Source organism: Protomyctophum bolini (genome assembly GCF_963924005.1).
Source record: "Protomyctophum bolini genome assembly, chromosome: 18".
Taxonomy (NCBI): domain Eukaryota; kingdom Metazoa; phylum Chordata; class Actinopteri; order Myctophiformes; family Myctophidae; genus Protomyctophum; species Protomyctophum bolini.
In genome coordinates this window covers 41,922,672-41,994,760 of record NC_137879.1, presented here as the reverse complement: position 1 = coordinate 41,994,760, position 72,089 = coordinate 41,922,672, and the positions used below count along the sequence as shown (strand labels likewise).

The 72,089-nt window shown below is 43.1% G+C and overlaps 1 protein-coding gene across 1 annotated transcript; it reads left to right on the top strand.

Moving 5' to 3' along the window:
• Positions 1 to 53,878: 53,878 nt before the first annotated feature.
• On the top strand, positions 53,879 to 64,263 carry LOC308333705 (extracellular calcium-sensing receptor-like; the record flags this gene model as incomplete). Its single annotated transcript, XM_080790158.1, has 6 exons — positions 53,879 to 53,991; positions 54,282 to 54,345; positions 60,054 to 60,275; positions 62,787 to 63,014; positions 63,103 to 63,226; positions 63,311 to 64,263. 6 exons carry the CDS (start codon positions 53,879 to 53,881, stop codon positions 64,222 to 64,224), a joined length of 1,665 nt encoding a protein of 554 aa, XP_080646284.1. The 3' UTR covers positions 64,225 to 64,263.
• Between the last annotated feature and the right edge of the window lie 7,826 nt (positions 64,264 to 72,089).

Here is a 72,089-nt window from a genome sequence, read left to right as displayed (position 1 = left end):
AGTAAGTAAATAAGTAGGCCTACATGTTATTTATAAAGGCCTTTTCCAAAAGAAAGTGCTGGTAAAAGGTAAAAAAAAACCAATCAAATTAAAACATTGACATGCACAAATAGGTCATGTAGACATTTCATTTCACAGGTCAAAATGCAAACTTTATAAAAACTAAATAAATATGTTTTCAGCAAATTCTTAAAACTTGTATTATGTTACCAGTTTAGTCGCAGGATTTTACAGAAAGCCCTTATGTGAGGACCGGAGTGATCTCACATTAGGTTTTGGAAGCAGTATAGGTCTGAGATGTAGTCTTCATTGCGTTTCTTTCAGGTGAGACAGTTTTGGGAACACACATTTCAGTGTAAATTTTCACCCCTTCCATCAGACTGGGTGGACGCTGGTGGAAGGGTGTGTACTGGACAAGAGGACCTGGGAACAGCAGAAACCACCCTGTTGGATGTGTCTGAACTCAGGCCAGAGTATAATACATACAAGGCTGCGTATGCTCTGGCCCACGCCCTCCATGACATGCTGCAGTGTGTGCCAGGAAGAGGGCCTTTCCCTGGGCACAGCTGTGCCACTTTGCAGACTATACAGCCATGGCAGGTGGGATATTAATTTACACTTTAGTCTCTTAAGAGCCTTGCTGACGGGGAGCGATAAAACACGCCTATAGTTCATTTTCACTGAGACCTGCGTTTTTTGCTCTGAGAAGTCACGGTGCGACAACGCAAGGGTGAATTTGTTTTTGCGCGCATGTTTGTTTCGTGTACACGCTGCCCGCGACTCACCAGAGTCCAGATCCAGACCCTCTTGAGCAGACCTGGAGGAGACCTGTCGTTGATCCAGGCAACAACGTGTGCGTTCCTCGCAAACTAATGTTTCTAGTTGTATTATAATTTTGAATAATAATGCATATTTAAATGTGACATTGGTAAATTGCATGAAAATGGTAGGATGGAAAAATAACCTTTTTTCTTAAATGGTCTTAGTAAATGTTAATGTCATATAAATAATGTCATGCTGAAAACAATAGCCCTTTCTTTCTAATGGACTAATGCATAGACTTGGAAGGGTCTATGCTATTTATAGTTCCCTCAGGCACATATGGCTGGCATTGTTGTGTTTTAAATAATGCAAGGGTGTAGTTTATACAACAACGGTCCATCTCAATGTATTGTGCATATTATTGTATTCGAGAAGTAGGTAGTTGAAAGTCGATCTCTTCAGCTTCATTAGTTGTACTTTGTAGCTTTCGTATTACGTGGAAAAGGTCAACTTCACCACGTCATTCGGTGAGGACGTATCGTTCGATGAGAACGGGGACGTTTTACCCATCTGGGATATCATGAACTTCGCCTGGCTCCCTGACGGAAGTACGGAGGTTCAAAACGTGGGTGTGGTCAAGAAATCTACCTCCGCAGGAGAAGAACTCATCCTTGACGAGGACAAAATCTTCTGGAACTTTGAATACTCAAAGGTCACTTTGGCTTTCTATAGTTATTTCATACTGTGAATGTAAGTTAGTTTGGACTGAGATTGATGATTTTGTTTTACGTTCCTCTGCAGCCTCCTAGGTCAGTGTGCAGTGAGAGCTGTTCTCCTGGAACCCGTGTGGCCAGAAGGAAAGGAGAACCTGTCTGCTGCTACGACTGCATCGCGTGCTCTGAGGGAGAGATCAGCAATGAGACAGGTAGGTTCATGTAACAATGGACAGTAGAGATCAGCAATGAGACTGGTAGGTCCATGTAACAATGTACAGTTGTAGGGATGTTATAGGGATGTGCCGATGGGACATTTTGGCCGATATCAATATCCGATACAACTAACCCATTTTGAGCTGAGATCAGATTCTAAAAATGTCTTCTAAATCCTGACAGTTTTCTGAAAAAGCTATGAAAATATGTCAGTCGTTCAATTTTTCAAAAATAGCAGACCTACAATGAGATTGTAGATCTGCTATTTTTCAATAGCTAAAGCATAACATAATGCTAACACCAAAATGGGTTAATTGCTGTTATGGCCGATAACCGATATTACCGATTACCGTCAATATGATCTCATTCTGTATTGAAAAATTATAATAATTTTGTCCATTCTGAAAAATACATGTAACAGGGTGTCTGCACTGCAGGCTTAGGCAAGTCAGATTTAACTTTAATACCTTTTATATTTAATACTGTGAGCTTGTAGATCTGTTCAAGCTGTTACTTTGGGCTTGTTTATCTGTAAAGACAGATTGATTGATTGATTAATCGAACCGATTAGTCGATGCCGATTAATCTAAAAACAACTAAAATTGGCGGATACCGATGCGTGTTTGCCGATTAATCTCCCATCACTATAGTAGGTTATCTTTAGAACGATATTGTACGTGTCTGTCCCTTTAATTTCCTACCACTTTGTCAGACTCTACAGAGTGCACCGTGTGTGCAGAGGACTTCTGGTCCAGTCCCCAGCGTGACCACTGTGTCCCAAAGAGCATTGAGTTCCTGTCCTACCACGAGGCCCTGGGGATCTCCTTAACAACCATCTCACTGCTAGGAACATGTGTCTGTGCCGTTGTCCTGGGGATCTTCATCTATCATCGAGCCACGCCAATGGTCCGCGCCAACAACTCAGAACTCAGCTACCAACTATTGCTTTCACTCAAACTATGTTTCTTGTGCTCACTCCTGTTCATTGGCCGTCCCAGACTCTGGACTTGTCAGATGAGGCATGCAGCATTTGGGATCAGCTTTGTGCTGTGTGTCTCCTGCATCCTGGTAAAGACTATGGTGGTGCTGGCCGTGTTCAAGGCCTCCAAGCCTGGTGGTGCAGACATCATTAAGTGGTTTGGTGCCATGCAGCAGAGAGGAACAGTTCTGATTCTTACTTCAATCCAGGCAATAATCTGCACAGTCTGGCTTGTGTCTGCCTCACCGACTCCTCATAAAAACACACAATACTATTCTGAAAAGATAGTCTATGAGTGCAATGTTGGATCAACAGTTGGTTTTGCGGTGTTACTAGGTTATATTGGTTTACTGGCACTCCTCAGCTTCGTCCTGGCATTCATGGTAAGGAATCTTCCAGACAACTTCAACGAAGCCAAGTTAATCACGTTCAGCATGTTGATCTTCTGTGCCGTGTGGATAGCCTTCATACCAGCATATATCAGCTCTCCAGGCAAATATGCAGATGTAGTGGAGGTGTTTGCTATTCTAGCATCTAGTTTGGGCATTTTGCTGGCGCTGTTTGGACCAAAGTGTTATATAATCCTTTTGAAACCTGAGAAAAACACTAAGAAGTCCATCATGGGCCGAGGTGCCACCAAGACGTAGAATCACAAATTATTTGTGTGTATTTTACATGCATATGGATATATCGGATTGCCGATTGTAGAAGTTGATTGTAGATTAAGTAGTAGATTCACTTACTTAGTAGATTCATTTACATTTTACTTTAAAATAACGAACTGGAAAATAATATATTTTGTAATGTGAAACAAATTGCCTGTCAAATGATATTTGCTATAACAGCTCCATCTCAATGATATAGAATATTGTGTAAAAGTTCATTTTCTTCCATAATATAATTCAAAAAGTGAAACTTTCATATATTCTCAATTGTGCATAAAGTGAAGTATTTCATTTTTTTTCTTTTAATCTTGATGATTGTGGCGTACAGCCCATGAAAATCAAAAAAATCCTATCTCAAAATATTAGAATATTTTACGAGACCACTAAAACGAGTAATGTCGACCATCTTAAAAGTATATTAATGTATGCAGTTAATACTTGGTCTGGGCTACTTTTGAACACATTATTTCATCAATGGGGCGTGGCACTGTTGAGGTGTTATGGAAGCCCAGGTTTTCTTTGATAACAGCCGTAAATTAATTTGCATTGTTCAGTCTTATGTCTCACACCTTCCTCTTGACAATACAACCTAGATTATCTGTTGGGTTCAGGTCAGGCCAGTTGTCTGGTCAGTTAAGCACAGTAATACCATGGCCAGTACACCAGTTACTAGTAGTTTTAACACAGTAATACCATGGTCAGTACACCAGTTACTAGTAGTTTTAACACAGTAATACCATGGTCAGTACACCAGTTACTAGTAGTTTTATCACAGTAATAATTCACAAGTAATTCAAGTAAGTAAGTAAGTAAGTAAGTAAGTAATTCACAGAACTTTTCTCTAGATGGCATTACCTTGGCCTCCAAGGCCACTGTAAAGAATCTGGGAGTTACCTTTGATCAAGATTTGTCTTTCAAATCTCATATCAAACAAATCTCAAAGAATGCCTTTTTTCACCTGCGAAATATTGCAAAGGTCAGGCACATCCTGTCCAAAAATGACGCAGAAAAACTTGTCCACGCCTTTGTTACCTCAAGGCTGGACTACTGCAACTCGCTATTATCAGGCTGCCCAGGCAAGTCTCTGAAAAGCCTACAGTTAGTTAAAAATGCTGCGGCGCGTGTGTTGACAGGTACCAGAAGAAGAGACCATATCACTCCTTCACTGGCCTCCCTACACTGGCTCCCGGTCAAATACAGAATAGAGTTCAAAGTTCTTCTTCTCATTTACAAAGCTCTCAATGGTCAGGCACCACAATATCTCAAGGATCTCATTGATCCTTACAAACCAAATAGAACAGCAGTGCGTTTACAGTATGCAAACATGCTTACTGTTCCAAAAATATCAAAAGTTACAATAGGAGGCAGGGCGTTTAGGTCCCAGGCACCACAGCTGTGGAACCTTCTCCCGGCTTCGGTCCGTGGGGCTGACACGCTCTGCACATTCAAGACTAGGTTTAAAACCTTTCTCTACGACAAAGCCTATGGCCAGACTTGTCTCCGGGTCTAGCTGGATACCATGGTCGTACATTGTTGTGTGGGTTTGTCTCCCAGCAGTACTTGTAATATACACTATATAGGCTCCAGTAAGGCCTGCCACTAATCCAACATCCGGGGAATCTCTCCCCGGAGTCTCTTTTCGTCCTCCCCGTCGCAGTTCTGTGGACCTCTAATATTAACCCCCAACTGACTGCCGAGTGTGACCGTGGATCAGGCCTCTTCATGGAGCCCACCAGAAGTGTGACCTGGACCCGGCCTCACAGAGCTCGACCTGGACCAGATGTGGACCAGACCCCTCCACGGAGCCCACCTGCCTATTCTCTGTCTTTCTCTCTCTCTGTCTATCTCTCTCTCTCTCCCTCTACCCCCCCCCCGACACGGTCGAGGCAGATGGCCGCCCACCCTAGAGTCGGGTTCTGCCTGACGTTCCTTCCTAAAGGGGAGTTTTTCGTTACCATTGTCGCAATATTGCTTGCTCTGGGTGGATCTTTGTTGGTTGTAAAGTGTCTTGAGACAACTTGTTGTGATTTGACACTATAATAAAATTGAATTGAATTGAATTGAATTGAATACCATGGTCAGTACACCAGTTACTAGTAGTTTTATCACAGTAATACCATGGTCAGTACACAAGTTACTAGTAGTTTTAACACAGTAATACCATGGTCAGTACACCAGTTACTAGTAGTTTTAACACAGTAATACCATGGTCAGTACACATCTTATTACATTATACATCTTGTGTGACTATTGCATAATGAAGAGAGGCATGACCGTATTTCTAGACAAGAAGACACAGCCGTGAACGTGTATTTTATTTAAAATACCACATTCAGCAGAACATGTAATTACCACCTGCCCCCTATACAGACCACCTTCAGAAGAACATGTTATTACCACCTGCCCCCTATACAGACCACCTTCAGAAGAACATGTGATTACCACCTGCCCCCTATACTTGAGTGACGTCTCCTCTCAATGCCTGCACCTCCAGCGTCGCTTCCTAGGTCCTCGTCTCGTCCCCCTGAGGTCACCAGCTCTGCTTCAGTCCGTCGTACAGGCCACCCTCCTGAGGTCAATCATCCAGGCCGGCCCCGTGAAGTCGCCTGTTCTTCCCTCACCCAGCCTCCAGGCCGCCCACCTGAAGGCACCTGCACTGCCCCTGTCCAGTCTTCTGGCTCCCCATGTGAGATCCGGCCGGTTCCCCCATTGCTCTGGTCCATTGACTCTGTGTCCCTCCTTACAGACCCCCACCGCCCACCCTGTTCTGGACTTTGTTCTGGGGATGTCTGGAAGCCATCCTTGAGGGGGAGGCGTGACACTTTCTGTATTTAGTTAGTGCTTTACCCACTCCGCCTTGTGTCGGCCTCCAGGCCGTCCCCCTGAAGTCAGCAGCTCTGCCTCTGGCCATCGTCCCGGCCGTCCTCCAGAGGTCTCCTGTTCTGCCACGTCCCGGCCCCCCGGCCAGCCGCCAGACAACACCCAATCAGCCCTGGTCCATCATTCTGGCCGCCCACCTGAGGTCACCTGCCCAGCCCCAGTGTCCCTCCTCCGGACCCCCTCCACCCACCCTGCTCGTTCCTCGTTGAGATTGTGGGACGTCTGGAATCCGTCCCTTGAGAGGGGGGTACTGTCACATTCTGTCTCTCCCTCAGTCTGTGACTCCACACTGGCCACTCCCATATCCCATTCCAGCACACCCAGTTCCATTTACACACCTGTCTTCAACTACCTCATCAGCCCAGCAGTGAACATTTCCCCAATCAACCCACCTCCTATAAGACTGGACTCATTTCACACACTCACTGTCAGGTTATACCTTGTCAACCTTGTGTTTGGTCTTGCTTGTTCTTGGACTCTGCATTTTTGGACTTCCTGCTTCACTGCCCGCTTTTCTACACAGTAAGCCTTGTATTGTTGGACTGTTACTGTTCTGCCTGCATTCTGCTCTGTAGATTAGCATGTTTGGACTACTGTTCTCCTGCCTGCTTGTTACTGTTAGATTTGCCTATTTTCTGTTATTAAATTCTTAAATCTACTCTGTCTACTGTGGCTTTGCATCCTGGGTTCAATCTAAACCTCACTCTTGACAAGGCGATTGAAATAAACGGATAGAATGGATTATTATGGCGACGACGATCTAAGATGAACGATCCAGTGCTGTGCTAACAACATTGCTAGCTAACCGGCTAACGTAAGTAGCATTATAGCTCGATCGATCGAATGCACTATAAAAGTGCAATTGCCATTAATCTTCGGCAATGGCGTTAAGCGTCAGTATCAAAATTAGGCTTCAATTGACAATGATCTTCGGCAATGGCGCTATAGGAGTTTTTAAATGTGCAAATAAACAATAAATAAAAACAATCCTACAGGTTAACTGAATTAATATCCCACCTGCCATGGCTGTATAGTCTGCAAAGTGGCACAGCTGTGCCCAGGGAAAGGCCCTCTTCCTTGGACACACTGCAGCATGTCATGGAGGGCGTGGGCCAGAGCATACACAGCCTTGTACACATTGTACTCGGCCCTGAGGTCAGAAACATCCAACAGGGTGGTTTCTGCTGTTCCCAGGTCCTCTTGTCCAGTACACACCCTTCCACCAGTGTCCACCCACTCTGGTGGAAGGGGTGCAAATTTACACCGGAATGTGCGTTCCCAAAACTGCCTCACCTGAAAGAACACAATTAATTCATAAGTATACCGGTAAATACAATTAATTGATTAATGTATTGATTATTCACTTCATTCACAGTTTGCAGATACTATAGTGGTACAATTATACAATGGTGCAAAAAGGATAACACAAAATGTCCATTGTGGCCCTGTGTATTCAATTCATTGAGACATTTAAAGAGATACAATTACATAAATATACAATACAATTAAACAAATACTTACCATGTTATCCTCATGGTCATTGTCAGGACGTATTTTTAACAAGAACTCCTTGAAACCTGGTATCTCTCCACGACGGAAGGCAAACCCCAGGGTGCCTCTGAGGTACGGCAGGTAGTGAGGAGCCTGGAGATAACCGTTTCCCCACCAACCTGACGTGGCAGGTAAGATCCATAGCAGACCTGTCACATTCTGCTTAACCACCTGTCCATCGTTTCGAAAGAAATTAAACATTCTCATTTTAGATTATTCTAATTACGAATCTATAAATTAACATCCTCCACAGATGTATCGTACGGTAACACAAACCTCATCGAAGACATTAAACATGTAGCTCGCATACGTAAATGCAATGACCACACGAGCTGTGGACGTCTTCATTACAGAGACAATCCTCTGGAGTTTATCCAGGTCATTGTGGAAGGGCAGAGCCTCTGAATAAGCCACACAACCCAGCCCAGACCGGTTCAGACCAGACTGGTCCAGGCCAGACTGGAATAAGCGGGCGGCGTCACGGCCAGCGTCATCATCACTGAACAACAGTCCTACCCAGGTCCACTCGAACCACCTCATAGTCTGGAGCATAGCTCGCACCTGAGTGGACGAACAATGGACGGAAATGTACAGTACAAGTACAGTACAGTGCAGACAAACGGCAGCCCAGGGGCCACATGCGGCCCCCCGTGTTCACTTATGTGGCCTGCAGGTTAATATTGGAATACTGTTATATTATCGTTATATTTCAGCTGTTACAATTACAAACATGCAAACATGACACGCTTTAATTATATCTATAATGGTCAATATTAGTAATAATAATAATAATAATAATACCTTAGCACTTTTCTAATACCCAAAGACGCTTTACATGTGTGGTGGGGGGGGGGGGGGGGGCATGAGAAAAGACAACTTTATTAGAAAACGAGTAAAATAAGAGTAAAACCAATAAGAACAGTACGTAACAGGTTAAAAACACATCAGCTCGGGAATGCTACTCTGAACAGGTGGGTTTTCAGTATGGTTTTGAAGGTGGGGAGTGAGGGGGCATCCCGGATCTGTTTGGGGAGGGCATTCCAGAGGGTAGGGGCGCCCCAGGTTTTGAGCCTGATCTTCTTGGGGATCACAAGGAGGCCTAGCTAGTAGCATAATTACAATTTATTTTTATGTCCAATGCATTCAAATGTAAGTTTTTAATGGAAGTTAACATAAGTATAAATAAATGCATACATGCATAAAATGTTAGGCCTACTTTTCAGGATTCCAATTAATCTTAGCAAAAATAGCGAATAATAATTCAGGAGTCTGTTAAAAATTTGCAAAAATAGAAGATCCCAAACTCAGAATGTGTCGCAGTGCAACGCTTGTTAAGCTAGAATGGAGATAAGATATTTCTACACAACAGTATATGCAATGTGGCCCTCTGGGGTGAGTGTATAGTGGCCCTCTGGGGTGAGTGTGGAAATATAGTGGCCCTCTGGAGTGAGTGTGGAAATATAGTGGCCCTCTGGAGTGAGTGTGGAAATATAGTGGCCCTCTGGAGTGAGTGTGGAAATATAGTGGCCCTCTGGAGTGAGTGTGGAAATATAGTGGCCCTCTGGAGTGAGTGTGGAAATATAGTGGCCCTCTGGAGTGAGTGTGGAAATATAGTGGCCCTCTGGAGTGAGTGTGGAACTATAGTGGCCCTCTGGCTCTGGGGTGAGTGTGGAAATACAGTGGCCCTCTGGAGTGAGTGTGGAAATATAGTGGCCCTGTGGAGTGAGTGTGGAAATATAGTGGCCCTCTGGAGTGAGTTTGGAAATATAGTGGCCCTCTCCTACATCAAAGTTGCCCACCCCATGGGTTCGAGTATTCCAGTTTGTGAAACATGAACTATTAAATACCAACAGATCTATTGTTATAGAAGTTCACCTGGAAGACAAAACTTGGCATTGTTCTGAAGAAGGACGGGAACTGAGTCCGGTCGCTCAGACAGGAACAACTAGCTAAGTAACTTATCTGGGAAAACAGAATAAAAACAATTACTAAATATCTATTATGTAATGTACTAAATCATTCCAACGTGCGTCTGGTACCCTCAGGGCAGTTTGACTGAGAGATGGCCATCGCGCAAATTACAGCTTTTCACCACAGGAGAAAACATTTTCAGAAGTGAACCTTTCAAGCCTGTTTTCTCAACTCGATGTTTCTCTGCAAGACATTACTCTATAAGCCATATCTCCAAAACTGGTGGGTCAAACTCAACAACCAATATGTCAATTTGAAGCTATGATTCCCTGCTTTCATATGACATGAAAAAACGAAAATTCAAAAAAATTCAATGGCAGTCCCTCAGTCAAATTTTGTCACATTATGCCCTCTTCACATTTTGTGAATGAAGCCTTATTTTTGTCTTCAACCAGACAAAATTCTCACACGTCTCCCCCCTTCTCCGCTCCCTCCATTGGCTCCCGGTCGCTGCCCGCACAGAGTAAAAAACTCTGATGCTGGCATTCAAAGCAACCAAAGGCATGGCTCCCCCATATCTTGCAAGTCTGATCGAACCCTACAAACCCTCCCGAGCACTCAGATCAGCCAACACAGGGAAGCTGGAAGTACCCTCACTAAAAACGCTGGGACAACGCTCCACACGTCCGAAACTCTTCTGGCTCCAAAACTATGTAATACACTTCACATCACAATCAGAACTGCAGCCTCAATCCCAATCTTACTCCGTGGTCTGAAAACCCACCTCTTCAGACTCTATCACGGCACTTATACTTGCTCTAGCCACGACATTTCTTTATGTAGAGTAGGACACCGTTTAGGAGACAGTGTAGGACACAGTGTAGGACACAGTTTAGGAGACAGTGTAGGACACAGTGTAGGACACCGTTTAGGAGACAGTGTAAGACACAGTGTATGACACAGTGTAAGAGAGTGTAGGCACAGTGTAGGCACTCACGCACGCACGCACACACATCCACATTTGTATTAATTTCCTACTGTACTGTGTACATCAACTGTTGATAGTCGGTACATGTGTTGTTATGGCCATATACTGTATCTGGTCATTGATTTACATATTTAATACCAATCATACATTATGCACTGATTTGGACATTTTTCAACATGGAAACAATTGATGATTATGCAAAAATGTTTGTGATTATCTTAAATAATTAATTATTTAATAGAAGCTAATGGAAACTGCAGACTTTCTAGTCCTGGAAAGTTGAAATGTGAAAATGGAAGCCATCGTTCTCACGATAATAATAATCTAAAGTATTGTTTAAAAAAAAAATCAGCCTAACAAAGATGTCAATGGTTCGAAGTTAACTATGGAATAGTGCGTTTTTTGTCTGTCAGTGTACTCAAAATCCCCATACATGGGGAAATCCCCCGTTATATTCTGCCCAGGTCTCGTGACATCACTATGACATCATCAGGTATGATAGTAAATCAGATCATATAGTAAATGCGACCTGCTGTCGCAAATAAGCCCATATATGGAGATCCCTGATGTCATCAATATTGAATGTCAGAACCTGTTCTGACATTCAATATGTTGATCCTTGACCATCCGTCCTTCCTCTTCTATGTCTCCCTTTTGACTGATACCTGTCCATTTAAACTCTAGAAGGGCCTGCCCCAAATGAATTAGTGCAGCCGGCAGCCGGCGAAAAGTAGAGTTCTCAACAGGTCCGAAAAATAAGTCCCGTCCTTTTAAACTGGGCCCCCCCTCATCAAACCCTGTACACTCAAGACACTGCCCCCGCTGCCACCCTTAGATCTCCATATATGCAGCTGACCTGTTCTGACATTTCATATGTTAATCTGACCTCATCAAACCCTGTACCCTGTACACACCTGTACTCCCTCAGGTGTCTTACTGGTACTGTATAGGCCTATTAACACACCTTTATGCCATCAGGTGTCTTACTGGTACTGTATAGGGTTTGTCTTACTGATACTGTATAGGCCTATTAACAAACCTGTACTCCCTCAGGTGTCTTACTGGTACTGTATATAGGCCTATTAACAAACCTGTACGCCCTCAGGCGTCTTACTGGTACTGTATAGGCCTATTAACACACCTGTACACCCTCAGGTGTCTTACTGGTACTGTATAGGCCTATTAACACACCTGTACACCCTCAGGTGTCTTACTGGTACTGTATAGGCCTATTAACAATTTACAATGTGAAGTTACCATTTCAGTGTTCTGTTCTGTTCTGTCCGTTCTGTTCTCAATACAAATCAATGCAGGGCTTTATTGGCAGCATGAGAAAACATTGCAGTCAAAAGGCAACCAAATGAAGTGCAGTACCGCCACCTAGTGGCTATCTTCTTTTTGAGTGGTTGCCACTCTAACTTTATTGGATAAAATAGATATAGTCACATAGACAAGCCTAAAACATACAGTATGTCCGTGTCCTTTTTATGGACTTCTCCTCTGCTTTGAATACGGTCCAACCCCGTCTTCTCCTAAAACGCCTGTGTGACCTGAACGTCAGTAGTAATGTCATTCTGTGGATTAGGGAGTTTCTGAGAGAGAGACCCCAACGAGTCTGTATTAATAACACTCTGTCTGACTGCCTTGTCCTAAACACTGGCGTTCCACAAAGGGTGCGTTTTATCCCCTCTGTTATTTTCCATAACACAAATGAGTTGAAATACACCAACAAAGAGTTCCCTATCATAAAGTATGCTGATGACATGGCCTTGGTTGCCTGCCTGCAGGACGTATCCAGTCCCTCCTACTCCCAGCACATCGACCATATTGCCACCTGGTTTGACCTTAATGTCACTAAGACCAAGGAGCTGTGTTTGTGAGGGGGGGAATTAAAAAACTTCAGTGCACTGTGCCTACACATGTTGCGACCGAAATGCATTCAAATGACGTTTTGTGTAATAGGGCGTGAGTGTCTGTTTCTTTAAAGAATACTTTTAAGTCTAGTTTCCCATGTGTGTTAAAGTTTGGGCCCTTGAAGATTGTTACATCAAGAAAGTCAATCCTTTCTGTGTGTGTCACATATTTTATCGTTATGGATCTATGATGGCTATTTAAAACATCAATAAATTCCTGGAATTCTTCTTTGCTATGTTCCCATATTCCAAATATATCATCCAGAAATCTATAGTAATGTGTTGGTTTAAGTCTGCATTTTTCTAGTGCTGTCTGTTCCCATATGCTCATGTAAATGTTTGCATAAGATGGTGCAAATCTCTTTCCCATGGAAAATCATTCTGGGTTAGATTTACTCCCAGCACATCGACCATATTGCCACCTGGTTTGACCTTAATGTCACTAAGACCAAGGAGCTGTGTTTGTGAGGGGGGGGGGGGGGGGGGGCAGGAGCAGAGGGTCCAGGGTCCATCTTTAGGCCTGTTACTATGAGTGGGGAGGAAGTGGAGCAGATCAGTGACTTTAAATATCTGGGAGCAACCATAGACAATAAATTCACCTTTCAGACCAATGCAGATAATCTACAAAAGACACACACGCATGCACGCGCACACACACACACACACACACACACACACACACACACACACACACACACACACACACACACACTCTTCATGTCACATCATTGTAGACAGGGAAACTGGACATCAGGATTAAAGACATTAAACTTATGCTATTGACAGTCTTGTCAAATAAACAATAAACGATAAGATCAGCTAACTTGCCAAGGCATTGAACCATGTGATATTTAATTGGTGTTATTGCAATGTTTAAACCTTGTGTTATTTAAATTGCCTCTAAGGCTTGGGTTAATTAAATAACATCATTGTGTGTGTGTGTGTGTGTGTGTGTGTGTGTGTGTGTGTGTGTGTGTGTGTGCCGTGCGTGCGTGTGTGCGTGCATGACATGACATGACATCACTCAACTAAGGGACTGTCATTTGAGACACAACTGGTGAGTTGAAGATGCCTTGGGCTTTACTCTTGTTTTCCCTCACACTTCATTGGTAATCAGGAGTGGCCACCTGAGAAGTGGGGGGAGGACTGACTACTGCTCTAAAAAACAACTTCAGAGCTGAACAGTTTTTAAGGTGCCCACATTTTCCAGGTGCCACTGACTGCCAACCGGCCACTGACCGGCACCCTGCCACTGACCGGCACCCTGCCACTGACCGCCAACCGGCCACTGACAGGCAACCGGCCACTGACAGGCAACCGGCCACTGACCGGCAATCTGCCACTGATCGGCAACCTGCCTCTCTCTCTTGGTCGTCCTCAGACGAGCCCTCCATCGTTTCTCCGATTCTCCATACATCTGGCCAGCTCGTTGTTGCTTTGCGCTCCTGCGTCATTCTTGAGTACATCCACATGTGAATGTGGGACGTCTGGTGGGAGTTTCTGGCTCACCCTTAGCATTCCATCATACAGATTCTTGTTGGTAACATGTGTGCTCTTACTGATGTTCAGTACTGCATGCAGCATTCTGGTGTAGCACCCGTCTAGAGACTTCTGCAGAGTTGGCTTCAGGCTTCAGGGTCCAGCACTCACTGCCGTATAGGAGAACAGACTCTACCGTTGTGTAGAAGAAGCTGAGTTCGGTTTGACACTGACCACCAACCTGCCACTGACCACCAACCTGCCACTGACCACCAACCTGCCACTGACCACCACTAACCACCAACCTGCCACTGACCACCAACCTGCCACTAACCACCACTAACCACCAACCTGCCACTAACCACCACTGACCACCAAACTGCCAATGACCACCAACCTGGCACTGACCACCAACCTGCCATTAACCACACTGACCACCAACCTGCCACTAACCACCAACCTGACACTGACCACCAACCTGCCACTGACCACCACTGACCACCAACCTGCCACTGACCACCAACCTGCCACTAACCACCAACCTGACACTGACCACCAACCTGCCACTGACCACCACTGACCACCAACCTGCCACTGACCACCAACCTGCCACTAACCACCAACCTGACACTGACCACCAACCTGCCACTAACCACCACTGACCACCAACCTGCCACTGACCACCAACCTGCCACTAACCGCCAACCTGCCACTGACCACCAACCTGCCACTGACAACCAACCTGTCACTGACCACCACTGACCACCAACCTGCCACTGACCACCAACCTGCCACTGACCACCGCTGACCACCAACCTGCCACTGACTAAGGCGAAATGTTGCGAACCGATTTGCAAGTTTATTACGGATCTCATTGTCTCTCATAACCAGTGTTGTGACTAACGCCCTTACTTGCGTTACGTTACATAACGTAATTACTATTTGCAGTAACTTGTAACCTAACGCTTTACATTTCCCCATTCCATAACGGCCTTATAGTTATTGTGCGAGCGTCACCGCGTTATGGCGTTATTATGTCAACTTATGTGATCAGTGAAAGTCTCGCAGCTCCGTGAGTCTATCATACAGGCGTCTCTGTGCTGACTGCAGTGCAGAGAGCGCTCTCTGTTTCGTTTGTGCAGTCAATCATACTAGCGTCTCAGCCCACATGGCTTGATAGTTGATACACCCTAACATGATAAAAACAGAGGTCATTGATTGGCTAACGTAGGGCCAGATTTCAGGGTAAGCCAATCAGAGACAGTCTACAGGGTGGGCGGGCTTACTGGCTGTTGTAAACAGTAGCATATTTCAGCACAGACACTCAAACCCGTGTAACACATGCATAGATACTTGACACAGACAGAAATCGCCGGTAGAACGACAATCATATTAATACACTACAGTACCACCACCACACGCAAAAATGGCAAATGCGGATCATAATGATGACACAGGTTGCTTTGGGAGTTGGAAGTTTAAACACTACTTTGAGTATGTGCGACCAAAGGACAACAAAAACATTGAGGTAAAGTGTAAATTGTGTGGCGGACATAAAACACTATCCTCAGCAAAAAAAAGCAACGCAAACCTCCTCAAACACCTAAATACAGTGCATGAGGCTACGAGACTTGTGGCCAAAGAAGACCAGGCTAAATCTGATGGTGATGGACCACCACCACCAAAAGTTCCAAAACTGAGTCAGACAAAGATTGATTTTAATAAATCGCCACATGTCACCAAGAGTCATCTTGACAAAATGATAGCCAGGTATGTTGTTGAGGAAATGCTTCCCCTCTCAACCGTGGAGTCTCTTTCTTTCAGAGCACTGGTCAGCAACATACATACAGTGGGGTTCCATTCGTTTATGCCAGCCCAGTACCCATAGTTACCTCTAGGTATTTAAAAGTACCTGGGTACCTATGGAAGTCACACCTCTTATGGGTGTGGTTTAGTCTTAAGGGGAGTTTTCTTTTCACCTACTGTGTAATATAATAAACAGACAGTAGGTGGCAGTAGGGTAGTAGGACAGAGGCCAGTGCAGTATTCAGCTTGCAAATTTAATGAAAATTTGAAGGGATGTGCCAGGGACCCCCCATTTGAGAGGATATGCCAGGGACCCCATAAGAGAAGGTTTTTACAGCTATAGCAGTGACTCTCAACCCGTTTAATTTCAAGGACCCCCAGTTTGACATGCATTAGTCTATCTATGGAGTATGGAGGGGGGGGTCCCTGGCGTGTCTCTTCGGGTGGGGGTCCCTGTCGTGTCTCTTCGGGTGGGGGGTACCCCCCCCCACCCAACTATACAGCTTGCAAATTTAATGAAAATTTGAAGGGATGTGCCAGGGACCCTCGTTTGGGGGGATGTGCCGGGGACCCCCATTTGGGGGGATGTGCCAGGGACCCCCATTTGAGAGGATATGCCAGGGACCCCCATAAGAGAAGGTTTTTACAGCTATAGCCATTAGTCTATGGAGGGGGGGTCCCTGGCGTGTCTCTTCGGGTGGGGGTCCCTGTCGTGTCTCTTCGGGTGGGGGGTCCTTGGCGTGTCTCTTCGGGTGGGGGTCCCTGTCGTGTCTCTTCGGGTGGGGGTCCCTGTCGTGTCTCTTCGGGTGGGGGGTCCTTGGCGTGTCTCTTCGGGTGGGGGTCCCTGTCGTGTCTCTTCGGGTGGGGGCCCCTGTCGTGTCTCTTCGGGTGGGGGGTCCTTGGCGTGTCTCTTCGGGTGGGGGTCCTTGGTGTGTCTCTTCGGGTGGGGGTCCCTGTCGTGTCTCTTCGGGTGGGGGTCCCTGGCGTGTCTCTTCGGGTGGGGGATCCCTGCGTGTCTCTTCGGGTGGGGGTCCCTGGCGTGTCTCTTCGGGTGGGGGGTCCCTGGCGTGTCTCTTCGGGTGGGGGTCCCTGCGTGTCTCTTCGGGTGGGGGTCCCTGGCATATCTCTTTAATCTGAATATTGTGTTGATGATTATTGATGAAATGTTTGCAATGAAACACTTTTTGTACTTTTGGTAAACACGCTTCTGCCCACTTTTTTTATATAATTATATATTTAGTTACATCATACCCCCTGTTCTGAGGACCCCCTGTTCTGTGGACTGGGGGTTAACTGTACATTAACTGTACATTAACTAAAGTTTGCAAATAAATGTAGTGGCGTACAAATACAATATTTGCCTCTGAGATGTAGTGGAGTAGAAGTAAATAAAATACACATTAACAACTATACACAATTTGGCCATTTTTAAATAGCGTGTGAGCTTGTGGATCTGCTATTTTCAAAATATTTTTATATATTTGAAAACTTGAAATGAGACAGAAAATCTAAATTAAATTAAATTCAAAGGAGCTTTATCAGCATGAGAAAATGTACGTTTACATTGCACTCAAACTCTATTTCCTGCCTTAATCTCCTTCCTTTTTTTTTACTTGTAAAACTGATGTAACAGCTTCTGATTCTGAGAGACAGAGGAAGTTTTTTTATCCTTTATTGTCAACAGCAGATCTACATTTCCACAACACACATTATGTGTGTGTGTGTGTGTGTGTGTGTGTGTGTGTGTGTGTGTGTGTGTGTGTGTGTGTTACTGCTTTGGGGTCTCACAGTCACTCTCTCAACCCCCCCTATGTGCCCGGTCTGTGAGGTGTGAAAACATTTCCCCACCCCCACCATGCAGGCACCTCTTAGTGTTACTTTTAGTAGCAAATTCACAACAATCCATTGAACTTTAGGCCTGCCTAGGCAATTAAACTATCTAGTCTTAGACAACAAAAAATTTACACTGGCTTAAAATAAACTAAAACATAATTTCTCAGCCTCTTCAACAAAGATAAAACTAACCTTCTTTGTTCTGTACTTATACATACAATTGTATAGTACAAAACACAGATTTTAAAACTTTAGTTACTATTGCAAACCAGCACTATAGGCTATGTTGTAGCCAATTTGATGATTTTATTTGTGGTTAATTTCTTGTGAAGTTGCTATGACAACCTGGGCAGAGGCGGGCTCAGTCAATCACAGGCACAGCCTACTTGTATGCGTCACAGGTGCACGTCAGGAGGGATTTGGGGAAACGTCACAGGGAAGCCACACCGTTTTTAAAACGTGCGTGTTTTGTTTGTTTTCAGTTGTTTTGAGTTATCCTTTGTTTATTTTGCATCACGAGGTATTGTTTAAGTTAAAGTTTAAGTATCCGGTTTATGTCATGCCTTATCCACCCCTGCAAGCAAAATAAAACATTTTTAAATGCACTCAACGAGACGACCTGAGTTACTGTCATCATCACCACGTGTTGGAAAGAGCTTCACACCATATCCCTCACTGGCTACTTTGCATGATCTACAAGCTCATAATGTGGCAAATGACGACATATTGTGAGCTTGTAGATCCGCTATTTTCAAATAGTCTACTATACTGAGGAAGTGGTTAATGCATTTTTTTGGCGTACAAGTACAGTATTTGCCTCTGAGATGTAGTGGAGTAGAAGTAGAAGTATTGGAATTCATGAATACTAAAGTAAAGTACAAATGCCTCAAAATTGTACAGTACTTAAGTAAATGCACTTACTTTCCACCACTGTGGAATGGTGAGTGACTTTCTTAATATCATTTAAATATAAAAACTTAAATTAATAGGTTTACCATGCATGCCAAAATAGGATTTTTTCAATGGTTTTGTGATGTCATCAGGAGTAAGTCAGTAACAGTTTATATTTACCCCTGATTGTCACTAGGCTCTTTGAATATGCTTTCTCAAAGCCTGTATCTGTTTAAGAGTAATAAAACAAGTATAAGGTTTAATCCTATTTAGGCCTATCAGTTTTTTTCCTTCCTGAAAACCCTAAAAAAAATTACTCTCTCTCTCTCTCTCTCTCTCAGTAGCCTCTGTAGTAGGCTGACTACTGTATACAATTAACATAACCTGTTTGGCTAGACATTGTGGGGACTCTGGGGAGAGATAGTCAAATACTGCTAAAAGCTGTACAGAGCCTGCTTTTAATTAATTCAGATGGCATATGAAAAAAACAGGGGGTCCTCAGAACAGATTGTTCAAAGACTGAGCTTAAATCTGAATTTGCTACACCAAATCATAAGAAAACAAAAAGAAAGCTATCTCACACACTGGAACAGATCTACTCAAAACCAGAGCAAAATGGAATGCTATTTAGCTCTAAACAGGGAATACACATTAGTAGAATACTTGAGCACAGTAACTGACCCAAAACTAAGGAAAACTTTAACTCGATATAGACTCAGTGAACACACAGGAAAAAAAACACAGGAGAGCACAGTTTGAAGTGAATAACAGGCACCATTGTTTGGGACACAGCTAAAGGTGTTGAATGCGCCGTGGGGGGTGGGGTAATATGAACTGTAAAATTAAATACAAATTAAAATACTCTCTTGCATCCAAAGAGCCTAAAGTATTGCCGATTTCCAGTGCTTTTGCTTCTACTCCACATCTCAGAGGCAAATATTGTAATTTGGCAGGCAGGCAGACAGACCCTGACTATCTATGCCAGTGTTTCCCAACCTGTGTGTCGCGGAGCTTTGGTGCTCCGCTTGATGTGTCCAAGTGCTCCCCGTAATTTGACTGAAATTAAGTTATAGTGTTACTTTCTGTCAAATCAGGCGGCACACTAACTCTCCCCCTTAAGCAATATTATAGCTACTGGGCTGCAGGCTTATTATTGTTGCGTCATTGTTGTCACACGTCTAACCATTAGACGTGCGATAACTACAACACGGAACAATAGACTCTAACGACCCTCGGCCATTGAAATGTTAATGCTTAGATGCATCCAGAAGACGCTACATTTCGCTCCCTCCAGAAAGACTGGAGCGCGCAGAGCACATATGCACGTAGACAGCAGACACATACAGTCCCGACCAGGAGGTAAAGTAGGCTAAACGTGACGTTGTTGTGATTAAACATAATGTGCCACGAAAAATAGCTGTCCATAGATGTCCAAACATGATCGCCTCGTTCAGCCAACAAAATATATCTCCCTCCCTTCACAGAAGCGCAGTGATGCGTGATTTATTCTTCGTCGTACACGTGTTATGCTTGCATGCTGAAAATGGCTGATCTACAAGCTCACAACGCGTTGCGGACGCAACGCGTTGTGAGCTTGTCGATCAGCTATTTTCAGCACGTGGAAATAAGCAGGCTGTGAGAACTGAGACCCTTCACAATAAAAGCATGCAGCGTTCACAAGTTGGCCCATAATAAAGACAAGGAAAAGGATTAGGTGGCATTTCACATTGCATAATGAGCATTTTGTTTTTAAATGAGGCTCTGTCTCTGTCCTTTTCTTTCTCTTTAAAGTTATTTGATGAGTGCTGTCATGTGTGTTTTTAAAGGTATATTTACTTTTACGTTTTACTATATATTTAATATATATATATATATATATATTTATACCACTGCGTTCTACAGTAGCCCTGTGCGTGAGCTGCAGGGCATGGCAGGCCACAGACAGACAGGCAGGCAGGCAGGCAGGCTTGTGTAAAAGGAAAAAAGTATTGCAAATTGAAAGGTAACCAAGGAATTTGAACTTTAAATTTGAATTGAATTTAGAGAGAGAGAGAGGGGGGGAGGGGGGGGGAAGAGAGCGAGGGAGATGTGACGGGGACCCCCATTTGGGGAGGTGTGCCGGGGACCCCCATTTGGGGGGGATGTGCCGGGGACCCCCCATTTGGGGGGGTGTGCCAGGGACCCCCGTTTGGGGAGATATGCCAGGGACCCCCCCATTTGAAGAGATATGCCAGGGACCCCCATTTGAAGAGATATGCCAGGGACCCCCAATCCCCCATTTGAAGAGATATGCCAGGGACCCCCATTTGAAAAGATATGCCAGGGACCCCCATTTGAAGAGATATGCCAGGGACCCCCATTTGAAAAAGATATGCCAGGGACCCCCATTTGAAAAGATATGCCAGGGACCCCCATAAGAGAAGGTTTTTACAGCTATAGCAGTGACTCTCAACCCGTTTAATTTCAAGGACCCCCAGTTTGACATGCATTAGTCTATGGAGTATGGACCCCCATTTAATGGCATTTATATCTCTGGGACCCCCAATATTTATATTGTAACATCAATGATAATTTAACTTTAGAGTGTAGAAATGGAACCAAATGGACCCTAACCGCTTATTCAAATAAATATGACTTGTAACAGTATGTATTTCAATGTATTTCAATATTACAGTATTGATACTTTAGTTTACAGTACAAATTTACTGCATATTGCTAGAAGCTACATATTAAGACTCAGTGCATGCAGCTCTGCTCATCATGGGCCGACGCCACCTGGTGGTTGAATAGCCACTCCACATATTAAAATAAACCTGTGGGTGTGGCTGAGAATCTGGGGGTGTGTCTGTGGGTGTGTCTAACATAAATACCCATAGGTACCCATCAATGTCATTTTGAGATTGAGGCACAGACGAAGAGGACTGTACCGTACGATACCAGTGAAAGCAGGGCCAATGTGCAGAAAAACATTTTCAAAATATCTGGACAGTGAATATTCAAAAATGGAAGATGAGCTCAAAATTAAATTTGATAAATTGGAATATCTCTCGACCACTGCAGATATATGGACTGCACATAACAAAAGCTTCCTTGGTGTAACTGCACATTGGATAAATCCTGAGACCATGCAACGTGGGAAAGCAGCCCTGGCATGCAGAAGGTTCAGAGGTCGGCATACTTATGACAGTATTGCAACTGCACTTGATGATATTCACTCATCTCATGGCATATCGCAGAAAATTACAGCAACTGTTACGGATAATGGATCCAATTTTGTCAAGGCCTTTGAAATGTACAGACCACGTGATGAGGAGGATGAAGATGATGCAGAGGATGATGATGAGGTGACCTTTATAGACATTGGAGATATACTGCTGGATGGTGCTGAATCTGATGCTGAAGTGGATGATGTCATTGATGTGATTGCTTTACCCCCACATCTGAGATGTGCATCACACACATTAAACCTCATTTCGTGCAATGATATGGATAAGTGGTTGCAGTCAACACCTGCAACAAAAGCAGTCTACAGAAGTGCTACCGCAAAGTGTGCTGGGTTGTGGAACAAGACCAGCCGATCAACAGTGGCCTCAGAGCTCCTGGAGGACATCGTTGCAAAGAAGCTGCTGGTACCTTGCACAACCAGGTGGAATTCGTTTTACGATGCCCTGGCTCGAATCTCTGGGATACCGCTGGTGGATTTGAACACCCTCTCCTCAAGACTACAGCTGAAATCTATCAATGAAAAGGAACATCTATTTCTCAAAGAGTACTGTACCGTCATGAAGCCACTTTGTAACGCACTGGACATTCTTCAGGGAGAAGAAAACTGCTATTATGGCACACTCCTACCCACACTGGAAACGGTGATGTCCAGGACTCTGGAAATGAAGAATGGACTGCAAATCCTTGTTGGCCTACCAGATGCAGTTGTGGAGGTGAGAACTGTGATTGTCATTTGCATTTTTCTTTAATTTAAATAAATCAGCCAATTGCATTTTATAAATGCACTCACTTGGGTAGGCTCCTGTGTGACAGACAGCCTACATGTGGATGTGTGAGACTGTACAATAAATCTGCAAAGCATTTTAGCTCTAAAGTGTAAATGTAGGTTAGGCAGACCTACACATTCTGTGGCCCTGAAATAAAATTAATTATGGAACTATGCATGTAAATGTATAATGCATTTTCCTTTTCCCCCTTAAAAAAAAGCTATGCTCATTATGTACAAATTATAATAAATACTAAATAACTGAATAATGTATTGTTTTTCTCTTGACTCTTATACACATCATTTCAGGCAATCAAGACAAGATTCACAACTGTTCTTGAGAGTGAAGATGCTGTCCTGGCTGCGGTGACACTGCCAAAGTTTAAGCTCCGCTGGTTGCATGACAGGGAGAGGAAAGACCAGGCGAAGGCAAGGCTTCTATCAGAATGCCGAAAACAGGTCCGTGAACAGGAGCAGGATCCAACCGACCCAACACCAGAGCAGAGTACTGGGTCTGCCAAAGAGCGTGACTTCTTTTCCCTTTCAGATGATGAGGACACAATTTTCATTTCTATGCTGATGATACCCAACTTTATCTTTCTGTGGCTCCAGATGATCCCTGTGCTTTAGACCCGCTGTTGACCTGTCTGTCTAGCATCAAATGTTGGATGAGTGAGAACTTTCTCAAGCTAAACGAGGATAAGACAGAAGTTCTCATAATCGGTTCTAGTGAGCAGAAAGAATCAATAATAAGCAGACTTGGTAACCTGACTGTAGAAAGTAACAGTAAAGTAAAGAACCTGGGGGTTATTATTGATTCTGAATTGAATTTCAATTCACACATTAATCATGTTACCAAGATTGCCTTTTTTCACCTTAGAAATATTGCACGAATCAGAGCCTATTTGTCCTTGGACGATGCAAAAACGCTAATCCACGCCTTTGTTTTTTCTCGGCTTGACTACTGCAATGCACTCTTTTCAGGACTGCCTAAGAAAACAACTGACAGACTACAACTTGTCCAAAATGCAGCAGCCAGAGTTTTAACTAGAACTAAGATGAGAGAACATATTACTCCAGTTTTGGCATCACTGCACTGGCTTCCGGTTGTTTTTAGGATTGATTTTAAAATTATTTTACTTGTCTATAAAGCTCTCAATGGTCTCGCACCTTCCTACCTACATGACTGCCTGCCTAAATATGTCCCAAACCGCCCCCTAAGGTCTTCCACTGCCGGCCTGCTCGCTTTGCCAAAAAAAATGGCAACTAAAAAACACGGGGAAGCAGCTTTTTGCTTCTACGGGCCGTCGGTATGGAACAAGCTCCCACTGTACCTTCGTCAGGCAGCCTCTGTAGACATTTTTAAAGCTCAGCTCAAGACCCACTTCTACAACATTGCTTTTAATTGATCTTTTATTTTTTTATTTTTTGTTATTCATGTCCTCACTGCATTACTGCTTGTTTTTAATGTTGTTGCCATGCTTTTCTTTTATCCTCCATTTCTCTGTAAAGCACTTTGAGCTGCATTTCATGTCATGAAAGGTGCTATACAAATAAAGTTTTATTATTATTATTATTATTACCTCTGCCCCTGCTGAAACTGAAGTAGATGATTACCTCAAATCAGGAGCGACAGGGATTGACACTCTTAACAAATTTCCTCTTAGATATAATGCAGCCACTCCATCAGGCCCGGTTTGGCCATCGGGAGCACCGGGACTATTCCCGGTGGCCTGCCGTCCTAGCTGGCCTGCCTAGCCTGGCTGTCAAAAAAAAAAAAACAGCGCAGCGCAGCGTTTAAGTGCGCAGCAAAAAAAATCTCTCCTAAACTGAGGCAGGCCAGCCACAGTCAATTTCAATTCAATGCAGCGCACTGCCCCTGAGCCCTCTCTCTCTCCCCCCGACCCCGTCGTAAACAGAAAGGCAACGTGCTCTCACACACTGCTCTGTGATCAGAGGGGTAGGGATTGGTCAAAATGACGTTACTGAACGTTTTTTTAGAAGAATCGATACGTGATTGGTTAGTTTGGCTTTTTGGCCCGCCCTCTAGTCTACACCATGCAGCATGGCCCGACTGTGAGAAAGGAGAGGCGGAGAAAGAAAGAACAGCCACTGGTTCAACGTCACGTCGACAAATTTTAATTTTAAAGTTACGTTTTTTAATATGGATCCAAAGGGAAAGAAAAGGAGGCCAGGTGGAGCTGAAAGGGAGAGGGTGAAAAAACAAAGAGCCCGTGAGGAGGAGGGGGCAAAATGTCGAATATTGACAGATATGTTCAGAGTCCCCAGCAGCATCATCATGCAGTCTAGTGAGTCTACTAGTGACAATGATGATGTTCCAGCAACAACAAGTAAGTTTATAAACAGTAAACAATGGTGGTTCTTCTCAGTGGTGGAAGTACTCTACAAGTAAAAGTCCCAAAAGTCCCATTAAAAATGTACTAGTAAAAATACAAAAGTATTGGTATCACTATCAACAACATCATTCACAGTTCACTGGTCATATAAACTTTTTGACTTATACAGTCAGTTTGTCATTGTCAGTGTGGTTGTGCTGTATGTGGTTGCAGCTGTTTATATGCTTGTTGTTTTGATTGGGTGTGTGTGTGTGTGTGTGTGTGTGTGTGACTGTGTGTGTGTGTGTGTGTGTGTGTGTGACTTGCAATAGGTTTGTGACTTGCACTGCAGTATGTTTCTTTTCCATTTTTGCTTCCTTTACGATGAATTCCTGTTCTGTTCTTTAACTATATAGAAGTGTCTATTTGTACGTCTCTAAATGTTTTGATGAATTGAACATGGTGGACCCTGTTGTAAACAAGTGTAATGCTTATTTGGGTCGTCCACTCACAGTTAACAGTCTTTGTATTGAGTTTGTGCTTGAAATGTACTGTAATTCTGCAAACTGTTAATAAATATTTTAATCGATCAAAAACAAAAGCCCGCCCAGTAGACATTGTAAAATGGAGTAGTTTTTACAATATGTTGCCATGTTTCCTATGTAAAGGTGGTACCAGTGCTGGGGCTTCAGCGGGAGAGCCCAGTGGTATCTCAGAGGAATTGGCAGGTACAGAGCAAAGACTCTACAGCAGGACAAGTCATTGAATTGTATAAGATTGGGCAATGCTGCATGTGTCAGTGTGAGATTTACAATAGGCTATAACATGAAACAATTGAATACAAACATTTGATGACAACTATTAAATATGTTATGTTCTTTCATAATGAATAGTATAATAATAATAATAATAATAATAATAATAATTTTAGTTCTTGTTGGCACTTGTTAGTTATAGTTGAATTGTAAAGAGTTGTAATTATTCCACAATGTCTTTCTAACTGAATAGGAAGTTCCATAGAATATTCCGAGGGAGAGGTGCAAACAGAGCCCACTCTGACTCCAACCATTGATAGCTCAGAGTCAGAGTCAGAGGAAATTACAGGTACATAACATGATGAGATCCCAATGTAAAGTAGGAAAACAAGTTATTGGTAGTATGGTATATGATAAATAGATTATGCTATGAATATGAAACAGCTGAACAAAAACATTAAAAACAAGTTATTGGTATTATGGTATATGTAATATACAGATTATGCTATGAATTTGAAACGGCTAAACAAAAAAAAGGCAATTTGATGACAAAAATGTCATGTTTCTTTATCATATGGAGGTATTGATACATTATTTTTTAATAATGCAATGATTTTGCTGGTTCTTCTTATTCAGAACCAGCAGATGTTGAGGTGTCCAGCACAGGAGAAGACAGGGAGAGAGATACAGAGGAGGATGTTGACCCAGAGAGTCAATTTGATTATTTTGCTCGCCCTCACCTTAAAGACTTTGATTTATTTTTTCAATACCACCCACAGCAACCTGCCAAAAAACGAATTCCAAACATTTTCTACACAAAAGATGGGACACATAGAAAATGGCTGACATACAGTGAATCTTCTCACTCACTGTATTGCTCAATATGTCTGATGTTTGCCAAGCCTTCTGCCAGTGGCATTGATAATTCTTTTGTGAGGGAAGGAGGCATGCAGACATGGACGCATTGTCATCTAAGAATTCAGGAACATGAAAAAAGTGAGACCCATAAACTAAGTGCAGATGCATATTTTCTTAAGTCAAATAGTGCTGACGTCAGAAGCCTACTGGCGCAGAAACAAATGTCCATCCACCGAGAGCAAGTGGGGAAAAAACGACAAGTGATGGAACGTGTGGTCAATGTCATCAAGGTCATTGGTAAGCGTGGCCTCAGCTACAGAGGTAATAAGCATGAAGCTGCATACACTCTTGACAACACGGCCGTGGACCATGGAAATTTTTTGGAGCTGATATTGCTGCTGAAAAGGTATGATGTCTGCCTTAAAGAACATGTCAGTCACTGTATTGAGAAGAGCAAGGCACAGCATGAGACTGGAGGTAAAGGAAGGGGGTCCCTTTTAACTATGCTGTCAAAGGATACAGTGAACAAGATCATCGACATCATCAGGCTCTTAATTCAGGAATCAATTGTTGGTGAAGTCAGGCAGGCAGGGATGTTTTCAATCCAACTTGATACAACCCAAGACATAACATCCAAGGACCAGTGTGCAATAGTTCTGAGGTATGTCACTGATATTGTCCATGAGAGGCTGATAGCTGTTGTTGATTGCGAGGCATCCACTGGCGAATACTTTGTGAACATGGTGAAAGACATTTTGGAGAAAGTAGGCCTTGATATCAAAGCTTGTGTTGGTAACTCAACTGATGGAGCTGCTAACATGCAGGGGCAGTACAAGGGATTTTCTGCATTGCTCACTGGAGAATCGCCCAAACAAGTTCACGTATGGTGTTACGCACATGTGCTGAACCTGGTGTTGACAGATACTACTGGAGTCGTCGTGCCAAGTACTTCACTATTCTCATTGCTAAATGATGTGGCAGTATTCATCCGGGAGTCCTACAAGCGGATGCTTCTGTGGGAGAGAGTCAGTGAGGACAAGAGGCACAGACGGCTTGCTCCAATAGGAGCAACTCGGTGGTTGGCGAAAGACGAAGCCCTGAGGAAAGTCTTTGGCTGTTTTGGAAATCCTGACAATGCACTTTACATTGACTTGGTGATCACCTTGACAAAGATTGAGAAAGATGAGTCAATGAAACCTTCTGTAAGAGCCAAAGCCAGAGGATTCTTTGAGGGCCTTCTGAGACATGAAACCATACTCACAGCTCAAATCTTTCTCAGAATATTTCAGGAGACAACCCCTCTTTCCAAGTACCTGCAGACCAGTGGTATGGACTTACTAACTGCCCAGGGCTTCGTGGCGGGAGCTGAAGACAGCCTAATTAAGGTTACCAGGGACTTTGATAGTGTTAAGAGAGCAGCAAACGTGTTTGTAGAGTGGGCAAATGACCTTCTACTGGAACAGTGTGATGATGTTGAGGTTCAGTCTGCCCTCCCAGAGAAGCGAGTTAAGAAAAAGAAAGCCATGCCAGGTGAACTGGCACAAGATGAGCCTCTTCCAGATGCTGAGGCAGACTACAGAGTCAAGGTCCATAATGTTATACTCGACACCATCAAAGACAGCATCCATCGCCGATTTGCAGCTAGTGCAGTGCTCTGCTCAGACTTTGCATGCATGAATCCAAAGAACTTCCATCTAATAAGGAAAGAAGGGCTGCAGAAAACAGCACTGGAGGAGCTTAGTAAATGCCTGCTGAAATTTAATGAGGATGCTACTGTTGCGAAATTGCAGGCAGAATTGAAACACCTTGCAAACCAGTGGGAGACACTGAAGGAGCCACCTTTGAGGAGCTATAGAGTCAGGAGAGAGAGAGACACTGAGCTGCCTGAGGAGGAGGACAGACACAGACCTGAGGAGGAACTGGAGATGGAGAGCAGTTGTTCCTCGTGTAAAAACTGCCCCATATGCTGCTATGTCATCCTGTCCCACTACAACGTGCTAAACAATGCCTACGGCATCATTGCTCTAGGATATAAGTTTTTGCTCACCCTGTCTGTGACGCAAGTGGCCTGTGAAAGGACCTTTTCAACACTGAAGTTTGTGAAGAACAGACTTAGATCGTCCATGAGTCAGGACCGCCTAGAGGCTTTTTTGCTGATGTCAAGTGAGAAGGGGATACTGATGGACCTTGACAATGATGCCGTCATTGACAAGGTTGCTGAGTCCAGTGCACTGATGCGTCGCCAGTTGACCTTCTAAGGCAATGGTTCAAAAACGGAGGGTCAAGCAAGCCATAAATGAGTCATTTATTTTAGTAGCTATGTTTAGCTAAAATGCGCCACCTGCTGACCTTTTAAGCACTGTTTTTATTATTTTATTTTGGGTCCCATATTTGGATCTCAGCAGGGGCCAGGTACAATAATATACTTTTGCACTTTATTTTGTATTATTTTGTTGTAATTGACCTTCTAAGGCAATGGTTCAAAAACTGAGGGTCAAGCAAGCCATACTGTAAGTGGGCCATTTACTTTAGTAGCTATGTTTAGCTAAAATGCGCCACCTGCTGACCTTTTAAGCACTGTTTTTATTATTTTATTTTGGGTCCCATATTTGGATCTCAGCAGGGGCCAGGTACAATAATATACTTTTGCACTTTATTTTGTATTATTTTGTTGTAATTGACCTTCTAAGGCAATGGTTCAAAAACTGAGGGTCAAGCAAGCCATACTGTAAGTGGGCCATTTACTTTAGTAGCTATGTTTAGCTAAAATGCGCCACCTGCTGACCTTTTAAGCACTGTTTTTATTATTTTATTTTGGGTCCCATATTTGGATCTCAGCAGGGGCCAGGTACAATAATATACTTTTGCACTTTATTTTGTTGTAATTGTAAGTTTGTGTGATTGTGCGTGGCACTGCGTGCATTATTGTTCTGTTTTCTTGTTCTTGTTTTAAGATTCACTAAAGTTTGTGTGATTTTGACCAGTGTTGTTGTGTGACTGTCAATCTATATGGAATAACAAGCTTCGGTGATTACTTGAAATTGCTGTAAAGGCTCCCAAAATGTCCCCCAAACTTTTGGCATGCACAGCGCGCCGAAAGTGGCCTGCCAGGGCATATAACTCCCGGCCTGATTTGGAGTCCCACTCCGGGCCTGCACTCCATCCAGTGCCCCAGTAGAAAGACTCTTTAGCCTGGGTAGCCTGATTTTATCTCCAAAGAGGAACAGGCTATCAGATCAAAAGTTTGAGAGGCTTCTCCTCATGAGATTCAACCATTGGTTTGAGAGCTAGTGTCGTGTAATTTCTATAAATGAACCAAGATTAAACCACAGTCTGTGATGTTCCTTAGAGGGGTAAAAGTTACATGGCGCATCTTAAAACCCAGGCCTTTGTCTTGAAACCGTTTGAAGCTCCCTCCGGGACAAAGGGTTTCACACGTCACAAGAATTGTCATCACTATGAATGCATCTGCTACTTTCTATGCTAGATTTCTCTAGACGGTTCCATTGTGTAAATCTTGGTTAAAGACACTGAGGAAAAAAACTTAAGGAAACCTTTAAAACTAGTTTATAATTATTAATAGTTATACTCATACTAGATATAAGCTATAACTATTAATAAGGAGTGCAATTGATGTATTGATTGAAAACGTACTAGGAGATTATAGTTATAGCTTTTACTCGGTTTAAATGGTTTTAGTCACCTCCTAGAGAAATCTGTTCAGGCATGCATAGTTCCGGTTTTAAACATTGCTTAGATTTTTAAACTATGTGTCATAAAGAGTAAACTTAGGTTTCATCTAGTTGCTGACATGTTTAACTATGTTTGCCTTAGAAGTAGCAATTCAGCACATTTTTGTAAAAGGTTGTAAACAGTAAAAGGCAGTTGTAAGTCCCGCCTCTCTGCAGACCGGATGGGCTGGGGGGAGGCGGGGACTGCAAAATTAGATATAAACGGAGTACCCGCGAAGATCCTGGTAGCTCTTCTTGGGTCCGTGGTGCTGCATTTGTCCTGACTCCAAGCGCTGCCAGTGTGTTATTATCCGAAGAGCTGCCAGGGATCCGTTTGGTGATCCTTTTTGTTACACCGTGTTGCCGTGTGCAGACCGTCTTTGCAAAATAAAGGACTCTCTTCCCAGCCAACTGAACCTCTCCTTTGTCTGTTTCCTGTACGCCGTTACACGCTGTGAGAGCGGGTGAGAGATACGTCACTAGGAAGGAAGAAATTAACAGATGGAGAGGAGAGGAGATTTGGAGATGGGTACAGAGAGAGAGAGAGAGAGAGAGAGAGAGAGAGAGAGAGAGAGAGAGAATACATTATACCACCACTAGTGCTCTCTGCTGCGAGCGGGATTGAGGCGTATTGGAGGGTAATCCCTCCTGCACGCTATTGGCGAAACGCCTAAGTTAAGGGGTCCCCCCCATATAGCCCACCCTGACCACTACTCATTGGTCAGGGGCATTTCAGTCACATCTAGCTTGGTGACTCCCCAATGACCCCATGAGGTCAAAGGGAATTACATGGTGTATTACATGTGAATGTTGGGCATAACACAGTTATGACAATCAGAAGAATATAAGATCTTTAAGTTCATAATGTGTTGCAGTGTGATGTGTTGTGAGCTTGCAGATCACTTGTTTGGTGTAGATGGAAAAATAAAATGACATACACTCCTTGTGGTTAGCCACTAAACAGTAAACACACGCTGTTATAACTTTATGTTTTAAAATGCAATGCAATTATGAAGTGTGCATGTAAGGATGTGACATCCTCTGCACCCACCAGCTCATGCAAGTAATACCTTACTACTGTATGTGTCCTGCTTTTTCAACAAATCTACTTAAAACGTTGTACCTGGTTTGAATTTTAATTTCCCTTTATACATTAAATCCTTTAAAGTGTTGAATTCATTAATTGACAATGCACAACTCCTGTTACTGTAGTACCGATCACTTTAATGACATGGAGAATACAAATACAAATGTACAATTTCAAATAGGATCAAAGCAATTAACAGTATTTACAATAGTATTTACATACTTATTATTTGACAAATGACATTATACAGCTGTCAAGTTGTCAACAGCAGAGGTGAAGTCATCATAACTGCTAAACAATCTGTCGGTCAGACCAACAGAGCTTGACATCATTTTTACAGGGCAATACGTTTTTTTTTTGTATTTTTTATGTCCCTGAGCTGGTTGGCCACATAGTTTACAGGCAGGTAGACGATTTTGAACCCGTGACACTTTGCCTCCTACTCCTGTTAACTGTTCTCCTGTTTCCATGTTCTTGCGCTTTAGGTATAACGTAGACTTCGCCCAGGATAGACGACTGGCAACAGTTTGAGCACCAGGTGTGGCCATAGTTGGAGGGGCTAATGTAGATGGCCCAGCAATGCCTGGAGTTGCCTGACTTGCAGCTATTATGGACTGTGTGCCCATGACAGGCAGTGGTAGTAGCACTCGAACAGGGGCAGGCATTATGTGTCGTGTGGCAGGGCCAGCAGGCATTATGCGTTGTGTCGATGGGCCAGCAGGGAAAGGAATTAGGAGTTGTGTGGCAGAGCCAGCAGGCATTATGCGTTGTGTCTATGGGCCAGCAGGGGAAGGAATTAGGAGTCGTGTGGCAGGGCCAGCAATACCTGGGTTTGCTGTAGATGCTGAGAGAGTGAGCATAGGTCTGGTGATGGTAGAGGTGGCAGGGGTATTTGGCATAGGCAGTGACAGTAGCACACAGGGCGGCAGTGATCCCAGTGGTGGTTGAGACCAGGAGAGTTTAGCAGTATCACCAGTGGCAGGCATTATGAGCCTTGTGTAGGGGGCAGGTACTACGAGTCGTGTGGAGCGGCCAGCAGTGGGAAGGGCAGACATGGGTTGTGTAGAGGGACCAGCAGCAGGGTTTGCCTGACATGCAGGCATCACGGATGCTGAGAGGGAGGGCACAGGTCTGGTGATGGTAGAGGTGGCAGGGGTAATTTTCATGTTGTGTCTTTCCTTTAGCAGCTTTGTCCCTGCTGTGCTGGGTGTGGGCAGATATTCCATCGTGGGATAGTCTGGTGGAGAGATTACAGTTGGCTGGCGTGGTGCCTCAGGCAGATCTGATGATGAGATGGAGGTGATCTTTGATATGAGGGTGGTTGGTTGTTTGGTGGCAAGCAGGTTGAGGAGCCTCTTGACGACGGAGGAAGTCCTGCACAGTTTTGACATTAATTTTTGGCAAAGGAATGCCTGCTGTGCACATGACTGGATCATCCATCATAATTCTATGCTGGATTCGCTCATATGCCTTCAAGATGGTGAGCTTCTCAGGACTTCTGCGAGACGCTGGAGGTGAGCTCATCCACAACATCTTAACAAGGGTGTACATCAGCCTGTTTTTCTCAGCAGAGATATGTTGTTGTGCTGGTGCGTAGCGTTTACACATCTTCACCCGCTGTATCACAGCAGCATCAGCAAGATCATCCCTCTTTGTCCGGCAGTAGAGTGTGTTGCCCCAGTGTGTTCTGTACAGAGCTGTGAACGTCTGTGGCTGCTTGTCATGCTCCTCCACTGCATCCCAGGCTTCAAGGACGTTGTTTCTCTGCTCTGTGGTAAGCGACAGCCCCTCTGTCTGGCCAATCTTCACTAGCACAGAGCAGAACTTTTCCAGCTGCAGAAAACCAGGGACTCGAGTGGACTTATACTGCAGACATCCTCCTGTTGTTAAAAAATGAGAAAATAAGAATGCAGTAAGTTGAAAAGTGTACATTGTCCAGCAACCAGTACATTATATGTCATTATAGTAGAAACATAGTTAGTTGCTCACAATAGCTGGATCGTGTGCAGTGGAGGTTATCTCGTCTGTGAGCACAATGTCGGGCTGGGCGGCATCCAGATGACGATTGCGATTCTCATCCTCTTCGTCACTCTGGTATGCCTCATCCTCTTGGGGATCATGCTGGCCAGGCTGAAGCACCTCCTCATCTTCTCCAGGCCCATCATCAATAATGCCCTCAATAATGCCCTCAAGGGAGAAGGGTTCAGATTCACCTGAGCTCTGGCTGAACAGGTACTCTAACCCCAGCAGCTCATTGGAAGGGATGTCAGCAGGGACCCTAAAATTCTCCTCCATCGTCTCACCAAAGAGCTGCTGAGAGCGCCTGTTGAGGCGGTCAATGAGTGGCGCTGAATAGGACCTGTGATGCCGTCCTTTGCCACCAAAGATGGCATCCGAGCTCCTGTCTGAGTTCCAGCGAGCAATGCCACTTAACAGGTAAACCTGATAAGGCCGTGGTGCACAGTGGGGACCTGAGTAGCATAAAGTCAAAGTGTAATGACTGAGGGGTAATTTGGCTCAGTAAACAGCAGTAGAAATGGTATTCATAAAATATATATCATTACTGTCAGGTAGAATTCCAAAATCCATTCCTTTTTTACAATTTAAAAACGATGTAAAATACTGAAAATAGCAGATCTACAAGCTCATAACGAGTCACGATGCAACACATTGCGAGCTTGCATTTCACTATTTAACTTATTGTTTAATTAAAAAGCAACGGTTTGGACATCAGTTTATGCCTGACAGCAACGATATCTATAGGCATACAGTGCACAGTTCAGTACACACAGAAGCTACATAACAAGTATAAACACTATGCTTGTGTACCTGGAATCATGTGTGGAAGATATTTATGGAAGCCTTCCAGGCTGTTGGTTCCACGCACACACTTGTAATAGGGCACATCCACCTTGTTGATTGTGCTTATGCGTGCAACCCTATACAGATTCATGTCTGGTGGATCCTGGATGCATTCCAGGTGTCGCTGCTGTTCTGCCCACATCCTATCAATGGCATCTGTAAATAGTAAATACACATTGATACATATGGTTGGTGTGTTACGTTCACTTTGTGAGTTGCATTATCAATATGGATGTTGCGATAATTCTTTAGTATGAGGTCTTTCATACCAGGTGATTTGAAGAGGCGCACTCCATTCTCGTCCTGTCCAGCAGGACCTTTCAGCTCCTCAATGGCCAGCTGCACAAGCCGGTAGGTTTCCTGCGCCCCAAGTGTGACCCTCCGCACGTGATGTTTCAGCTGGTCCCTGGAAATGTATCTGCGGACAACTTCCACATCTGAAACAGACCTGAATGCTGCCGGGTCCTTGGCTTTGGCAACCTTGATCAGCAGATCCAGGTCTTTTCTGTTGTATGCCATCACTGCCCCAGCAAGAGCTGATGTAAATGCAGCATACTTGCAGTGTGTCTCTGTGCGGATGGCTCCATCAAACCGGTGTATCCAGTGGAATATGTCCAGGCGCACAACCATCCCATCATCCACCCAGGGCTTGAACATGTTCTCCAGTGCTGTTGGGCCCTTCGCACGGCAACACCCACAGTCCACATATAACACTTTAGGTGCAGGTTGATTGGCCAGCCGAAACCTTTCCATTAGACCACGACACATTGGGATCAGGCTTTCAGTGGACTCCACAGAGGTCAGCACAAAGGTGAGGACTTGTGAGTGTTCGTTGCCGATGCTGGTGAACCAGTCAGCTGAACCTTGTCCTTCCCCCGACATCTTCCACACCACCTATGAATATATCAAAGTGCATAATGTGATAACTTCCGTCAAGTGACTTTGCGAAGCATTTCCGCATACTGCAATATTATATATATCATTGCATATATCAATTATATATATCAATCATACAGTATGGTATTATGTTTTGATTTACATACTTTCTTGGTGGAATCCATTTTTAGCACAGTGCCAAACGTCGAAATGATCTGCGTCCGGTAATCTTGGACATGGCTGGCCTCTGCCAGCAGAAAGGCGTGCCGCAAGAGCCGGGGAGAGGGAATCGGTCTCGGAGGAAGTGGAGCCGGAAATGTGAGTCTTAATGCAGACACAATTCCTCCAGGTTCGGCTAGCTTGGCAAGGAGTGTCGTGTACATGTCTTTCCGTTTAAGGTACTCATCCACGTGACACTCCTGTACCTGCCGCCACACCTTCACCATTGTGTTTCCTTCAGACCGGTCCCTCAGCAGACGCACAACGTTTTTATCCACACCACGCCTGTAAATAGACAAGAACATTGATAATCAATATGTTGAGATGTATTAGAGAGACCACTTACATGTTTGTTAGATGCACATATTGTGTTCATTATGCTCACCTGCTGGTCAGGATGGCAGGGAACACGGCTTGATGAGCCTCGCTAAGTTGTGACAAAATAACTGAATCCCACGCCAGCCACCGACCCGGTGCGCCAGGTTCTTTGCCACTCCTGCCTGCTGCTCTACAGGGCCCGCAGACCAGAACCTCAGTGAGCACTGTGTACCATCCAGACAGATCACAGATGTGACGTACCTAGAGTAAAGTACATATTGGGTAAAACATTTAATAAAAGGCCAATAGCAACAATTACTTTCTGTGCATTGTTTGTTTCTTGCACATTTACAGTAATACATAATACAGCTGTAATGTAATAGATGTAACATAGGTGAAGTGAGTTATACCCGGTGGTGGTAGCCAGACAGGCTGAGGGTCACATTCTTTTTTTCTCTGTAACCCACACATTCATTCCCTCAAGGACACTTCAGTGAGCACTTCCACACGCCAACAGGGCGCCACACAAAGACACGGCTGCAAAAAAAGGTCTCTGGTGTAATTTTCTTCTCGTCGAGAAAACCAGGATAGTCTGGTGGATAAAACCACATACGGTCTTCCTTGATCACACGTCGCCTCTTCACTGTCTTGTTTTTGTCCGGATACATTTGAATAGGGCCGAACAGCCCTATATCTGGCTTTTTCAGCCAGGCAATGTCAGCTGATGGGATGCCTGTGGATGCTTCCCAACCAGCGTTCCAACCCACTGTGATCACCTGCAACAAATATAAAAAAAGAAAATAACACACAACGTTGTATAACATAGAAATGTTAAAAAACAAACAAACAGTAAAATGAATGTGAATATCACTTACAGAGGACTCAGTCGCCTCAGGTGGACCCATCTCATCATCCTGACCCCGGCTTGTGGACGGGGTGTCAGTGGAGATGTGCTCCATGTGAACTAGAGTAGCCTCATGCTGGACAGCTGACTCAGGCTCTGTCTCGTCTGTGGGCTGGGGCACAGACTGGGGCTCGAGCAACTCTAAGAATAATAATAATAAAAGTTGGTTTTGTATAAAGTGTTTCTTTTTAGTTTTGAAGTCTATTATAGGTCCACTTCACCACTTTTCAACCTTATCTTCATATAATTGGTCGTCAATAATGTGTTTGATAGGAGGCCGTGAGCAGTTCAGAAACCCTTCCACCAGTGACATTATCGTTAGGCAGATGTGAGAGCGATAGCTTCCATTTTCGCATTGCAACTTTTCAGGAATAGAAAGCCTGCCGTTTCTATTAGCTTGGATTCCCCATCGATGGTCACTGGTGGACAGGTTTCTGAACTTCCCACAGCCCTTCTATGAGACACAGACAGAGTAGAAAACAATTGTGCTATTTTATCATGAACATTAGTGAGGTCTAATTATATGAAAGTACGTTGAAAAGTGGTGAAGTGGTCCTTTAACTCTGTATCTCACTTACGCTCTGAGGCCTCCACTGCAGCAAGCATAGCAGCATCATCCCCCTCACTTAGCCATGAGGAATCACACTCTGTGGTGCTTGCATAGAGTAGGGTGCTTGACTTCAGTTCCTGGACAACAACAAAAATATTTTGTGACATACCAGTTTTTATTTAAAAACTAATTTAGACAAAGTTAGCCAAAATGTTTTAAATATCAATAACTGTTCCTGTTTCATAGCAAATAAATTATTAAATCAGAACTTACTTGTTCCTTTGTAATAATATATTGTCTGAACATCTTCATATGAAGAGTATTGATCTTGCTCTCTGCTGTATCCAACCATTTCTTCACAGACGTGTGGGCACTCAGTATCATTTTCCTCTGCTCAGCAGAGAACTGCTCCGGCCTGTCCTTCTGGGTCTGATACTGGCTGTAGAGTTCCCACATGGCCAGAAAGGTGTGTTCCTTAAATCCTCCTCTCACGCCGTAGAAACGCCTGTCTACATTGGCGCTAAGGAGAATGGAGACTTGTGGGAAACTCTCAGCGTACTCTGCAAGGAGGTCTTTTATCCATCGGTTTGCCACCTCTGCTTTTCTTCGAGGGTTTGACAGCTCAGTCCTGTGCTTGTCAACCAGGCTAGAATCATATACAACAGCTTAATTAATGTAATAATGAATAAATAAACTTTGTAAACATTAAAACATAAACAATGATATTAGCCATATGTTTTAGCAAATAGATACACAGGTAAACCATTATAAGTAGACCAAGTACGCTAAATACAATATGCTTACTGAATAATCCATCCAACATCATTTTCCATAAGCCAGTAGAATGACCCATTAATGTACTGGCCAAATGGCATAACCAGCTTCCCAATGCACTGCAGACGTGATGGCATAGCGACACCATCTTCTTTAAGCTGCATCTCAGCATGGGCCAGGGCATCAGCCTCATTTAAATGGTGGCGTGGCGGTTTGGGAAAGACCCTTTTCTTAGTCTTGTACTGTTTGGCCTCTGGGGTAATGTCCATGAGGGCCTGTTGCTGATTTGTAGGGGCCATTCGGTTGAATATGCGGATTACCGGGCCCGCCATATTCAGTTTGCACTGAAATAAAATTAGATACATTGTCACACCACAATCACCACCAACAACAGTTATTATATTGATTATTAAAAAGTAGCATGTACAACAGGTCATTGATACCCTTATAGTGTTATTATAAGAGAAGATAATATAGAACTCTTACTGAAATGTAGTTATTTATAATGTGTCCTGCCTCAAACATTTTGATTAAAAATCACAGAACAGTCCTGACACCCTGTTAAAGGATATACACATATCTATCCACCCCTGACTACCAGTACATAGCTTTATGGAACATTTCGGTCTTTATATAATAGAAACAAGTGACTCTAGTACAGGTATAAATTTTGTATATAGCACCTTTCAAGAACGAAGTCACTAGTGCTTATAACAACAAAAGAAAATCCCCAAAAACGATGATAGTTGATAAATGATAGTTTGGAACCAAATGGGCCTTTATGGGTCTGTAACTCTGAGAGCTTACAAATGGAACCAATGGAACCACGGGTCCATAACGTTAAAACGTTAACGTCTTAACCATAGGTCTTAACGCGACGGGAAAAGGTTTGGAAACCACTGCCCCATATAGTATAGGCTCATAGCCTTCCTGCTTCGAGGGCAGAAATTCGCAGAATCGAAGCAGCAAGGCTATGAACCAGAGCTACGTTTGTGTGTGCATTGATTCATACTAAAACCTGATTTATGCTCCGGTGTCGCGCAATGACTGTCTATAGCCAAATAAGCTCACAGTGGGTGCATCTGCAACGCGTTGTGAACTTTTAGATCTGCTCTTTTCGGTGAACTTCTGCATGCAATGTGCACACTGCATGGTACATACATAGTAACGTTTATTCAGACCATTGGTCTCCGTATCCGTCTACTTAGTACTGACCTACCAGAGATCTGACGGCATGCATGAACTATATAGCCTAAGCCACATCTGCATTTTATAAGCAACTTTGATCAAGGTGGTCTTCCTCGGAAACATGTAGCGTCGCAATAATGGGACACCCTTTTAACACAATAGGGCCAACTTACACTTTGTGCTTATGTTTTGACACTTGCCAATGTAAACGTATGTTTCTCATGTCAATACATCTCATTTAAATTGATTTGGTTAAATAATGTTGAAAGGAACTTACCTCGTCTCAAAGTCATCCTTCGCGTTAGGTGGGGGAGGGAGGGGGTGGGCGGTGTTGTACCGCACTGTAAAATTCCGTCTGGTAGTGCTGGCCTTGGCACTATTACACTATATCGTGATTTAAGCTACCTGCATTTTGTCAAGCGCAGCTCACCAGTCACCAGTCACCACTCTTCTAAAACAAATTAATACCAAAACCGATGATGCGTTCATCACAGCAACAAGTCCACACTATCTTACATTTACAGTACACTTCTTCAGGTCAGTGAGTCAAAGGTTGGGGTTAGGGTTACACAGTTCAACGAAAGGCTCCCCCTAGTGTTTAAACTTTATAACCACTTCACATTTGAAATCACTGGTTCTCAAAAATAACTTTGGCAGTAACTTTTGACTTGTAAGGGTCAATCCAGAACCCCCTCAATGAACCATGATCCCTGGACCCCACTTTGAATGCATGCAATGTTAATAATGCAACATGATAGGCCTACAGCTTTTTCTATAAAGATTTTTACATACCCGTATAACTTAAATTTGTTCACACTCATCACTTGACATTTTATTATATAGACACCTGTTTTTACTGAATGCAAAAACAATATGTACATTTAAAAGATTAGATTTTCATAAACAATCAGTCCATTTTTAACACATCACACAAAATCTTACCTAGTTCTTATTCTAGGTACACTGTCTTCTTACACAGAAGTACATTTGTCTTTGTGAGGTTGGTGTATTGTAATAACCAGACAAACTACACTGGCATGACCTTAGTGACTTTTAGCTTGTATGATGTCAATCCCATGAGAATGGATTTGTATTGCATTCATTTGAAAAGCTTGACTTACAAATATATTTATCTTGAGGGAAAAATGTACTCTGAACCAAATGGAATAATAGAAGACAACACAACAATATAATAAACCTTCCTGTACATACCTGCTAACTGTTATCTCCATCCTTAGAACAATAGTCCCATCGATACATTAGCCTCTAGGTATATCTACGCTGGCTGGTTGTCACTCTCTCTCTCTCACACACACACACACACACACACACACACACACACACACACACACACACACACACACACACACACACACACACACACACACACAGCTGTTATTATTCAAAAATGGCAAATCTACAAGCTCACAATATGTGTGATTTATTAGATTATTATTATTACATTTTCTGAAAACACCTACAAGCCTGTAGATGTATAGATCTATACAATTTAACATGTAGGCTATACATTATTATGACACAATATGCACATTGATGATAGGTCTTATAATCTGTCATGCTCTGTCAGCTATTCAACAACAACAACAAGTCAGTCAGTACATGCTTGCTTAAATAGACGATGCTAACATGCTAATCGGGCGTTAGCATTGCCTCCCTTATAGAATACAATTGTGCAATATAAATATTACGGTGGTAAGGCACGTTGTGAGTGACGTTACCTTTTTTACGTGTGATCTGCTGCTTTATGCTTCCTTGCAGGCAGTGAGAAAGGAGAATATGCATCTTATCCAAAACAATAGTTAGAAAGCGACGCGAGGTTGATCCAAAACATAAAAGCTAAACAGACCATTAGAGATTAGACTATTAATTTAATGCGCCCCCCCCCCCCCCCCCCCTCCCCCCGGTGGAAAAATAGCTGGGAGGAGACGGGAGGAGATGCATATTGCGTGGAAATGTCTCCCAATCGCAGCGGAGAGGGGGCGTCCGTCCACTCGAGCCGACTGGCTGGCGAGAATGATAGACGGTACGGAGCCAGCCAATCGCGGGACCGGGTCTATACTGTTGTGTGGAAAACTCGCCCTCCCCTAGTTTCTGCTCCTGCGAGCGGGGGTGGGTCACACCGGAGTGATATTCCGGCTGGCGGCGCTATTGGACCAAAAGTCGTACGTTTGTCACGAGGATCCCGTCGTGCATGACAAGTAGCCACGTGCTTGTGTTTGGTTGCGTGCATGACAAGTAGCCATGTGCTTTTGTTTGGTTGCGTGCATGACAAGTAGCCATGTGCTTGTGTTTGGTTGCGTGCATGATAAGTAGCCATGTGCTTTTGTTTGGTTGACGTCACATTTCGACGGTGGACCGGTCCATTCAGTGGACCCTAACAAATTCACTCAAACTGTTGACAACTTTAAAGTCAAAGACCTAAACAACCTGTGTTTGCACACTTCTTTTTTTCTTGTAGACATTTAATTACAGCTGTACTACAACTTCACTGACAACTTGTTTCATAATGTTAAAAGTTTGAGTATTTAGGCCTGCATTATGTGCAAGGAACAATATTAAGAACATTAACTAATAAACTGTCAGAAAAAAATATAAAACTTAGCAACATAATATGGCAGCCTTTGTAAAGCACCTAGTGCAATATAGTCACAACAATGTGCAAAAATGTGTGTAGGCATAGCACAAAAAAGCTTATAGCAGCATATCGTTGCGATCAGGCAGAAACCATGTAGGCCTATATTCATATTTTAACTTGTCATGTTCTTTCAGAAAAATATATCATACAAGACTGTTACTCAATAGTGAAAATAACAGATCTACAAGCTCACTACATGTCACTTTGTGTTTAAATGAATGCGTTTGAACAAGGTTTCCACCAGACAGCAACAATATAGCAGCAAATCACTTTATAATGTGCAAGGAGTCTAAAATAACATACACAGAAACAAATTTGATAACCAACCATTTATTGAGTTATATTTAGCCTCTCAGACTGGTATAAAAGCCCCAGGGACGAGTTTGTGCCCTAAACATTAAAAGAAGATCTTAAAAAAAAAAAAAGGGGGTGAAGTGGTCCTTTAACAATTCTCCAGCCTTTAGCTGGGGCCTGGAGAACCCCCTCAAAAACCACTGATGTACAGAGCAATGACCTACATGGTCGACCCACCCTGTGGGTCTGCGGTGGAAACGCTAAGTGCCGCTGTACTCTCTGCCCGTTTCACTTCCTCGACAACAGAGACAAAGTGCTCATAACCACTGTACACTCTATTGTCCAGTCCCTTGGATGTGGACATATTAGTTTCTGGGCAGAAAGTCTTTTTCATATATTTTCTGTGTCCCTGCTGGGGTTTTCCACACAGATGGCAGATAGGGACAGCCACTTTTGGGACTTTAGCTCCTGTCCATGCAATTCTGTATATGGGAACTCACAAGACAAGACAAACAACAATCAATTGAGGCACACGAAGCGTTTAGAGGATTGAGTGATTATTATTATTGAGGTACCACAATGGTGAACACAACTTACATTCAATGTATGCACATGACATGTAATGGAAAACCCACAGTAGTGTGTCACACCCCACATGTGAAGACGCACTCTTCTTATAGCGAAACAAGCCCCACCCCTAGATCCCCTCGTGGGAGCGTCTTGAGGCAACAGAGATTTACAACAGGTAATCAAGCTATTAACAGAGAGAGACAACAGTAAACCACAGCTGTCTTCTTACAACTGCCTAAGGTCCTTTTAAAGATTTCACCTAAGAAATTCCTTGACACTCCCACAGCTGAAGTATGTGCCATTGCCTTCCTCCTGTAGATAGTTGATTGGGACCATTGGAGAGGAGGAGGAGGAGGAGGAGGAAGTGTGGGTTGAGGAAGAGGAGGAGGAGGAGGTGGAAGTGTGGGTTGAGGAACAAGTGTTTGAGGAGGATGTGCGGAAGGAGGAGAGGTGTGCGCCACAACAGGCACTACAATGCCTCTTCTCTCCCTTAACAGCAGGGTGCCTGCCGTGCTGGGTGTGTGGGTGTATTCCAGCTGCATGTAGTCAGGTGGCGGGAGGACAGATGGTTGGTGTGGCGCTGGAAGGATGTCCTTGTCGGAGATGGACTGTGTCTTCATCAGACAGGAGGGCATTGTTGTTGAGTGGAGGTTTCCCAGATTCTGCTGGCGTTTGATGAACAATTTTATAGTTTGCGTGTTTATGTGTGGGAGGGGAATGCCAGTTACTGATAAAACTGAATCGTCCACCAACAGCTGCTGGATCCTGTCATACGCCTTGGTGAGCCGGCCCTTCTCTGTGTTAGTTGCAGTAGGTAGCGCCAACCACAGCAGTTTCACCAGTGTGTAGACCAACCTGTTGTTCTCCAGGGAAATGTTGTGTGCTGCAGTATGCCGCAGAGCACTCATTTTCAGCCGCTGTACTATCGCAGCTTCAGCCGGGTCATCCCTTTTGGTGCGACAATACAGCGAGTTTCCCCAATGACTACTGTACAACACGGGAAACTTCTGAGGATGGCGGTCGTGCTCCTCAAGTTGGTTCCAGGCCTCTATGATGCTGTTCCTCTCCTCTGCTGTGACGCTCAGCCGGTCTGTGGGGCTGAGGCTAAAGTCCACCAGCAGGGAACAAAAGCGTTCCACCTTTTTGAACCCTGGCAGGGGATTGAGACTGCAGACGTCTTCCTGTTGTGAAAGACAATGTGGTCGTTATTAATCATATTATAAAAGATATACATAAATATTAAAAAACACAAAATTAGAAAATGCAAGCAAACTGTATGCCATGGAGCAGAGATGTAATGAAAACTTACAAGGGCCGGAGGATACGCTGAGCCCCTCTCTTCAGCAGAGCATCGCATGTGGCAGGACAGGACAGCGTCAACAGCAGAGGTGACGCTTTCCTCTGCACCACTCTCGTATGCTTCATCGTCCGGGTCCGACTGCCCAGGCTGGAGCACCTCATCCTCAGGGCCAGGACCATCATCTTGGAGGTTTTCCAGCGTGAAGTCAGACACGCCTGTACTCTGTCTGAAGAGGAACTCCAGACCTAGCAACTCGTTTGACGTGTGGCTGGCTGGTCTGCGGAAGTTCTCTTCCACTTTCTCTCCAAACAGCTGCTGGCAGCGGTTGTTGAGGCGGTCCAGCAGTGGCGCAGAATATGTCCTGAACCGGCGTCCCTTCCCACCGTACACCATGTCTGAATTCCGGTCAGCGTTCCACCGCGCAATTCCACTTAGCAGGTAGACCTGATACGGACGCGATGCACAGTGGGGACCTGCAAGTGACATTGAAATGTAATTGGTAACATCAGCCTACTTTATATGGCTTTGGCCTATTTTCCAAAGTAAATGTACAATATAGAACAGGAATAAGTTTTGTAGCCAGTTGTTATTTTACAAATGTAACTTTGTTTTTCATTGTCAACAGGTAAATGAATGCAGTAATTCACCACACTATTGTCTCACAAAAGTATCAAACATATCAGATCTACAAGTGCAAGACGCAACGCGTTTTGACCTTGATCATGTTTTTTATTTTTGAATCCTGGACATATAATCCTGATTTCCACCCGACAGCGACAATATAAAACTGTGATGTACACCAACATGACTACAGCATAAACTTGAGAATATAGTAATATACTATACTATACTATACTTATTGTAAATACCTGGAATCATGAACGGCAGTGATTTGTGGAATCCTTCCAGGCTGTTGCTGCCACGGACACACTTGTAATAGGGGACAGCTACACCGTTGATGGTTGCAGAGCGAGCCACCCTATACATGGCCATGTCAATGGGGTCCTGGAAGCATTCCAGATGCCGCTGCTGTTCTGCCCACACCGCATCAATGGAGTCTGTGAATAAACCATCAAGTACACCTTAAGATGGACAGCAATACATGTGTAGTGAAAGCAGATAAAGATAAACAGTTGCCACATCACTATTGTTTAACGTGTTTGAATGCATATTTTTACCTGGCGATTTGAACAGGCTCACTCCATTCTCGTCCAGACCGGCGGGACCCTTGAGCTCTTGAATGGCAGTGTTCACCAGGTTGAAGGTCTCCTGAGCACCCAGGGTAACCCTCCGCACATAGTGCTTGAGCTGATCTCTCGAGATGTGGAGCCGTATCATCTCGTCGTCCGAGAGAGACGCCAGAAGTACAGGGTCCTTGGCTCTAACTGCCCTGATCAACAGATCGAGATCTGCCCGGTTGTAGGCTAGCACTGCTCCTGCCAGGGCGGACTTGAAGGCTGCATACTTGCAGTGGCTCTCTGTTCGCAGGGAAGCATCAAAGCGGTGGATCCAGTGGAATATGTCTAGCCTTACCACCATGCCTTGGTCCACCCAGGGCTGGAACAAGCTCTCCAGAGCTGTTGGACCTGTGATTTAGCAAAATATAAAAATAATACGCAAAATATGAAAAAGGGAACGTACCAGGAGGAGCCAAGAAGCCCAAAGGGCTTATACGAGGGCTCCATCTATGTATAACACATTAAAAACATTTAGAACATGGATTTTAAACAAGCTATATAATTTACAAACTACGTGATTGCAGTATAAAAATACTACTACAACATGATGGAAATACTAATGATGATGAATTGACAACATTGGCATAATTATGAGGTTGTACAAAACCATAGAGTAACCAAGCAAACAGGGAATAGAGAAGAGATAATAACCTGCATTACGGCAACACCCCTTATCCACGTACAGGAGCTTTGGTGCAGGCTGACTGGCCTGTTCAAACCGGTCCATAAGCCCCTGGCACATGGGCTGGAGCATCTTAGATCCTCGCAGGTGAGGACAAAGGTGAGCACCTGAGAGAATTCATTCCCAATGCTTGTGAACCACTCTGCTGTGCCTTTTCCCTCGCCAGACAGCTTCTTCACCACCTGGAACATATTCATGACAGACAAATAATTTTTTTCATTCAACACAAATTAATACATCCCTTTCTCTTGTACACACCTTCTTAGTGGAATCCATTTTAAGGACTGTGCCAAAGGTGGAGAGAATCTGGCTCCTATAATCCTGGACATGGTCAGCTTCTTCCAAGAGGAATGCATGCCGAATCAGCCGAGGACTGGGCAGCTCTCTCTGCTGAGGTGGAGCAATGAAGGTCTGGTCTCCAAGTGCATGGCCTATAGTGCCGGGTTTCACCAAAGTAGTAAGTATTGTGGTGTACAGGTCCTTCCGGTGGAGGTACTCCTCACAATGGTTTTCTTGTATCTGTCGCCACACCTTCACCATGGTGTTCCCCTCACCACGGTCTCGTAGAAGACGCACCACATTTTTGTCCACACCACGCCTGGAATATTATAATAACATATTACAGATTGTAGTGGCCGAATGTTCATTTTACTCATTACTTTTCATATCAACTATCATTACCTTTTTACTGTATACCGAGGGCTACGTAGACAACTAAACATGAAATTACCAATTATCTTTTACAGCAAATATTGTAAGTACAATATTGTTTATCTATAAATGAGCTACATTTAGATTACACTAAACAGTGGGCTAAACAGTGTCCTAATAAGACCTTAAAATATAACACTGAAAAACGGCACTAACAAACAGTTGTTTTTTCTTTTGACGGCTTTGTGGCTGCAGTTCTTAAAACGAGCTCTAGATTCATCCCATTCTTTTTTTTAAACCTAGTGTTGCTACGAAGCGACACCACTATAGCACATACATGTTACTTACTTGGCAGTCAGGACAGCAGGAAACATTGCTTGATGAGCCCCACTGAGCTGTGACAGGATGACATCATCCCATGCCAGCCAACGTGCCCGTCCACTTTCACCTCTCTTTCTGGCTTCTATAGCTTCCAGTTGACACGGCCCACATTCCAACTTCTCCGTCACCATGCTGTACCAGCTCGATACGTCACAGATGTGACGTACCTGCAATGTGAAAACAAATGTTAAATGCAAATATAGTATCTAGTGTGTTTAAATAAAGTCCAACTGTGTAACCTGAAACATTTCATTCACATAAAACACTACATACCCTGGTATGGAAGCCAGATCTGCGAAGGTACTTGTCCTGCCCTATTCCAGGACATGCCTCACCCTTCGGACACTTCAATTTACACTTCCATACTGCCAGAGGCCGCCACACAAACAGGCGACTCCTGAAGAAGAGGTCTGGACTCGGTTTGCCGCTGTGAACATAGCCTAGAGGTTCTGGAGGATAGAACCACATCCCGTGTGTCTTCTGTTCCCGTCTGCTTTTCAGAGGTCCTTTTTTGGCTACCGGTACATACGTTTGAATGGGCCCAAACAGCCCTCTCTCTGGATCATCTTTAAGCCAAGAGATGTCAGCTGGTGGGATGCCACCTGAGTCCTCCCACGATTTTGGCCATCCATCTAGCGTAACCTGTAACAAGTCAAAAGATTTGTAAAGGAGTTTGTTCTGATGAGGGCTAGGCAGACAGAATGGACAAATGTTTCAATAATGCAGATGTATTTTCTAAAATGTAAGGTTAAAAATATATTAAAAACTAAACAATAAGCTTACATGCTTTCTATCAAACAGTCTAGTCTAGTCTAAACAGACTGGCAGAGCTCCTCCAGCAGCAATGTTCACTGACTTGTGCCTGACAGAAGAGTGACTAATATACTCAAACCTGGGCCTCTCCCTAGTGGCACCAACCAACTGTCTTAAAGACAGGTTCACTCAATACAACACCTACATCACTAGTGATAATCGACAATAAAAACATTTCCCAGACATTACAGAAATCAATCATAATTGCAAAGTAAGTATTAATCATGTTTTTAGCAGCACAATTCCTTTCATCCATAATATATATTACACAGAAAAATGCACACAGGCACAGGCACACCTGGCAAGTGGTATGTCCCACCCCCATACCCTATAAAAGAAGAACTGTGGTCATGTGTGACTCTTTCCAGATTGTGAGACCAGGAAGAGGATATGGCAAGTATGTGTGTTTGTTTTGTTGAGCTTTACACTGCTTGGATTAATAAAGGTGTTTGTTTCAACCAACCAATTGTCTGTGTTTGTAAAAAATGAATATGAACCCATTTAGACCCCGGAAAAAAATCACTTTGAAAGAATATATATTAAAAGATTTGCGCCACATTTTTACGATTAAAACAAATCGCAGACCTACAAGCTCGTAGCGCGCCTGGGTCAAGATGTGAATACCAACTCTGATTAACAACATAGCTAGCATTGAAGTAAACAGTGTTTGGAGCTGACCATGTGAGCTGTGACAATAACAACTGTAATTATGTGAATATGCTCCAACATTGGTCCCACTCAAAATCGTGTACTATAATATCTACTTTCATTTCTGAAAGGTTTGCTAATATTACTTACATTGGTGTCGTGGGGTGAGGTGGGCAACGAGGTCAAGGAAGAGGCAGACAGCTGGTGGAGGGCGACAGTTTGCTGTAACCTGGTAGCGGTGACCACTGGCTGTGACCCGGTCAAGGTGGTTGTCGACAGTGTAGCTGTGGATAGCCTGGCTGGAGAGTCCGCTGTGCTGAGCAGCGCTTTCCAATAACAAAATATATATATTAGATGTGAACATAAAAATGGAAAATGCTAAAAGTAAAGGCATTTTGCATTTGTTTATGAAGCAACCTAGTGTGTGCAATTACCTTCATCGATAGACATAAATATATCGTCATCATCCTCCCCCCAAGTGGGATCTGGTGCATGGGAGCTGAGTTCCTATAACCAAAACGTTGTGAAAGGCTCGTCTCAGGCAAAATAAATGTACGATATCTGACATATAATACAGTATCTTGTGTCACTGAAAATCTGTTGTGTGCTTCACTTACTTGGTCCCTCTTATCGCTGAGTGTAGCTGTGGACACGGTAGCTGTGGACACTGTAGCTGTGGATATTAAACTTGCGACCTGCGGTAAGCATTCTGCATATTCCGCCAGGTAGTCCTTGAGCCAGCCCAGGTTTATAGGGTACTTTCTGTACTTTTTCTGTACTTCTCCCCTGTGATGGTTCACAAGACTGTAAAAATATAGTATAGGAATGCTTTAGTTATAGCATCGACATTCTGTGTTGTTTAATGTGTTTTATTTAGGAGTACTGTAGTCATTGACATGACATATGTACTTACTACTTTATGTATCCTACGTCGTTCTCGGCAAGCCAGTGGAAAGTGGCGTATTTATACTTGCCAAACGGAAGCACCAACCTTCCCAGGCATTGCTGGCGTGTTGGTGTTTGGATACCATCAGCAGCACGTAGCAGTTGTTCAACATAGGACAGGGCTGTGGACTCCTCCAGCAGCTGCTTGGGAGGTGTGGGGAAGAATTTAGATTTGCTCTTGTAGGGCTTGGACCCATCTGATGGTGCCAGTATGGCCTGTTGGCGGCTTGCGGGCGCATTTTTGTTCACCACCCGGATCACTGGTGTTGTTGTCATTCTGTGAGGCCTGCGTGTGTGGACACACACACACACACACACACACACACACACACGGTTGTTTTATTAACATACATGACATTAGCATAAATCCAACATAATGGTGTAAACAAAGGCGTTGATTTACACAATACTGATAATAGTGCACTGCTGCCAAATAAGTCTATGCATACATGGAATTTAAATCTATGATAAGACATGAAAAGAATCCGCACAACATTTTCTGCTCCCAGAACTTTATTTACTTAAAGTGGTAACGGGCCCATCAGTCCCAATGTACATGCATTACATGATATACATACATGATATACAATACATTCATATTTATCCCAACCTTTTACAGACATAGTACATACACAAAGATAACTCAGGCTAACTAAGAGGTGCCCCTACTACTCTACTCTAAATGTAAGCAAAACAAACGGGGACAACATACCAGCTCATGAAGGAGTCTGACAAAAATATGGATAACAACCAGGATCTGACCCTAAATATAGTTGAATGTTTAATCTGCAACCTGTTTTGAGGTATGCCTCAGCCCTCAGCTAAGGGGGCCAAGAGCTCTGCGTTAGTTTCTTTCAGAGCATTTTTCAAAGTAGATGCCTACCTCTGTGGCAGTTCAGAGTTCACACTGCATTATGTATTTTTTTTTACTTTTACAGCAAATAGCCAATTTAACAGTGAGGTGTATGTCCCACCACTTCACAGTAATGTTTTTGGGACAGAGATTATTATACAGTAATGATTTTGCGTCGTGTTTACACTGAGCTTTCTTTTGCGTCACGGGTGGATTTGGGTTGGATAGTACGTGCTTCTTGCGATGTGCATTGTGCAGCAGTGGACAAAATGATCGATTCTTACCTTTTTTCTGGAACCTATCAAACGCAATTCCAGGAATTCTGCGGGATGTTTAATACTGTATCTTTGATAAAAGTTCGGCGTGTTTAATCCACGTTGTTGTACCTGTATCTAAAAGGGGGGGATGTTCCATGCGTAAGCGCGTGCGTGCAGGCAGCGCGTGAACTCTCCCCCCTCCTGCCCTGGTGTATTTCAGAATAAGAGTCAGAGTATTGGAAACATGAACATGGATTAAATTTTTTAGAATACCTACAGTAAGTAGATAGAATTATTTGAAACTAACTTGGTAATAATATAATAACTTCATATACCAAATATAATTTATAACTAATAGTAGGTTGGCTAGGCAGAACAGATAACACACTGCAGAACCTTTTTTTTTTTCAACTTAAATTGTATTCATTTTTCATGAACAGAAAAGACATACAAGGACATACAGAAAGCAAAAAGACAAACAATCGAACATTACAATATGTGTTGCCAACTCAGTAAATAAAAAGTAAAAACAGTAGATAAATGCTTGTAGGAGATCACACACAGACAGGATAATAGTAAAATGAAAACAATATGTGAGCGTACGCGTACACACACACACACACACACACACACTTATCATACATCATCTCATTCCGGCAAACAATTTGCGCGTCCTCAATGTTTGTGTTTAATCTGCACATAGGAGACCCTCAAAAATAGATCAGATTGCTTCTAAAATAAATCATTTTCACTATTTTTCACTTAACTCCCCGTAAGCCACCGGCCTACTTGTGAACGATGCAAGTTGGGAACCTAGTATGCAATACCCTTTTGTCATAGGACCCGTTTTAACCGCCCGTCTGTGTCCCACATGGAGATCTCTGTCTGCCTGTGTCTGAAGAGTGCAAAGTGAGTAAAGTGACTGTGAAAAGTGGACTGGTTAATCAAATGGGGTTGCCATGGAAATCACTTGGCTGAGGCAGAAACTGAGCTATCTGGTCCTGGTTGGAAATATGTGTCTACAATTAAACAAGTGGATTTCAGATGACCTGATCTTAATTTGTGAACTGGACAGCAGCGAGACAGCAATTGAGAGCTCTGCTAGGACTTGCACCCAAATTCCATAGTTGGAATGTACTACTACCAGTGCTTTTATTTTTGCTTTGTCATCACTACTTACCATCGTGTGAATAAATAAAATATAAAAATAGGGGAGTAACCTAATCATGTATTGTACACTACACAAAGGCCTAAACCTATCTCAAACAATATGAACGCACACAAGCAGTATACTCTAGCATTCTTCTTCTTCGTGTCTGGCCATCCTCTCTTTCCAGTGGTTGGTGCAGGCGAGTGCAGCGGCATTTGGATGGCCCCCCCAAGGTTGGTCTGGCTGCCCATGCCGTTCCACTGGTTGTGTCCTGGCGACAGATGGTGTGGTCTCCAGTTCTGTAGTCTAGCATTAAGAGCAAACGAGAACATGGCATTCAATAATACATATAATATTGCTATGAGTCAGACCCATTGAAATATTATAGAGAACATTGATTGGGGTCAGGGGTCCTATTTGAAAATAGCCGATCTACAAGCTTGTAGATTTGATTAGGCCATTATTAGGCTAGAATGGACAAGCACACAACATGGTTGATCTAACAATAAGGCTATTGGCATGGATGGACACATAGCACACAACTTAGTGCCCATTATAAAATCCCAGGTTGATCTAACAATCAGTCCCGTGTGAGCACCAACACACCACAACTTGTCACGTTAAAAACGTTTGAATTGACAAGTCAGACAATGGTATATTGACGCCACAGATAGGCTCACTGTGTGAGCTGCGTCAGCATCACGCTAACGTCGTTAGCGTGGCCACCCTTGGCTCAAAGAGGACCAAATAAAAAGCAGTCAATGTAAACACACAATGTTACATTAGTTTATAATGTCACATGCACCGTGCCTCTGGTTTGCTGCGCTCGCTCGAGTCGCTCCATCGCAACACAGAAGGCGGAGATAGATATGAATAAAACTCGCGTCCAAAAAGTCTTAAAAAGCACGAGACCTAAAACCGGAACGTCACAGGGGCACGTCGAGCAGAAACAGACCGTCGGAATTAGCTCACCGGACCTATAATGAATTAAAACTGCATTTACTTCCCAGTTCTCCCAGTCTCTGCGGGCGCCGCCATCTTGGTCGGCCCGGCATCCGAGAGGGGCGGGGATAGCGAAAAGGCTATCCTCCTCCTCTCGAAGGAGGGGGGCGAAACGTAGAAAGTCCAACGCGTGCAAGTCAATGGGGGTTTCTACGTTTCTACGATTCTACGTTTCTACGTTTCATCTCACCACCGTAGAACAGACGTCTGCGAGCGTCTTTTTGTTTTGGAGTATTGTTTAAGGCTTAAGCCATTTGTGGGTTTTTTTGTTAAATACAAACAAATACAAATTGTGCATTATTTGCAAATCAGCAGCCTTACCGAAAATGTGAAAAGCACAATGTGCTTATTTATTTTATTTATAACTTTACGGTGTACTCATTTTATTTGATTATTATTTTCTTCATATTGCACTGACAGCACCATTTGTTTAATTGTTTTGAAGCCAAGTTGAGGCTACAATAAAGATGCCTGTCAAAATTCCTGAACATGTTTTATTGTTCCACTACATTTCATATAATGTTAGGAGGGAGTTGTGTTTTCTCTTACTGTGCGACAGAACAAAAAACCTTCTTTTAAATCGTTTTTTATATTATTATTTTTTTAAGTAAAGTAAAGTAAAGTAAAGTAGTTACTTTCATAATTTCATGTAAAGTAAAGTAACAAATTACTTTTTTAGATAAGTAACGATAACTATAATGCCTTACTTTTTAAAAGTAACTTCCCCAACACTGCTCATAACGTACACAATTATTGGCATCAAAATGTACCTAATGTACCAAAAGTAGCCTACTATAGAATATGGCCCATTTCAAATGTCTAAAAAATCTTTTGAAAAGCTGATCTACAAGCTCACAATGCTTCGCAATCGGCTATTTTAAATGGCCGAAATGTAGGCTGAAGTGGTTAATGTATGTTTTGTAATAATAATCAAAATCTACAAAGTAACTAAAGTTTCCAAATAAATGTAGAGGAGTAAAAGTACAATATTGGGATCCGAGATGTAGTGGAGTAGAGTAAAAGCATTGGAAATGACAAATAGAAATACCTCAACATTGAACTTAAGTACAGTACTTCAGTAACTCTACTTTGTTACTTTCCACCACTGATACCTATGTACGTTAAGCCCTGCCTCTGTGTGTGCCTAAAGGCCCAGATCGGTGTTGTGAAAGATTACGTAATGTCGTCATCTGGCACAGGGGACGGCACTGCATGGGTATAAAACCTAACAACTGGACACTGGATGGAGAAGGTGGGGGGGGTTGTTAGACAGAGGACAGTCATGAGGGCTTCTTTAGACATACAACTGTTTTCATACTTTATGATGTTCTCTTCCTTCTCTCCTTTGTCTTCATCCTCTTCCTCTTCTTGTGAGTTACAGGCATCGTTAAAACATGGAGGAATGTACAAGGCTGGAGATGTGCTTCTGGGTGGTTTGTTTCCATTCCACGTCTCCTCTGTGTTCCCTGAGCTGACGTTCACACAGTCCAAGGGACAGAAGCCCTCCTGCAGTGGGTGAGTATCACGAAGACAACACCAACCTTGTTTTGATAGAAACATGATTAGTTGATGTGTATATTTCTACAAAGATATAGGCTGTCGGGTGGAAACCTTCTCAGAACATGTGTTTGGATGGATCTAGGGTAGTTATTATTTAGTCACAAGCACTTCTTCAAAAATAGCACAAGAAGTAATTTATTAAACAGATCGTTTAAATATGGAGATACAAGGTTTCTGCCGGACAGCAATGATATTCAAGGCTACAGTGTAATTGTGTGTGTTAGTTTGCTCATTGAATTGTTCAGATTGGCACAGACCATGGCTTTTGCCATCGCTGAGATCAACAGAGACCCCAGCCTGCTCCCCAATGTGACTCTGGGATACCGTATCTATGACACCTGTTTAACGCTTGGAGTTGCAGTCCCTGCAGCGTTGTCATTGATCAGTGGGAGAGAGGAGCAGTTTACACTGGATCAGAGCTGTGTTGGGTCTCCTCCAGTACTTGGAATTGTGGGTCCTAGTACGTCAAAAAGTTCTGTTACCCTCTCTAGAATATTAGGTGTATACAGAGTGCCCATGGTGAGTTTCCTATCCCCTTTCACAATAGCCTATTTTATTTAATTTTGCTTACTTGGCTATTTGCAAATCTATAATATGATAAATATAATTTTTGCCCATTGAAAGACATAGAACATAATTGTTGCTGTCGAGAAGAAACCTTGTGTCTCCATATTTCAACTTGTAATGCTTTTTTAATGCCATATTTCTTCATTATGCTTGTGTTAGACAAGAGTATCAAACACAGCCGATCAACAAGGTCACAGTGTGACATGTTCTGAGCTTGTAGTCTGCATTCTTTCTTTCTTGTTCTGTATTTTTTTCCCCTTTTTTGTTTTAAGTGAAAGTGTTAAGTTACTGCCCTTGGCCTGTGTTTTACAGGTCTGTTGGTTCATGGTACACTAAACAGACCTACAGATGTGCCATTCCAACTCTTCACACTTTACTGATCTTTTCTTGAAGGTTTCTGAAAAAGCATGTTTTCCCTGCAGATTTAATTCACTGATTAGCCTAATGTTATTGCTACTGCTTTTCTACTGAAAAGAAGTGTCCAGCAGAGGAACAATATCTATTCAGGATAATTTACGTATAACACATTGACAAATTGTCATTGACAATGCCCTCTTATAAAATGTTCTGTTTCTGACAATGCACTGACAATCTACTGAACTGTTGAATTGCCAATGGCAGGACATCAAACAAACATCTCAAACAGCACATCCAAATCTCTCTGTCCAGCATCCTCTCCACAGAATTGGAAATAATCATGTTTGTACATCTGGAAATGTTTGTCTTTACTGCAGATAACCAGTTCAGATTAAAAAAGAAACCCGGCACAGTGTTATGCATTTTTGCAATTAAATAAATGATTGCCAGCTACAGTATTTCCACTATCTTCTTATGCTAAGTTTAAACTTATTGAGATTTTGACAGGATAATACCAAACGGTTTCAGAAGCTGCTTGTGGCATATCTAAGCACATTGTGCATATACATGATGATCTATCTAGTGAATGTAATAAGTGCAATACAGGCAGGGGCGTCTGGGAGAAATGCGAGGCCCTGTGCGAGATTTCTGTGCGAGGCCCTGCGCTCGCAGCAAAAGTAATACCTATACCTATACATACCTATACATATAACGGCCCATGGGCCGTTATATGTATAGGTATGTATAGGTATAGGTATTACTTTTGCGGCGGGGCGTGCAGCCAGGTCCTCACAAGTATAGTAGCCTACTATAAAACACCTCGGCGCAACAAGTCCGCAACAAAAAGGTTGATATTTAAATCGTGTTATTCTCGGTCAATCTTTAACCGATTGTTCTAATTCCAAATGGCCTATAATCTGTGAAGTGGAAATTTTCATTGGGTGAAAATCTACCGGTACATAGGCCTACAGTTTATAATGAAATCATGTATTTGTCCGCTGCTTCCCCATGCTCAATCAGAACATGTCGTGGTTACACCTGTGTGTTGATACGCTCCCTCTTACAATTAAATCAAAATGCATTGCCTGCAATGTTTATTGTTTACCATACTAAAAAAGGATTACTGCATGGAACTGTATGTAACCAAATGATGGCCGGTGTGCAAAGAAATTCACGCAGACTGAGCGGCTGAGCCTATAGAAGAGTATAGAATAGAGGAGCCTGGGGCTGGGAGGGAGGCACTCAAATCTGTCATGTGAAATATCTGAGATGGAAAGTGTTTTTTTTTTCAAAACGCTGCCATGCGCAGTGCGACGGCACCATTCGATCTACCCTAAAAGCGGCCCTGAATACAGGGTATCTTATAGGTAACTATCATTAATCACCTTATGTACGCTTATGACCTGGTCATTTTGAATGCACACAGTGGACGGTTAAAAGCAGCTATTGAAAGTGTCATCAAATTATGGCCATGATCATGACATCATTATTCAGTGATGGGCCCGCCCCATGAAATCTATTTTTAGTTTTTTTTTTGGGAAAAGTCATGATGAAATATTGAAGAAGAGTAGCTCAAGTTGCCATGCATGTATTGCTGTACTTATATTTTGATGAGAAATATCTTTTGATGGAATATTTTACATTGGGTAAAATATACCTGTGTTTAGTGATGGTGTATAGTCTATACATATACACATATACAGGTGTATTCAATCTGCACTGTGATCATATGGCAAGGTAGAAACAGCACAGGCTCTGCTTGCTTCTCCCCAAAGATGTTTGCCCCCCTAATTTAAACCTGGCAATCCCCTAGGGCAGAGCTACTCAACTTAAGATGGCTCAGGGGCCACTCCAAAAGTCCAAGGACCACAAACAAAAAATGTCTGTATTATTTTGCAACGCAATACATCACATACATAAAAAGTAATATCATACGTAAACTAAGAACGTAACAGTGGAATATCTATATAATGGAACTATCCATGTATACCCTATAGTGCTATGTCTACATAAACATGCTATAAGTCTACATACAATGCTATCTATAGTCTACCTAAAATATGTCGGGGCTAGGGCACGTGCTAAGTGCCATGATGGAGTCTGAAGAGGTGGGTTTTCAGACCACGGTGGAAGATTGGGAGTGCGGCTGCAGTTCTGATTGGAATGGGAAGTGCATTACATAGTTTTGGAGCCAGAAGAGTTTGGGACGTGTGGAGAGTTGTCCTGGCATTTTTAGTGAAGGTACTTCCAGCTTCCCTGCGTTGGCTGATCTGAGCGCTCGGGAGGGTTTGTCGGGTTCGATCAGACTTGCAAGATATGGGGTTGCCATACCTTTGGTTGCTTTGAATGCCAGCATCAGAGTTTTGTACACAGCGACCGGGAGCCAATGGAGGGAGCGGAGAAGGTGGGAGACGTGGGGGAATTAAACTAAAATCTTGTGAAAATAACAAATATTATATTTTCATTGTTGGCCGCAGGGGCAGGGGCCACGGGTTGATTAGCACTGCCCTGAGGGTACTAGACGCACTGTTGAATACCTATGATCTAGTACATTACAGAATAGATATTTTGTATTTGTTTTTATTATGTTTTTCCAGATAAGTTACTATGCTGGTTGTTCCTGTCTGAGCGACCGGAATCAGTTCCCATCCTTCTTCAGAACAATGCCAAGTTTTGTCTTCCAGGTGAACTTCTATAACAAATTAACACTAGATGTGTTGGTATCTAATAGTTCATGTTTCACAAACTGGAATACTCGAACCCATGGGGTGGGCAACATTGATGTAGGAGAGGGCCACTATATTTCTACACTCACTCCAGAAGGCCACTATATTTCTACACTCACTCCAGAGGGCCACCATATTTCTACAATCACTCCAGAAGGCCACTATCAGGTCTATTAAGCACTTCCAATAATATGACATATAAGATTACAATAATATGAGCTGGGGGCACGAGGTATGTCATATTGCAATTTTAAGAATGTTAAGAAGCGCTTTCGACGCCCCGTGGAGTGCGCAAAACGGCCTTGAATTAGTCATGGGAGTGTTTAAGGCGTGTTTGAGAGTTACCCAATCAACATGTCCGTACTATTTTCTTTACCAGTCAGCTGATGTCACATACGGAATGCGCACTTTGGGGATCGTTATATTACATTTCTTCAGGCTGGCACCATAGAAGACATGACATATGACTTTGTCACATTTGGGTTAATTATTCCTATTGCACTGCATGCTGTCACCTTTATGCCTCAAAATAAGTTGTTTCTATTGAGAAACACCAGTAAAATTATATTTTAATTTAAATTATAATTATATTATATTTGAAATGAGTAATGAGTTGAATGCGTGGTGCGTATGCCCGTGATGGTATGGTCTTCGCTCGTAGCATTTTATTGAAGAAGACTTGGATCGAGTGTGATACAGCGTATGAAAGCAAACTTCCCAAGGATTATGGAGATGTTTTTTTATATAACAGGGGTCTGTAACCTATTTTAAATGAAGTGCCATGTTTTTATTTTCTAGATAGTGAGTCTGCCATATCCAGATTAATTTTAATGACACCACATTATATAAAGTTCTTCCATCTTTTTAAATATTTTCTTGCACATTGTTATAATGATCATTAAATATCCGCCTGCAGTCAGAGTTCATAGTTTTAATGAATGAATGTGATTCATTGTGAGCTGGTAGATCTGCTATTTTCAAAAGTAATCTTGGAAAATTTTAATTACATTTTTGTATTAGCCGTCCTTAGTTGGGCAAATGCATTCATCTGGGGATCCTTGACATGGGAATGTGCTGTGTGAGGATCACTGGTTTAAACATTAGGAGAAACCTTTAGAAACAAGAAAAGCAACCACAACTACCAATATTTACAAGCAACTTTACAGAAAAAGAAGCCGCTTATAAGACTTGGCAACACTCCTCCAGCAGCGTCCCAGAGCCGCTCAAGTGTAAAATCAAACAGTGCTTTATCTGCTTTTTGCGTTTATGAGCTGGATAGACCCACGTCTAATCGTTATGCGCAGGTCAAGGGGCTTAATAGCAAATTGCGCAAAGCGATAATAATTAACATATGGCCACAATGCTAAAAAAATTCAGGAACGCCGTATGCCATACGTGTGTGCGTTCAACACGGGACGATAAGACTTCTATAATACCATTGTGCGCAGAGCGAGGCCAATATAGGCCAATTTATGTATTACCCCATTGTAAAACGGACATTCAAAATGGGGCCCTAAATGTCTACACTCACTCCAGAGGGCCACTATATTTCTACACTGACTCGAGAGGGCCACTAAATTTCCACACTCACTCCAGAGGGCCACAATTATTTCCACACTCACTCCAGAGGGCCACTATATTTCCACACTCACTTCAGAGGGCCACTATATTTCCACACTCACTCCAGAGGGCCACTATATTTCCACACTCACTCCAGAGGGCCACTATGTTTCTACACTCACTCCAGAGGGCCACTATATTTCCACACTCACTCCAGAGGGCCACTATATTTTCACACTCACTCCAGAGGGCCACTATATTTCTACACTCACTCCAGAGGGCCACTATATTTCCACACTCACTCCAGAGGGCCACTATATTTCCACACTCACTCCAGAGGGCCACTGTATTTTCACACTGACTCCAGAGGACCAAATTGCGTACACTGTTGGGTAGAAATATCTTATCTCCATTATAGCTCAACACACGTTGCACTGCGACACGTTTTGAGTTTGGTATCTCCTATTTTAGCTCAATTTTAACAGACTGAATTATTATTTGGTATTTTTGCTAAGATTAATAATTGGAATCCTGAAAAGTAGGTCTAACATTTAATTTCAAATGCATTTATTTATACTTGTTAACTTAAATTAAACATACTTAAATATTGACCATTATAGATATAATTAAAGTGGGTCATGTTTGCATGTTTGGAATTGTAACAGCTGAAATCAATAATATAACAGTATTCCAATCTTAACCTGCAGGCCACATAAGTGAACATCCCCCCGTATGTGGCCCCTGGGCCGCCGTTTGCCCATGTACTGTATGATCTAACCTAAGTACATTTCGGTCCATTCTTCTCAGGTGCGAGCTATGCTCCAGATTATGAGGTGGTTCGAGTGGACCTGGGTAGGACTGTTGTTCAGTGATGATGATGCCGGCCGTGATGCCGCCCGATTGTTCCAGTCTGGCCTGGACCAGTCTGGTCTGGGTTGTGTGGCTTATTCAGAGGCTCTGCCCTTCCACAATGACCTGGATAAACTCCAGAGGATCGTCACTGTGATGAAGACGTCCACAGCTGGTGTGGTCATTATGTTTGGATATGGGGCCTATTTTCATAATGTCATGGATGAGGTTTGTGTTACGATACATCTGTGGAGGATGTTAATTTAGGGATTCGTAATTAGAAGAATCTAAAATGAGAATGTATTGAAGGAAAGACATGCCTTTCATTTATTTCTAAATGATGAACAGGTGGTTAAGCAGAATGTGACAGGTCTGCTATGGATCTTACCTGCCACTTCAAGTTGGTGGGGAGGCAGTCTCTACGGTCACTACCTGCCGTACCTGAGAGGCACCCTGGGTTTTGCCATCCGTCGTGGAGAGATACCAGGTTTGAAGGACTTCTTGTTAAAAATACATCCTGACAATGACCATGAGGATAACATAGTAAGTATTTGTTTAATTGTATGTCTATAGTTACATGTCTCATTGAATTGAATATTGAGACACAGGACCACAATGGACACAAGCCCTTAGGACATTTTGTGTTATCCTTTTTGCACCATTAAATAATATATTTATTTTTTATATATATAATTGTACCACTGTAGTATTTGCAAACTGTGAATGAAGTGAATAATCAATAGGCCTACATTAATCAATTAATTGTAATAGCCCTTACCCGTTGTGAGATATCCCCCCTACTGCGGTTGGATTATTATTTCATATAAATGGGTATTGTACTGTAAATATGACATGAATATGAATTCAAAGTAGTGGTTGATGTGTGGACAGGCTAGCTGTCGCTGCTGTGCATGGTGAGATGTGTGCAAACCGTGTAGTTTAGCAGGAGAAGACGGACAAATGATGCAACACACACACACAGTCAGCGGCGCCAAATTGTATAGGGCACTTTTTGTTGTGTTGCGGCGGTAGCTAGAGGAAGCATGCCAGTGGGGTAACGGTGAGAACGGTGGCCTGTGATGCAGGTGTCGCTAAGGGTCGGAGGTGTGTGAGGGTGCGAGGTTAATTCACTAATAAATTCATTATTAATCATGAATGTGTCAAATCGAAAAAAGGGCTCCGTTAAGACCTCCATATAATTATGGTCCATGCCTGTGTGAAAAGTGGGAGTGATTGGTGCAGGCAATGATGAGATAATGCAGTGTTTCTGACATTCATTCATTCAGACATTGTTAGAATTATAGTATGATGATGATGATTTAAAGGTATTCTTATGAATTAAATGTGTTCTTTCAGGTGAGGTGGTTTTGGGAACGCACATTTCAGTGTACATTTTCACCCCTTCCACCAGAGTGGGTGGACGCTGGTGGAAGGGTGTGTACTGGACAAGAGGACCTGGGAACGGCAGAAACTACATTTTTGGATGTGTCTGACCTCAGGGGAGAGTATAATATATACAAGGCTGTGTATGCTCTGGCCCACGCCCTCCATGACATGTTGCAGTGTGTGCCAGGAAGAGGGCCTTTCCCTGGGCACAGCTGTGCCAGTTTGCAGACAATACAGCCATGGCAGGTGGGATATTAATTCAGTTAACCTGTAGGATTATTTATTGTGTATTTGCACATTTAAAAACACCACATTTGAAACAACAACATTATTATTTGTGCAGGTGAGACTTTATAACAGTTTAAAAAATCAATCTCGCCATATTTAAAAGAAATCATAACAATCAAACGTGAATTATTTGGCAACATTTGTAATATAACAATGGATAGTTAAATGTATACATGAAAAAAATACATATTAGTATAAAATAATGTATGTGTAGTGTGTAGGTGTCACGGTGTGAATCAAGAGGGTTAGGACCCAAACGCAGGACAAAGGCAGAGATGCAGAGCAGTCGAAATTGCAGGCGGTTTATTCACCAAAATCCATACACGAGGAGAACACAAGGAGTAACAAGAACACTGGGAGTCAAAGTACTAGGAGTTCACTAGGAGCATAAATCTAGTGACGTACAACAATGATCTGACAAAGAACTGAAAAAAACAGGGGAGTATAAAAACACAGGGAAAACACAGGTGAACATTAAGTTCTAATAATCAACACTGGGATAGGCTGGGGAACTAACAGGACGGAAACCAAGAGACAAAACGTAGTACAAAATAAGAGTACACAAGTGCAAAGGAAACTCCAACTGGAACTAAGACACAAGGAAAACAATATAACAAAATCATAGGAAAATAGTAAGGTAATTAAAGCACTAACTAAATACAGAACGTGTCACGGAACGTGAGGCCTTGAGAGGCGACGCCTCTCAAGGCAGGTGGTAATTACATGTTCTTCTGAATGTGGTATTTTAAATAGTCTTCCTCACTCCTAATGCTCAACAAATGTGGGTGACATTAGGAATATGGTTTTGTTGAAAGGCAATGCATAATGTAAAGGGTAGAGCACATGTTTTAGTAATGAGGTTGGTGGCGGAAGATAGCAACTCAGCAACAGGAACACCCCTTGCACAATGTTTAAATCCCCAAATAGTGTGTAGCGTGACTTGGGCACATAATAGGACCATTAAGTATGTTTTTAACATCTCTTGCTCTTCATGATGCTGCTCATCACCATTTCTAGCTTCTCTATTACCTGGAAAAGGTCAACTTCACCACATCTGATGGTGATATGGTATACTTTGATGAGAATGGTGATGCTTTACCAATCTTCGATATATTGAACTGGGCGTGGCACCCTGATGGAAGTACAAATATTCACAACGTAGGTGTGGTCAAGATGACAGCCTCCGGAGATGAAGAACTCACCCTCGATGAAGACAGAATCTTCTGGAACTTTCAATCCGCAAAAGTAAATTCAGCTTTCTAAAATGTTTAATTGAGCTCATGATGTGAATGAAATTTATATTTAAACTGATTATTTTTACTTTCCTCTGCAGCCTCCTCGGTCGGTGTGCAGTGAGAGCTGTTCTCCTGGAACCCGTGTGGCCAGAAGGAAAGGAGAACCTGTCTGCTGCTACGACTGCATTGCTTGTTCTGAGGGAGAGTTCAGCAATGAGACAGGTAGGGTTACATAATGTAGCTACAGTATATAGAAGGTTATAAGAAGATACGTGAGTGTCCCTTTAATCTTGTCCTATTTGTTAGACTCTACAGAGTGCACCGTGTGTCCAGAGGACTTCTGGTCCAGTCCCCAGAGTGACCACTGTGTCCCTAAGAGCATTGAGTTCCTGTCCTACCATGAGGCCCTGGGGATCTCCTTAACAACCATCTCACTGCTAGGAACATGTATCTGTGCCGTTGTCCTGGGGATCTTCATCTATCATCGAGCCACGCCAATGGTCCGCGCCAACAACTCAGAACTCAGCTTCCAACTATTGCTTTCACTCAAACTATGTTTCTTGTGCTCACTCCTGTTCATTGGCCGTCCCAGACTCTGGACTTGTCAGATGAGGCATGCAGCATTTGGGATCAGCTTTGTGCTGTGTGTCTCCTGCATCCTGGTAAAGACTATGGTGGTGCTGGCTGTGTTCAAGTCCTCCAAGCATGGTGGTGGAGGCATCATGAAGTGGTTTGGCGCCATGCAGCAGAGAGGAACAGTTCTGATTCTTACTTCAATCCAGGCAATAATCTGCACAGTCTGGCTTGTGTCTGCCTCACCGACTCCTCATAAAAACACACAATACTATTCTGAAAAGATAGTCTATGAGTGCAATGTTGGATCAACAGTTGGTTTTGCGGTGTTACTAGGTTATATTGGTTTACTGGCACTCCTCAGCTTCGTCCTGGCATTCATGGTAAGGAATCTTCCAGACAACTTCAACGAAGCCAAGTTAATCACGTTCAGCATGTTGATCTTCTGTGCCGTGTGGATAGCCTTCATACCAGCATATATCAGCTCTCCTGGCAAATATGCAGATGTAGTGGAGGTGTTTGCTATTCTAGCATCTAGTTTGGGCATTTTGCTGGCGCTGTTTGGACCAAAGTGTTATATAATCCTTTTGAAACCTGAGAAAAACACTAAGAAGTCCATCATGGGCCGAGGTGCCACCAAGACGTAGAATCACAAATTATTTGTGTGTATTTTACATGCATATGGATATATCGGATTGCCGATTGTAGAAGTTGATTGTAGATTAAGTAGTAGATTCATGTACATTTTACTTTAAAATAACGAACTGGAAAATAATATATTTTGTAATGTGAAACAAATTGCCTGTCAAATGATATTTGCTATTACAGCTCCATCTCAATGATATAGAATATTGTGTAAAAGTTCATTTTCTTCCATAATATAATTCAAAAAGTGAAACTTTCATATATTCTCAATTGTGCATAAAGTGAAGTATTTCATTTTTTTTCTTTTAATCTTGATGATTGTGGTTAGAATATTTTACGAGACCACTAAAACGAGTAATGTCGACCATCTTAAAAGTATATTTGTATGCAGTTAATACTTGGTCTGGGCTACTTTTGAACACATTATTTCATCAATGGGGCGTGGCACTGTTGAGGTGTTATGGAAGCCCAGGTTTTCTTTGATAACAGCCGTAAATTAATTTGCATTGTTCAGTCTTATGTCTCACACCTTCCTCTTGACAATACAACCTAGATTCTCTGTTGGGTTCAGGTCAGGCCAGTTGTCTGGTCAGTTAAGCACAGTAATACCATGGCCAGTACACCAGTTACTAGTAGTTTTAACACAGTAATACCATGGTCAGTACACCAGTTACTAGTAGTTTTAACACAGTAATACCATGGTCAGTACACCAGTTACTAGTAGTTTTAACACAGTAATACCATGGTCAGTACACCAGTTACTAGTAGTTTAGTAATACCATGGTCAGTACACCAGTTACTAGTAGTTTTAACACAGTAATACCATGGTCAGTACACCAGTTACTAGTAGTTTTAACAGTAATACCATGGTCAGTACACCAGTTACTAGTAGTTTTATCACAGTAATACCATGGTCAGTGCACCAGTTACTAGTAGTTTTAACACAGTGATACCATGGTCAGTACACCAGTTACTAGTAGTTTTAAAACAGTGATACCATGGTCAGTACACCAGTTACTAGTAGTTTTAACACAGTAATACCATGGTCAGTACACCAGTTACTAGTAGTTTTAACACAGTAATACCATGGTCAGTACACCAGTTACTAGTAGTTTTATCACAGTAATACCATGGTCAGTACACAGTTACTAGTAGTTTTAACACAGTAATACCATGGGGACACACATGCTCCGTGAATAAAATGCATGTGCTGATGAGTCACGTGATGTACCTGAACAAGATGGCTGCGTGAGAGAGAGCTCGTCTTCCACCAGGCCACTATCCGCTTAAATATATAGTAAAGAACTTAAACTGAGCAGATTTTTTTGGCAGAAAGTGAATATTAAGAAGTAGTGATGTCGAAAAATCTTAGAAGCTCCACACAAGTGTCTGAAACAAGCTCCACTGGTACACGTGGTGGTGCGAGTATGCCGGCTAGCACCAGTGCTAACGCTAATGAGGAGCAGAGGGGGCCGCCTTCATCTACACCGCCCGGAGAAGACCACGGAAGCAGAGTCACAACACCGGTGTCTGGTGAAGTGGGCAAGGAGTTTGCTAAACTTACGGCACTAATTCTGGCAAAGTCAGACTCCCATGACAAGAAGCTGGAGGCTATTGGAGCGACGACGAGAGCTACTGATGGCAAACTAGCAGACATCGCCAACCGCATAACACAGGTGGAGAGCCGCGTTGATTTTTTGGAGACAGCGATTTCAGAAATGCAGGCTAGGCCCATGGCTGCGATGGCTGAAGTAGAAGCCCTTCAGTTGAAACTCGACAGCTTGGAAAATAGAGAGAGAAGATTAAACCTACGTTTCGTTGGGTTCCCACCGGACTGTGAACGTGGAGATGCCGTTAAATTCCTGTGTGATGTCCTTCCAACTATCCTGAATGTTGACTTCCCCATGCCATTGGAATTCCAACGAGCGCACAGGATGGGGCCCGTGCGTAATGGAGATGGAGACGGCAGATCCACGGCTGGGAGAACCATCATCGCCAGGTTTCTGAGGTTCCAGGACCGGACCCGGGTCGCCGACGCTGCACGCAAGCTGGGCAAGGTTACCTGGAACAACCACCCAATAATGGTGTTCGCAGATTATTCCAAGCTGGTCAACGAAAAGCGCTTGAAATTCAAGGAATGCAAGAAACGTCTGCACGAGAAACATGTACGGTTCTCTTTGGAGTATCCCGCGGTCAGGGGACACAGCAGGGGACCCGCCGCTACGAGGACCCCGAAAGAGCCATGGAGTTCATCCGTTCTCTGGGGTAATCTCTGGCTAGCCTGCCACGGCAGTGTGAGCTGGAGTTTAGTTATATCTGCTTAGTCATCTTAATGCCTTGATTTGTCCTCTTTTGTTTTTTATTTTTTATCACTAAGGTAACTAGGTTACTGTTGAGTTATATATAAATACGAGGCAATGGGACTACTGAACTTTGCTTGCGAAATTGCTTAATTGCATTGATTTGTTTTGTTGTCGCTTTGGGATGTCTGCGGTATCGCTATCCAAATGAATCCGTCACCCACTATAACATGATCCGCCGCCAGAATTTTGTTGCGCATTTAGTGGGATAATTACGGTAATTGCTGCAGGTTGGTGCCGCAGTTTGAAACGGATGTTTTTATTTTCTCTGGTTAATACGAAGATATTATTAGGTAGGCCTGACGTCATGCTCAATTCGTGTGTGTGTGTGTGTGTTGCGCGGATTCAAGCTCTCATTGCGGGGTGGGACACCACTGAGTGACATAATGGCGAGGCGGTCGTTCGATTGGACGGGGCGCCGCCATGTGGGGGGAGAGTGTATGTACATGTAATGATGTATGCAAAGAGAAGGCTTAATTAATTATGAGTGCTGTGGTGCGTGCGTGTGACTGTATGGAAGGGGGTATGTACACAGGTTTATTTGAAGGCTAATGTTTGTTCTTTGATAATAAGTTGGGGTTGAATGCTAGAGTGTTATTCTTTATATTTTATTTTTTACCGAATGGGGGAATGTGAATCACAAATTGTAGTAAGGTCTCAAATTGTTTCTAATCTGTTTTTTACTGGGATTTTTCATTTACTTTTTCTTTTCTCCTGTTTAATATTTACAAATCCCCCATATGAGTCTACTTTAGGGAGTTTATGATCATTTTCCAAAAACAAAAGTTATTTATTTAATAAATATATATATTATGAAGGGGTTGAGGGTATTTTGTCCTCATCCCAGTCCGTTAGGTCTAGGATAGCGGAGGGTGGGAAGGGTGTGGGGGGGGTTTAGTTCTCAGCAGCTGTTAGTTAGAGAGTCACGGACCAAGCTAAGGGTTTGGGGACTGTCTGTTTTTTCAGACAGGGTTTAGTTTGTTTTTGTTGTTTGTTGTTTGTTTTTCGTGTCTTTTATAGTATGTTTAAGCACAGGATAAGGAGCTGCAGTCTGGCCTTGGCCCTATACGACAGATACCATTACAGGTAGTAGCTCAACGGGGCTGAAGCTCATGAGCTGGAATGTCAGGGGTCTTAATAATGTTGTTAAAAGAAAGAAAGTTTTGACCTTCATTAAATAAAAAAAATGTGACATTGTTTTTATGCAGGAGACTCACCTGTTGTTACAGGAAGCTAAGAAACTCTGTAAAGATTGGGTGGGCTTTATGGGGGCTGCCTGTGGTAGTAGTAGTAGCAGAGGGGTGGTGACTTTAATTAGTAAATACCTGCAATTTAAATGCCTTAAAGAAAGTATGGATGAGGAGGGGAGAATTTTGCTGATGCTTTGTCAGATTCAGGGTAATAATGTAATTCTAGCAAATGTCTATGCTCCAAATGTCGAGGACCCCTCATTCTTTGGTGTCCTTGAGAGGATGTTAGGTGAAATGGGGGATTATCCCATCTTGCTGGGTTCGGACATTAATGAAGTTATGGACAGTGTTCTAGATCGTAGTTCTGCGTTGGTCCGCTCATCCAGGGCACAGGCTGCATTAAAGGACATGACGAAGGAGATGGGCCTGATAGATATTTGGCGTATACAGAACCCAACAGCTAGAGACTACACTTATTATAGCCCCCGACATGGCTCATTTAGCAGAATTGATTATTTATTTGTATCACAATCATTAGTATCATCTGTACTCTCAACGGACATTGGCAACAGAATCATTTCTGACCACAGTCCAATTTACTTGAACATAACATCGTTTCGCAAACCTGAAAGATCAACCAGGTGGAGACTCAATTCTAGCCTACTAATGGATGAGACCTTTAAAGAGTCATTAAGAGCACAAATAACTCTTTATACCGAAACCAACCTACCAACAGCACCATCGGCAGGGATTGCTTGGGAGGCCCTGAAAGCTTTTTTGAGGGGTCATATAATTCAACATGCGTCTTTCAAAAAAAAAGAAAATATTGCTAAGCTACAGGAGCTCGAAAACAAAATTGGAATCGCTGAAGAGAAATTCAAAGCTAACACATCTTCTGAGAATTTGAGGACTTTGACTAAACTGAAATATGATTTTAATCTAATCATTACACAGAAAGCAGAGTTTGCTCTCTTCCGGGCTAGGCAGAAATATTTTGAGGAAGGGGATAAGGCTGGGAGATTACTTGCCAGATACATTAAACAGAGGGAGGCAATGAGTGCGATTCCCGCTATTAGAGACGGCGAGGGGTGCCTTGTGTCTGACCCTAAGGGGATTAATTCTGCGTTTCGAGGCTTTTATAACCATCTCTATACTTCTGAATCGGTAGCAGAACAGGGAGATATTACTTCTTTTCTGGCTGACCTTGATTTACCAAAACTCTCTTTGGACCAGATTAAACGCCTTGATTTGCCCATCACCGTGAGTGAAATAACAGACGTTATAGGACTGTTACCCACGAGTAAAGCCCCTGGTTTAGACGGTTTCACTGCAGAGTTTTATAAGGCCTACGCAGAGGAGCTAGCCCCATTACTTTTAGGAACATATAACGAGGCTTTAAAAACTGGTAGTCTTCCCCCTTCTCTGACTGAAGCAGTCATCACTCTTATTCCTAAGGATGGGCGGGACCCATTAGAATGTAAGAATTACAGGCCAATTAGTCTGACCTCATGCGACAGTAAAATTTTCTCTAAAATATTAGCGAACCGGATAGATAAAGTCATAACGTCACTGATTCACGCAGATCAGGTGGGCTTTATACACTCTCGCTCCTCGTCGGATAATATTAGACGACTGGTTGACATTATGTGGGCTACTCAGGACGACTCACCTGACTCCTCCCCCTTGGCGGCCATTTCTCTTGATGCCGAAAAGGCGTTTGATAGGGTGGAGTGGCGGTACTTGTTCTCCACCCTGGAATGCTTTGGTTTTAGTAAGAAATTCATTGGCTGGATTAAACTCATTTACACTCGTCCTATTGCATCAGTACTGACCAATGGCATTATATCGTCTCCGTTCCAACTGGGAAGGGGGACTAGGCAAGGTGATCCGGCGTTATTCGCCATTGCCCTTGAACCCCTAGCGGCTGCAATTCGCAAGGACCAGGCGTTTCCGGGCATTACAATTGACAATAAATGCCACAAATTAATGTTGTACGCGGACGACATACTTTTATTTGTCTCAGATCCGGAGCATTCCCTTCCGTCTCTATTTAAAACTATTGATAGGTTCTCATCCATATCAGGCTATAAGATAAACTGGTCAAAATCTGAGGCTCTACCACTCACTTCATACTGTCCTAAATCATTGTTTCAGGCGGGCTCATTTGACTGGCCTAAAAAGGGCATAAAGTATTTAGGAATAATCTTCCCTTCTAAATTGGACGAGTTAGTAAAAAACAACTTTGAACCGCTCCTGGATAAAATACGGACTGATGTAGAACGATGGTCTCCTTTGTTTCTTTCTATGTGGGGTAAGGCAAACATTATTAAGATGAACTGTGCTCCAAGACTCAACTATCTGCTACAGGCCCTCCCAGTTAAGATTCCATTACAGTATTTCAAACAATTTGACCAAATTTGCAATAAGTTCTTATGGAACAACAAACGACCAAGAATGAACTTAAAAAAACTGCAGAAGCCGGTGGATAAAGGGGGTCTGGGTATACCCAATCTCTTGCTCTACCACTATGCGTTCACCATGAGGCATATGGTACAATGGTCCCTTCCACCGGAAAGGGCCCCGCCGTGGTTTAGTCTTGAGAGTGCACTTTGTGCTCCTCTGACGCCTATTGAATGTCTCACAACTAAACTGGACGCAATTAGCAAATCACACCCGATTATGTCTCACATTCACTGGGTCTGGGGGAAAATAGCTCGTATGTTTAAGTTCAATCCCCATCTCCATTGGTCAGCTGGCATCTGGCAAAATCCCAAACTCTGTATAGGTAAAAAGCCCTTCCTCTGGGACCCATGGTATCAACGGGGTGTGAAGATTTTGGGAGATCTATACCAAGAAAACAATTTGAAATCATTTGAAGAATTAAAAACGGAATTTGGCCTACCACATAATCACTTCTGGCAGTACTTACAACTGAGGCACCTATTGGAGAAAACCTTTGGTTCTCTCACATCACCCCCCCCTAAAATTGACACAGTGGAGAGTATCTTTAAAATATTTGGATTGGGACATGAGGCTTCTACATACTATACCATGTTGCTAGATGCCTCTGACCAGTGTAAATGCACACCCAAGTTGCCATGGGAAAGGGATTTAGGGATCACAATATCAGATGGTGATTGGGCTAGAATTCTTAGGAATGGAAGGAAAATGTCAAGAGAACTACGCACAAGGTTGATTCAATTAAAAATTATAAATAGAATTTATTGGACACCATCGAGACTGTTTAGGGTCGGCTTGACTGATGGTCCTGAATGCTGGAGGTGTCAGGATAGAGACGGCACACTTGTACACATGCTTTGGGGCTGTCCCAAAATTCAGGAATACTGGACCGCTATACATGAGAGACTGGAGAGAATAGCGGGCCTACACATTCCTTTTTCACCCAGTCTGTTCATTCTGGGGGATCCTGCCACATTGAGGCACGTTGCTCCTCCTTTAGCTGAATGGATACAAACGGCCATCATGTCAGGTAGGAGGCTGCTGGTCAAGGACTGGAAGGCCCCATCTGCACCGGCACCGTCCCTTTGGGACGCCTCAATGGGACTAGTGGCCGCTTACGAGCGACTGTCATACAGGCTGCTCAATAGAATGGACGACTATGACTCAAAATGGGGCTTTTACCATATGCATGTATCAGGACTCTAGCTCTGAGTGAGCTCTGAACGAGCTGCAATGTTGGAAAAATATATTGAAGAACTATGTCTGGAATTGGGGCTGGGGTGGACTGCGGGATATCTCTGTGCATCTGTAGTATTGTACTGTTTTATTTATTTTGTTATGTGTTTGTTATGTTTCGTTTTTTGTGCATCTGTAGTATTGTATTGTTTTGTCTATTTATTTGGTTGTGTCTTGTCAATGTTTACATATTGAAGAAAATAAATAAAGTACAAATCATTAAAAAAAAAACACAGTAATACCATGGTCAGTACACCAGTTACTAGTAGTTTTAACACAGTAATACCATGGTCAGTACACACATTTACATTACATTACATTATACATCTTGTGTGACTATTGCATAATGAAGTCGCCTGTTCTTCCCTCACCCAGCCTCCAGGCCGCCCACCTGAAGGCACCTGCACTGCCCCTGTCCAGTCTTCTGGCTCCCCATGTGAGATCCGGCCGGTTCCCCCATTGCTCTGGTCCATTGACTCTGTGTCCCTCCTTACAGACCCCCACCGCCCACCCTGTTCTGGACTTTGTTCTGGGGATGTCTGGAAGCCATCCTTGAGGGGGAGGCGTGACACTTTCTGTATTTAGTTAGTGCTTTACCGTACTATTTTCCTATGATTTTGT